The 67,168-nt window shown below is 35.5% G+C and overlaps 6 protein-coding genes and 1 long non-coding RNA gene across 8 annotated transcripts; all 7 read left to right on the top strand.

Annotated features, from left to right (window-relative positions):
• Positions 1-1,650: 1,650 nt before the first annotated feature.
• Positions 1,651-2,627, top strand: LOC307157565 (C-type lectin lectoxin-Phi1-like). The gene is made up of 3 exons (XM_079869509.1): positions 1,651-1,720; positions 1,801-2,124; positions 2,221-2,627. The coding sequence occupies exons 1-3, from the start codon at positions 1,696-1,698 to the stop codon at positions 2,574-2,576; spliced, it is 705 nt and encodes a 234-aa protein (XP_079725635.1). The 5' UTR covers positions 1,651-1,695; the 3' UTR covers positions 2,577-2,627.
• Positions 2,628-13,071: 10,444 nt separating this feature from the next.
• LOC307157562 (macrophage mannose receptor 1-like) lies at positions 13,072-18,016 on the top strand. The gene is made up of 5 exons (XM_079869505.1): positions 13,072-13,089; positions 14,194-14,297; positions 16,454-16,825; positions 16,899-17,258; positions 17,372-18,016. The coding sequence occupies exons 2-5, from the start codon at positions 14,249-14,251 to the stop codon at positions 17,740-17,742; spliced, it is 1,152 nt and encodes a 383-aa protein (XP_079725631.1). The 5' UTR covers positions 13,072-13,089; positions 14,194-14,248; the 3' UTR covers positions 17,743-18,016.
• Positions 18,017-36,711: 18,695 nt separating this feature from the next.
• LOC307157566 lies at positions 36,712-37,913 on the top strand. Its single transcript, XR_013821033.1, has 3 exons — positions 36,712-36,770; positions 37,082-37,235; positions 37,560-37,913. It is a non-coding gene; the product is annotated as an uncharacterized lncRNA (long non-coding RNA).
• Positions 37,914-38,459: 546 nt separating this feature from the next.
• On the top strand, positions 38,460-38,801 carry LOC307157743 (C-type lectin lectoxin-Phi1-like; the record flags this gene model as incomplete). The annotated part of the gene is made up of 1 exon (XM_079869662.1): positions 38,460-38,801. One exon carries the CDS (start codon positions 38,460-38,462, stop codon positions 38,799-38,801), a length of 342 nt encoding a protein of 113 aa, XP_079725788.1.
• A 4,758-nt stretch (positions 38,802-43,559) lies between these two features.
• Positions 43,560-59,978, top strand: LOC307157564 (macrophage mannose receptor 1-like). 2 transcript variants are annotated; one of them, XM_079869508.1, is made up of 5 exons: positions 43,560-43,625; positions 56,740-56,843; positions 58,475-58,834; positions 58,909-59,241; positions 59,355-59,978. In XM_079869508.1, exons 2-5 carry the CDS (start codon positions 56,795-56,797, stop codon positions 59,729-59,731), a joined length of 1,119 nt encoding a protein of 372 aa, XP_079725634.1. In that variant the 5' UTR covers positions 43,560-43,625; positions 56,740-56,794; the 3' UTR covers positions 59,732-59,978. The 2 variants fall into 2 exon arrangements, with proteins under 2 accessions (XP_079725634.1, XP_079725633.1); XM_079869507.1 differs by lacking the exon at positions 43,560-43,625 and having other exon boundaries at positions 56,739-56,843.
• LOC307157742 (C-type lectin lectoxin-Phi1-like) lies at positions 47,446-47,787 on the top strand (the record flags this gene model as incomplete). The annotated part of the gene is made up of 1 exon (XM_079869661.1): positions 47,446-47,787. The coding sequence occupies one exon, from the start codon at positions 47,446-47,448 to the stop codon at positions 47,785-47,787; it is 342 nt and encodes a 113-aa protein (XP_079725787.1).
• Positions 51,054-51,395, top strand: LOC307157741 (C-type lectin lectoxin-Phi1-like; the record flags this gene model as incomplete). The annotated part of the gene is made up of 1 exon (XM_079869660.1): positions 51,054-51,395. The coding sequence occupies one exon, from the start codon at positions 51,054-51,056 to the stop codon at positions 51,393-51,395; it is 342 nt and encodes a 113-aa protein (XP_079725786.1).
• Positions 59,979-67,168: the final 7,190 nt, after the last annotated feature.

The raw sequence follows: 67,168 nt of genomic DNA, 5'->3' as shown, positions 1-67,168 counted from the left end.
AAGTGTTCAAAACGTTTAAAATAAATAACGTGACAACGTGACATCAGATTGGAATATTGCAGGACTAGATGTTTGAATAAGGACACATTACGGATGTTAAATATTTGAGATAATAATATTTGACTAAGGCAGCATGTTTATGCTCAAATTTCCAAAAGATAATGAAAGCACGTTCTCTGAGCAATAAAGTTTCAGGATAATTATTCTCTACTAACTTTCTGCAAATGAAAACTGTAGTTTCTTTTCAAAAGCATATAAGTCAAAAGCTGAATATTTTCTCTCTGCCTTTCCTCCTTCAATGTCCGTGAACTCTTAATAAAATCATTGTGTTTGCAGTGCATTTTGCTTTATGTAACTTTATATAACAGTAACTTTTTCAGTTTTAATGAAACATAGCATGTCTGTTTTACAAGTTACATGGAAAACATGAGCTACAGTAAGAACAGCCCTTTTGTGATTGTGAGACAGCATATAATCAATAATCGATGCGTTATCAGATTAAATTTGCCCATCCCAAAATTATGGCATGATTTAAATAAGTCTGCCGTTTCATTCCTTCTGCACAAGCAAACGACCTACTCCACAGGTAAGAAGGATCTTTTCTTTCTCTGTTTTATGATCAGCTTTTATTACTTAGCCTACACTGTAAATTATACTAACATACTGTTTGTAGGCCTATAAGCAAATCTGATTGCATTGCCTGTCATTGTTTGTTTGTTGATGCGATGCACATTTAGACGTGTATGAATTTATGATACTGTTTGGGTATGTCATATAAGTCTTTAGCCTTTGTATTAATAACAGAGAATCATAATAAATAAGTAATTAATGAAACATTTTTGATTTCTTGCATTCTCTCATATTTGTCTGTTTTCTACTGTATTTTCCCCCAATCCACTGTCAGTCAAACTCCTCATTGAATCAACAGACCAAACAACAAACATTTTTCATCACACCGCATAAGATTGAGATCATAAAAATATAAGATCAATAAAATATAAGATTCTGGTTTAAAATTACCTGAGCCTTACCATGGTACTATGTGTCCTGCTTCTCCTCTGGGGTGAGTATTTAATCCGGTCTTTATTATATTTTGAGCAGCTTTGAAAAAAAAAGTTCCTCTCACAATATATGTTTATGCATGTTGAAAATGTAGTAGTATATTATGTATTTTTCTTATTATTTTATTAAGAAATCATAGATCTTTTCTAATTTTGCAAGGTGAGCACTAGTCTACAGTCTCCGTTTATTACATTTTATTTTTCAATGTTTCACATGTAAATGTTTTTCAAAGATACGTATGCTCTTCCAGTTTAGATGTAAAATAGTATTTCACTAAAAACTGAATATGTGTTCTCAGGTCTTCCCCTTTCAAGTACTACAGGCCGACTGAGAAAATTCTACTTTATCGATAAAAGAATGCTTATAAATGATGCACTAAATGCTTGTAGAAGAGACTACACTGACCTCGTCACAATCTATGATGAAAAGGAGAATAATGAGTTAGTTGATATTCTCAAAAGTGTGAATAGTGTGAGTAGTGTGAGTGGTTGGATTGGTGCCAGCAGCTGTAAATGGTCAAATGGTGATCCTGTCACATTCACCAACTACAGCGCCACTTTTAGAGAGGAAAAATGCTGTGGTGCCGTAAACACTGATGGAAGATGGGAGTGTTTCAATTGTGATTCAACAAAAATGTACTTCATGTGTTATGATCAAGGTAATGATCCCTGAGCTGTTTATATCTTATAAATGTCTAAATGTCATACATGAGTAAAATTATTGTCTGTATCCATACAGGGAAAGAATCATACAACTACAGTTTAATCCGTGAAAACAGAACCTGGTCTGAGGCTCAGCTTTACTGTAGAGAGTATCACACTGATTTAGTCAGTATCAGAAATGGGACGGAAAATGATCAGGTGAAGAAAGCAGTAAATGGGAGTAACTCTTTCTGGATCGGCCTCCAATACAATTACAGCTTTTATTGGCTTGATGGCGGACATTCTGGTAACAAACAGAAAAGTTCCTCTCAAGGATGCTTTACATTTCTCACAAAAGCGAAGAATCCACTAGGATCTTGGTTCAAACATAACATAGGCAACTATTCTGCTCTGTGCTACAGTAAGTTAACAAAATATTTTATGCTTTAAAATTCAAGTCTATATGAAACAAAACATGCAACTAATTTTATTTTATTTTTATAATTATTTTCTTCAGAAAGCTTCATTCATGTCAGTGAGAAGAAAATGTCCTGGGATGAAGCTCTGGATTACTGCAACAGTAACTTTTGTGGACTCCTGCGCATCGAGTCTGAGAACGATCAGATAGAAACGGAGCGAGAGCTAAAAAGAAAGAATATCTCCGAGCCAGTTTGGGTGGGACTCAGACAGAGTCGACTCTGGATTTGGATGAACGGGCTTCCTGTGGAAAACTGGAGCAACTGGAAAGGGGAAAGTCCACCAGAACATCAGAATTGCCTCCACTGCGGTGCCATAGAGAAGGTGGACGGTCAATACAAATTGTGTGATAAAGACTGTGGAGAGAAATATAGAGTTTTATGTGAGAGGAAGTAATATAGACCCTTTGGTTTATCATATGCCGTTTTCATTTCCCCTCCCAAACAAGAGGAAAAAGAGTTAATGTGTTCAACAGTAAACAGCTCTATCTTCATTTCTTGTATAATAAAGCTCTCAGTTAGCACTACCCTTACGAAAAAAAAGTATACTTCAAGTTCATTTTATGAAGTATACTTGAGTAATGTTCAAGTATATTTTTAAGTATACTTTATGTAGTAAGTATACTAATGTCAATATGTACTAGTAGTAAACTTGTAAGTGTACTATTTTAATACCGCTTGGGACTAAATTGGCCCACTTGAAGTAAAAGTATATGTTTAAGTGTACTATAAGTGTAACAGTAGTAAACTTTAAGTACACAACTAGTTCATAATTACGTTTCTCATTTGTACTGCAAGTGAACTTATGGGTATACTAGTAGTTCACTATTGTAATACTTGTAGCAACTTTTAAGTATACTCTCAGTAAACTACTAGTTTAGTAGTTTTATACTACAAGTTTACTGAGAATACACTAAAAGAAAACTTTCTAGTATACTTGCGGTATAAAACTACTAAACTAGTAGTTTTCTTTTAATGTACTCTCAGTAAACTACTAGTTTAGTAGTTTTATACTACAAGTTTTCTTTAAGTGAACTTAACATCATACTTATAGTTTACCATTTATATATTATTTTTGCTCTTTTGTAAACTACTAGTTTAGTAGTTTTATACTACAAGTTTTCTTTAAATGAACTTAACATTATACTTATAGTTTACTATTTATATACAATTTTTGCACTTGCAGGCCTATACTACTATGTTCAAATGTTATTTTTTATACTTGAAAAATACCTTTAACTCTACTTTAATTTTAAAAACATTTTTTTAGCTTCATGCATCCTTTTTTATCAACACTTGAATGTCGGTAAGTTTCATAAAGAAAGGCAACATTTTAAACAAAATAGTTGAGAAAATAGTTGAGAAAATCACATTTTTGCCAAAGACTAAGTTATGCCTTGATCAGATTCAGAACGATGATCAAACACAGGTGGAGTAGATCGAGTCCGACACCCCCACAGCTTCAGTCGTTTTTCCTTCATGGGTTAGGCCTACGCTTCATTTCATTTGGAAACATTAAGCAGTTTTGATTTACAAGCTGTTTAATGTTTGATGATCACATTATTTTACATTTGAGTGAGCAATCTTCTATCACATGTTTCAGCTTCTTCTTCTCCTGTGTTTTGATCCGGAGATTCTGTACTAGAAGATGTGTCATAGCGCCCCCTAACGTATACCAGTGAAAACATGGGTAGCTGGAAAATTCAGTCAATGGTGGGGAAAAGTTTAATTAAAGTAAATTCCTATGTACACCAGTGGACTAGCCTACACAAAAATTCAGATACACAGAATTAGAAACATATGTGTTTTATATCAATATTTTAATCAATATTTTAAAACAAAGTTTCATAAGACTGTATAAAAAAACAATGTAAAAAAAGTATATTTAATAGGCTACTCGATCAAGAGTTAACACAACTACAAGCCAAGTATACTTTGAATAATTAAACTTTTAAGTATATCTCGATCAAAAGATTGAGTACAAGTATAGGCCAAATATACTTGGACTTTTCTCTCAGTATAAGTCAAGTACACTTAAGTGTAATTAAGTATATTTTTGAGAAGTATATAAAATGTAGACTGAAAGTATGCTTTCTTCTTTTTAGTTGAAAAGTATACTAATAGAACACTTGAATAAACTTATTTTCCATGCTTATTTTATTTGCTCTATAAGCTCTTCCACCCGAAAGTTTGTTACTATATAAAGCCGAACATGTTAGGCTAGTTTATAAGACAGTGTGTAATATTATGTTTTTAAAAAAGTATTTAATAAGCTACTCAATCAAAATAGTAAACACAAGTACAAGCCAAGAATACTTAGAATACTTAATTATACTTTTAAGTATATCTTGATCAACAAGTATAGGCCAAATATACTTACACTTTTCTGTCAGTATAAGTCAAGTATACTTAAGTGGAATTTGAAGTATATTTCTGAGAAGTACATAAAGTATATTTCTGAGAAGTATATAAAAAGTAGACAAAGTATATTCTCTTATTTTTAGTTTAAAATAAGTATACTAATAGCACACTTGAATAAACTTGTTTTTCGTAAGGGTAACTAACGCTAGTTGCTACTTGGTAATGCTATCCTTAGTCGTCCTGTTGCCTTTTTGGTTTTGATGTTTCTCTAATTTATTTTACCTTTGTAAACCCTTATGTCTCATTCTAAAAATGAATATTAAAAGTTGTTCATGAATGCATATTATATCATTGAGTCCTTTAACTGATAAAATTGTGTTGATATCATTTGTACTCAGAGGTGTCAAAAGTATTCACATTCATTACTCAAGTAGAAGTATAGATACTAGGGTTTAAAAAGACTTCTGTAGAAGTTGAAGTATCAACTCAAGCTTTTTACTCAAGTAAAAGTATAAAAGTACTGGTTTCAAAACTACTTAAAGTATAAAAGTAAAAGTAATGTAAGGAAAAAAATGCCATTAAGGACAAAAGCTTAGGCTTTGCTTAGCTTAGGCCACAGGGGCCTATATAGTGCACTACCCCCAGCTCCTCAAAAAAAACAAATTTTTCTAAAGGCCATATTTGACTATATTTATATAAAAATGTTGATGTTGAAAAATTTGGGATGATGCTATAGGCTACCTGTTTCAGCCGTATATATGCCCATAGAAAATTAATTTTCTAAATAAATAAGCTAAATAAGCTGAGGAATCAGGAAATTAATAGGATAATGTATTAAGGTTTTTAGTCTATATTGACCTTAACAATATGTAAATTATTTAATTCTGTAATGTTACAAATAACTAATAAAGACATGGTGGCAGTTTAACAGAGACTTAACTTTACTCCGCTCATAGTGCAATGCTGTTCCTTGCTTTTTGAAGAAGCCAAACACATGTCTGCATCTTTCATTAAAGGGATATAGTTCACCCAAAAATGAAAATCATTCACTCACCCTCAAACTGTTTCAATCCTGTATGAATTTCTTTCTTCTGATGAACACAAAAGAATATATTTTGAAGAATGTCGATAACCAGACAGTGGATGGACCCCATTGACTTCCATAGTAGGAAAAAAAAAAAAATACTATGGAAGTCAATGGCTACCATCAACTGTCTGGTTATCGACATTCTTCAAAATATCTTCTTTTGTGTTCAGCAGAAGAAAGAAACTGGTTTGAAACAACTCGAGAGTGAGTAAATGACAGAATTTTCATTTTTTAACTAAGTGAACTAATCATTTAACAGAAATTAACTGTTGGCATATGTTTCACATCAATTCTGTCCAGTTTGTCCTGTTGGACACGACAATAAACTGGTGGCAATACTGTCAAGTGCCACTTGTGACCATTGCTCTGAGCCATGTTTTCAGTGTCCTAAGAGCACTGAAACTTCTTTCAGTCCAGCTGATGAGACTGGGGTGATTTGATCAACAGGCCTCTCATTTCAACAAGAGCAGCCTTCAACAGACCAAGCAATGTTATTTTTTCATGTTTTATGGGGACTTTCCATAGACATAATGATTTTTATACTGTACAAACAAACTGTGTATTCTACCCCCCTATAGACTAACCTTACCTATCACAGAAAACTGTCTGCATTTTTACATAACTGTATAGATATTTTACATCAAAAAACAAAAGTCTGATTTAGCTGTTTTCTGAAAAAGAAAAAAAAAAAAAATCCACAAAAGGACAAGGATTTCGGATATTGACATCTTCGTGGGGATATTTTGACCCTATAATGTAGAGTTGCTAGCCTGGGTGCCAGCCCGAACCCCGCCCACAATATTTTTTGGTCGGGAAGTTCGGTCTGGACTCGCTCCGTTGAGGAGCTATTATGCCCGAACAAAAATAGTTCGGACCAATCAAATTGTCAGGGCGGGCTTTATACGATGATGGACAGATGAGCAACGGTAACGTAATCACCTACGTCACCAAAGAGTGCTTGATTTGAATTAGTTTACAACAAAGACGAGTGCAGCTGGAGAATTGAGATTTCACGAGTTCACATTTACAAATAAGTCAGATAGAATAAATGCTTATAGCCTATAAGATTTCACGAGTTCACACAAATAAGTCAGATAGACTAAATGCGTAGCCTATATGACGTGCTGTCCGAGGGCTGTGGGCTCGGTAGCCATACTCCCCCGTGTTCCTGGTTGTGAGAGAACAAGACAAGAGTGAGGATTCGGGGTGGTGGAGGGATGCTGAAAAACTGTCAAGGAGTGTTAGGTAAGTTGACAGAGTGAATATGCTTCCTCATGCTGATATAGGGTAACGTTAGACATGGTATTGTTTGATGACAAGTTGATATTGGATTGATTATTTGTACGTGCTTCTCCCGAACTTTGTTTATGAAACATCATGTGTAGATTCCGCCATCGCGTCTGTTATAGAAGATATCCACAGCGCATTCATTTTAAAAGAGGAACAGAGAGCCGCGACATTTTGTTGGTTGAAAATATGAATGAAGAACATGCGTCATTTACTCCGTTGCTCTGATTGGTTGTAGGTCTATCCAATTGAGTGCAGAGTTTTTTTTTTTTCCTGGTTCGGTTGAGACACGCCCCATAATCAAATCTCTATGGAGCGGTATCAGACTCACATTCTGACTAGAATATGAGTATGACGAAGTCAGGCTATAGAGTTGCACACACTCTCTCTCTCTCTCTCTCTCTCGCTCATGCTCACACACAACACTCACACACTCTCTCTCTCTCTTTCGCTCACACATTTTATATACTTTATTTGGTTCCACATTACAAGTCAAATTTCATTAGGAATCAAATTTTTTAAATAGTCCAACAAAATAAAACAAATCAGCACATTGTTATGGATTAAACCGTTCTAAGGATACAGGAAACATTTTCCAAACAAACATGCTTCCTATAGTTGCTGAGATTGAACAGTACTTCACCAACTGTTTGGCCCTTGTTTTGGAAATCCCCCCAATGCAAAGTCCACGGATCACCAGCCTGTGTACATGACCTAGACTACCAAACACCAGCACAATAAGCCGGCATTTGTACCCAAGGTTCTCAATGATCGATATCAATGACTGATATTTTAGAATCTTAGAGCAGTAAGAGTCCTCCATAAACAAGTAAAATGCACATGACACCTCAAATAGTGTAACTTTTTTTCCATTCTGAGAAATGTTAATAATATCTGGTGTATTAGCAATTCCTAAAAAAATGTTTGCAGGGGAGTTAAACCATTCAGATTGTACAGTAGTATGTTTAAAAATTTGCTCATCACCGACGCAAGGAACCTGAACAGCAATGAGGTCCACAAGTCTATCATGTCTGGCAATATATAGTCCTTTAAGTGATGAACAACTGTTCATGATGTGGGCTACTGACTCCAGGTGTTGAGGGGGGGCATGCAGCATGCAGAGGGGCGAATGGGTGGAGGGAAACCACACTGATAAGTTGTATTTTGTAGGAAGAACCTGCAGACCTGCTTTTACGCAGAAGGTTAGGATCTCCTCACTAATGGTGGCATTGCTGTAGATGGTGTGTGACACCGAGTGGTCCGCACAGGGCAGTTTTGCCAACTTTCCCTGGAGTTTCAGACTGGACCAGTACTCCATATTTTGGGCTCTTTGAATAGACAAGAGAGTCTGGCTTGATGTTCTAGGCTGGAGCAGGAGAACAGTATTGTTATGGTGCAGTCTGGCTTCCACGATGACAGATGAGTCCTCTACGACTGCATCAGAGACCTCTACAGGTCGGCAGTGAGAGATCCACTTCAGGTCAGTGCCTGTCCTCCAGCATAAGTCATTTAAGTCTGGCCAGTCTGATGACACACCAAATCCCTGTGCCCGTCCATCCAGCTTTCCATTGGTCTTTCTTTTAAAACCCAGGAAGCTATCTTCCCCACCGCATGCATGCAGCACCTTCCGTTTTTTTAAAATCCAGCAATAAGGATGCCCTGGCCATCTGCCTCACGCTGGCATCATCACAGTTCAGCATGTTGGTGAGGTGGGACTGTCTTGTGGCGGTGTACTCCCACATGCAGTGTGGAACTCCAAGCCCCCCGTCCTGTCTTTTCTGGAAGATAAAACATCTTGTGGAATGTGTGTTGAGACAAAGCCATTTCCTAACCACGCTTACGGTTTTGTCGTCCATTTCACGCAATACTTTTTGCGGAATATGGACATTTGCAAAAAGATGTTGAATTTTAGAAAACGCCATGTCTCTTATTGCTTGCACTTTTAGAGTAACAGGAAGAGGTGATCCGTCAATAGAATCCAGTCTGGTCATAAACTGATGTGCCATGTCAGTCACTTGCAGACTCCAGTCTCCAGCGATGTTAAACTTGTGGCCCAGATAGTTATAAGTCTCGTGTCTAGTGTACACTCGGAGTGGCTGGTCCAAGATGGTAAAGAAGGGGGATTGGTCAGCCCTGGATCTATACCAACGGTTGCCACCGCTCCTCCTCTCATAGAAAACTGCACATTTACTGTGCTTTACTTGTAGGCCAGACCACATCAGGAATCTGTCAGTGCATGACAACATGTTTTTAATCACGCCTTCATCTCGGATGCGACGACCACATCATCAGCATAGCCCTGGACTGGGTTCGGTGACAGGACGTGGGGTGGGGCATGTGCGCAGAGCCATTTTAGCCACTGATTTATGGCAATGATACAATTCACAGCACTCCATGGACAACCAGTTTTGATTCCTACCTCCAGTGGTATTGGTCTGGTGAGGTCTTTTCCACAGATCACTTGTAGGTAGGAATCACAATACTGTATATATCTTTTATTATGTCCACAAAGATCTTAGGAAGCTGTATATCTTCCAATGCATCAATCATGACTCTATGAGGCAATGTGCCAAAGGCATCTCTAAAGTCAAGGAAGGCAATGTACAGCTTAGCAGATTCATGCTTAAAATCGTCAATGGCAGTTTTTAGGCAAAAAACATGTTCATTCATGCCTTGTCGCTCAATATAAGCTTTTTGTTTATTAGACAGAATTCCAGCATCAACCAGCCAAGGTAATATTCTTGAAAGCAGACACTTCATAAAGACTTTATATACAGATGGCAATAAAGAGATGTCCCTCCATGTTGAGGGATCTTCTGGTACATTGTGTTTCTTCGGTATTCTATGAATGAGTGCTCCCTTCCATGAACTAGGGACTTTACCATTAATCAAACAGGTGTTAAATAGGCTTTTCAATATGTAGCAAGATGTTTGCTTTGTGGCTTTAAGATGCTCGTAAGTAACACCATCTGAACCACTGGCTTTGTTATTGGGCAGATTTACAATTACTTTCTCAATCTCTTCTATTGTAAACGCTGATGTCAGTGGCGGCGACTCAGTCATTATGTTGTCTAAGTCATCATTCCACGGCGGTAATTCAAGCGCGATAGTAGTTGGATCAGACTGGCATTTTTTCCGATAATAGTTGTACACTCGCTCAGTGTTAACAGTATCTAACGGTGGCGTGAGAAACATGCAGTCATTTAGGATAATGTCAATCGCCTTTGCTCTACGGTGCTGCCATAGATAGGTTAGTTTGTTTTTGCCTACCTTTTGAGGATTTCTCTGGTGCTGTCGTGTGGCAGACGCAATAGCTGGTTGTATCACCTCGCGCACGTACCGCAGTTGCTTTTCAATCCAGTCGGCCGGGTTTGCAACAGGGTTTGATTTGGATCGCGCAAAATCATTGAGTGGCAAAGTCCTTAAAATCCGCACTACATACTTGAGTAACGGTAGTCCAAGTTGTCCTCCATCTGTGCGTTTTGTGGAAAATATTCCGGTTTTGAAGAAGGCACCATTAAGAACTGTAAACAACTTTGACCACTTCCTGAAATCTCCGGTGAGTACAAAGTTTTGTTTTTCTTGTAAACGCTTTGTATCCAAGCCTTTCCTAAATTGTCTTTCATGATACTGGAAATGTATCCACACATTCGGTAGATAGAATGTTGTAGGCCGACGGTAGATGTTCTGGGGTAGAATCCAGGACTTGCCGGCGGTATTTGTAAATTTGACCACTCTGTATCGCCTGCTTAAAGGCTAGTTTGATGGATGTTATCAAACACATAACAAGGAGTGCTGTGCGTAAAATCATGTCAGAAGATTCTCTACATTTACGACGGCAGTTACGACGGGTGCTGTTTGCGTGACACGTGACACACACACACGAACACACACAAACACTAACGATTATGTTAGTGTTATGTTACGATTGTCATTATATTGTAAAAACGTCTGTCCCCAAATAAATATTTGATGCGATTTGCCCCGTATTCTTGAGCACAGAACTGTTGATTTCTCCCTCGCTTACCGCATCTAGGTTTCCTTAGGACTCGGAGGAGTTTTGGCGCTTCGCACAACCAAATGTAGCTACAGCCTCTCACAAGTTAGAAAGAAAAGAAAACACAAAGCCAATCAGTTTAGCGATGTGTGTTCAGGAGGCGGGACGATCTATTAACCGTTTGTGTAATTGGCCAATTTTTTTTAACGACGACAAGCCGGAATGAAAACAAGCCGAAATGAACTAGGAGTAACGAGGCTATTTTTAAAATGTAAGGAGTAGAAAGTCCAGATAATTGCGTAAAAATGTAAGGAGTAGAGGTAAAAAGTCGTCTGAAAAATAATTACTCTAGTAAAGTATAGATACCCAAAATTTCTACTTAAGTAATGTAACGAAGTATTTGTACTTCGTTACTTGACACCTCTGTTTGTACTCGGCAAATCTATAAGTAAACTGAGACACACAGACAGTTCATTAGTGTCATGAGTGTGTTATCTGTGATTGTTGCAATGTTGACATGTCTAAAAAAAAACAATACTACATTGGGTACTACATTGACTATTTCCTTCAATGCCAGCCTTAAAGGAAACCAATTATACCCCTTTTTACAATATGTAATATAAGTCTCAGGTGTCCACAGTATGTGTCTGTGAAGTTTCAGCTCAAAATACCCCACAGATCATTTATTATACCATGTTGTAAATGCCCAGTTTTGAGTTGAAGGACAAACATGCTGTTCTCATGCATTTACTGTATCTTTAAATGCAAATGAGCTGCTGTCCCCTGGCTAGGCGCCAACCAATAAAACGACTCCTTTGCTCCCTCCCTCTGCCCCGCCTTTTTCTCTTGCGACACTGAGTTTGCATGTACACAAGTTAGTTATCTAATATATCGTGAAAATGGTGTCAAGAGTCAAGGTGCGAATTTTTAAATTGCAGTGACAGATTTGAGAAGTTGTATGTGCCTAATTAATGTTGTTCTGTGAATGTGAATGGATACTTGTCTGCAGCTTCAAATTCAGAATACAAGTTTGTGATTATTGTCTGCCAGTGCAAATCTCAACATTCAACATCAGATTTTTATTTTACAGATTTTCACATTGGAGCTGTGAGTGTAAAGTTTAGTGTACAAGTATAAATATTTATTGTACAAGTTCTCAAATTCACATCTACGTGCTCTCGAGTTTTGCTACTCTTTTTCCTTCATAGTCTGCTAATGTAAACAGCAAGTAAAGAATGTACTGTATGTATTAGATCTCTGTATTAAAAGTGAAAGCAGCGTAATTTACAGTGTAATATACAATGCCTACCATTAAATATGCCGTTAATATGAATCAAACAACAAAAGAAAAGCAAAATAACTCGCTGCTCTTGACTGAATAACTTTAGTAGCTTTAATAAAAAAACATTTCTTACTTGAATGCTGCTGTTAAATGCTCTGGTTAAACTCATTAATGACTGATAACATATTCTCATACTCTACAAATTATGTATGTTTTTTCCCCACCAATTACATTTAATAAGCAACAAAAACATAGACATTCACAAACCAGGATGCCATTTCCCTTTTATTTGTTTTTTAAATGTTACAAATGTGTAATATAAATAGTGTTTCCGTGAATGTGACACATCAGAGTGGAATATTGTAGGACTAGATGTTTGAATAAGGAAACATTATGGATGTTATTAATATTTGACTAAAGCAGCAAGTTCATGCAAATATTTCCAAAAGAGAATGAAGGCCAGCTCTGAGCTATAAAGTATCAGGATAATTATTCTCTACTAACATGTGCAGGACTTCACATTCTGCAAATAAAAACTGTAGTTTCTTTTCAAAAGCATTTAAAAGTCAAAAACTGAATATGTTCTCTCTGCCTTTCTTCCTTCAATGTCCGTGAACTCTTCATAAAATCATTGTGTTTGTAGTGCAGTTTGAATGCATAGGTCTACTTTAGCTTTAGCTACAGTAAGAACAGTCCTTTTGTGATTTGACACGTAAACATGAGAACATTTTGTGTTACACCTTTTGCATACTGTATGCAATGATACAGCAAATCATCAATAGCCCAATTGTTATCAGACTTGTCTGTCTGTCTCTGCCCATCCTTAAATTATGGCATGATTTGAATAATTCTGGCATTTCCTTCAGCACAGCACAAACAAACAACCTACTCAACAGGTAAGAAGGATATTTTCTTTCTCTGTTTTATGATCAGTTTTTATTACTTACCCTGTAAATGATACTATCATATTGTTTGTAGGCCTATAAGCAAAGTATCTGATTGCATTGCCTGTCATTGTATGTTTGTTGATGAGATACACATTTACAGTGCGTGCAGAATTAAATAGGCACATTTTACCAATTCCAAACCACATTAATCTTAATAACTACTATTAAATTTGTATTTAATCATTTATAAGTGATATATAATTGTTCATGAAGGCTGGAAATGAAAAACACCTATTCAGGTGTGCATAATTATTAGGCACGTTTTATTTTACAGATAAAATAAGCCAAAAAAAGAGATTTAACTCAGACTGAAATGTCAAAACTTATTAAATGTCCATGAGAAGGATGCAATACTATTGCAATACCAGAAATTGCAGTTAAGGCAAAGGCTAACTGGCTTAGGGTCGGGCAGGGTGGAGAAGAAAAGACACGTTAACTGCAACAGAATTAAGAATTAAGGTGAAGAATTAAAGTGTGAAACCATCAGGAACCCTTTAGTCTCCAGCACCATCTTTTTCCAGAATTGCAACCTACCTGGAGTCTCCAGAAGTGCAAGGTGCAAGTGCAAGGAGACTTAGGTTGACCTCCACTTAATAAGAATCACAAGCTGTAGTAAACAAGTGTAGTAAAATACATGAAGACTGTTTTTTATAGGCTTTATAGACAGACAGATTGAGAGTGACTCTTGATGGACCAGCACCACATCCTCTTCTACCACTGTTTTGTGGAAGAATTCATCTTTCAGAATCTGGCAGTAAGTTTTGGGAGTTCATTTTTAGTCCATCTCCTACCCTGAAGTCCGTTTTGCAGAGATGGACTCAAAATGAACTCCCAAAACTTACTGCCAGATTCTGGAAGATGAATTCTACTTTACTACCTCTGTTTATCTTCAGTCAATAATGCATTTTATGTAAAAGCTGAATATTTTTAACCTTTAGATTAGGTTGTTTTCTCAGGTCAGCATACAGATGAAGGAAATACTGTACATATTTGAAGTATATAGTAATTATTTAGGCATTTTGATTTCTCAAATTCTCATTTTTCTTTCATCAGATCACATGAACGAGATTCAGACCGTTTTATAAAATATCACATTCTGGTTTCCAACATGTCAAACATTGCTCTGGTATTTTTGTCTGCCCTGCTCATATTCTGGGGTGAGTATTAAACCATGATTATATAATAAGTTGCTGAGCAAATTTGCAAAAGAAAACAAAATAAGGGGGGAGAACAGCTGTTTTGCATGTGAAATTGTAACAGTGTTTTTTCATGTTAAGATATAATTTGCTGCTTAACTTGTGCCACACGTTAAAATGATTTTATCATCAAGGTCCTGGACAGGCGCATGTCTATAATGTCCATATATTAAAGTTCATCCCATGATGCTAAGAGTGACCAAAACTCTTAGCATCATGTATTTTAATGTTAGGCTCACATCATTTCTCTTTATTCTAGAGCATTCGATGTTATTGTATTGATTATCCTTGAAATGATTATGAAATTGGCATGATACATTTACCTGATATAATAAATTGTTACATTTGATTATTCTAACTGACTTTGACATTATTTTCATTAAAGAGTTAAAAAGAATAGTCAAACATTCGCTCACTTTTAATGATGCACGGATATCATTAAAACCTTTTCATTTATGGAGTCAGATGAAATAACGAGAAAATACATATGAGAAAATGTTTTGCATTTAATCAAAAATGCGTTGCCACGAGAAAAGACAGTAACACGTAGAGACCTTCCGCACTGGTCAGATGCCGGACTTTGGGCCGATCGAATGCGAGTTTACACATTTGTATGATAAGATGAGGGAAGATGCTCCCCTTAAAGTGTTAGTTTACCCAAAAATTCAATTTATGTCATAATTTACTCACCCTCTGGTTTCAAGACTTTCATTCATCTTCGAAACACAAATGAAGATCTTTTAATGAAATCTGAGAGATTTCTGTCCTTCCATTGACAACGACGCATCTACCACTTGACTCTTCAAAAAGTACATAAAGAGATCATAAAACGAATCCATATGAATTGAGCGGCTCACTCCAAATTTTTTCAAGAGAGACAATCGCTTTATATTATGAACAGATTGAATTTAGGCTCAATTCATATGAATTAGTTTTACGATCTCTTTATGAACTTTTTGAAGAGTCAAAGTGGTAGTTGCGTCGCTGTCAATGGAAGGACAAAAATTTCTCAGATTTCCTCAAAAACATCTTCATTTGTGTTTCGAAGATGAACGGAAGTCTTGTGGGTTTGGAACGACACGAGGGTGAGTAATTAACGACATAATTTTCATTTTTGGGCAAACTAACCCTTTAAGCCTCGTGTTTTATGAGCAGTAAGATAACCGTATTCATCCACACAGTCACACAGAGCTGAAGCACAACCAAAACAATGTTCTTCTGCAAAATGCATATAATGGCATTAATATTATAAATTATAATGCATATTGCTGTTGTCTGCGTTAGGTAAGGGTAAGAGATGACGAGGGCTGAACTGTTAGCTTTTTATGTAAATTTAAAAAAGAAAACTAATGAAAGGACAAAGAGAATATGGCAAAAGAAGCATCAGCCATGTTCTCAAATAGAAAACATAGCAGGACCGAAAGAAGATCCAGACACCATGCCCCGAACATTAAAAGAATCATACAGACAACAGTATATGGCCAAAAAACATGCCGAAATCATATACCCAGCCACAAAACACAGAATCGCACAAATAAACTCACTGAGGCAACTGGACCATGACAGTATTATGATGATTTAGATACAGTAATGTGTCAATAATAATCAGAAATAAAACAATTAATAATCGTTTCTGCACAATGGGTATCAAACAGTTGATGAGACAAATTATCTGTATCGCACTGGTCATCAAAAAGCAGTATATTTCTTGGAATGTGTTATAAACGATAAATAGCATTTCCACATTATGATGAAACGGTAAAAATGTATATGATCAATAAGGCATGACAACTTATGTTTTTACATTACTTTAAGTCATCAAAATATTGAGAGTAATTGCAACCTTTTAAGTTATAAGAGATCCAATTTGATAAGTCAGTTTCATATAATTTAAGTTGAAATTACTTGTACAGCCAATTTGATTATACTTAAAAATGTAAGGCGTCAACGGAAGTAAACTTTTTAAGTTGATATAGGTGGATTTAATTTTTACTGCATATCTAAAGTTTTCATATGTAAAGTTATTCATTATTTCATTATGTACATAACATAACTGTATGCACACATGTTCTTACAGTTTTTCCAGTAAATTCTAAAAACTGAATATTTCTCCTCAGCATTTCCTCCTCCAACTGCCGAGAGTCGACTAAGAACATTACACATAATAGTGAAAGGAAAAACAGTTAATAGAACAACTGCTGAGAAAGAATGCAAAATAAACTACACTGGCCTCGTCACAGTTTATGACCAACAGGACAATATGGAACTATATAAACTGATGAAAAATCAAACCGTGCTTGTGTCTAGTGGCTGGATTGGTACTTATGGAGGAAATCCCAGTATGAAATGGTCGAATGGTGATGATGTCACATTTAACAAAAGTCTTCCAGGAACATGTGGGGAAATGTGCTGTGCTGTTATGAAAGCTGATGGAAACTGGGATTCTCTCCAATGCAACGAGACAAAACACTTTATGTGTTATAAACAAGGTAATAAAATATTACCTTATAAATATTTAATTTTACAATTAATTAAAACAACATAATTTTCTTGTACCTTTAGATGTTGGGCGAAAATCATACAGTTTAATCCGTGAAAACAGAACCTGGTTTGAGGCTCAGTTTTACTGTAGACAGAATCACACTGATTTAGTCAGTATCAGAGATGAGACGGAAAATGAACAAGTGAAGAAGGCTGGAGAACAGTATAACAATCCTTTCTGGATCGGCCTGCTGGAGGACACGGTGGAATGGGCTGGTGGAGGACAATCTGCTTACAGAAACTGGATGTCCCCTAACCCTAACCATAACCCTAACCCTAACACCAACTCATATTATCCTGAAGCTATCATGACTTTAAATGGGAAATGGATAGCAAATTCTGGTGGAAATATTAGTAGTACCTTCCGTCCGCTATGCTATAGTAAGACAACACAACACTTGCTTTGAAATTCAAATAAGTTCTGGTCTAGCACCGCATGCTTTTGTAATTCAAAGTGAAAGTATTTAACTCTTTTTTTGTATACTTTTCTTCAGAGAGCTTAATTCATGTCAGTGAGAAGAACATGTCCTGGGAAGAAGCTATGGATTCCTGCGGCAATCACACGAATACAACTGGACTCCTGACCATTCACACTGAGAACGATCAGATAGAAACGGAGCGAGAGCTAAGAAGAAGGAAAATCTCCGGGCCAGTTTGGGTGGGACTCAGACAGAGTCGACTTTTCGGATTCTGGATTTGGATCAACGGGCTTCATGTGGGAAACTATAGCAACTGGAAAGAAGGAAGTCCACCAGAACATCAGATTTCCATGCACTGCGGTGCCATAGAGAAGGTGGACGGTCAATACAAATGGGTTGATAAAGACTGCAGAAACACATATAGGTTTTTATGTGAGAGGAAGTAATATAGACCCTTTGGTTTATCATATGCGGTTTTCATTTCCCCTCCCAAACAAGAGGAAAAAGAGTTAATGTGTTCAACAGTAAACAGCTCTATCTTCATTTCTTGTATAATAAAGCTTTCAGTTAGCACTAACCGCTAGTTGCTACTTGGTAATGCTATCCTTAGTCGTCCTGTTGCCTTTTTGGTTTTTATGTTTCTCTCATTTATTTTACCTTCATAAACCCTTATGTCTCATTCTAAAAATGAATATTAAAAGTTGTTCATGAATGCATATTATATCATTGAGTCCTTTTGCTATTTATTGTACAAGTTTTCAAATTCACATCTACGTGCTCTCGAGTTTTGCTACTCTTTTTCCTTCATGGTTATGTCTGGGAACTTAAACAGCAAGTAAATAAATCGCATGTATTAGATCTGTGTATTAAAAGTGAAAGCAGTGTAATATACAATGTAATATACCTACCATTAAATATGCTCTTAATATGAATCAAACAACAAAAGAAAAACAAAATCACTCGCTGCTCTTGACTGAATAACTTTAGTAGCTTTAATAAGAATACATTTCTTACTTAAATGCTGCTGTTAAATGCTCTGGTTAAACTCATTAATGACTGATAACATATTCTCATACTCTACAAATTACTCTAAAAAACTTCCAAACCTAAGGGTATCTAAGGGTAAAAATTTAATTGATCTTCAACAAATAAAAAACAGATATAATCTATAAATGAGCAAATGATAAAGCTTGGGTTGCTGAATATTAGATCCCTTACTTCAAAAGCACTTATTGTTAATGATATGATTACAGACTAATCTAGATGTGCTGTGTTTGACACAAACCTGGCTAAAACCAGACAATTATATTACTTTAAATGAGTCCACCCCGCAAGATTACTGTTATAAACATGAACCTCGTCTGAAAGGCAAACGGGGAGGTGTCGCTGTAATTTATAGTAATATTTTTAGAATTACTAAGAAGTCTAGTTTCAAATATAATTCTTTTGAAGTGTTGGTGCTTAATATAGCAATATATAGTGTAAATGGTAAATCACGTTTGAGATTTGTGCTGGCTACTGTATACAGGCCACCATACAGACTTTATCAAAGAATTTGCTGACTTTCCATCAGAGTTAGTACTGGCTGCAGATAAAGTACTAATTGTTGGTGATTTTAATTTACACGTAGATAACGAAAAAGATGCATTGGGATTGGCATTTAAAGACATTCTTAACTCTACTGGAGTTAGACAACATGTGTCAGGACCTACTCATTGTCGTAATCATGCTCTAGATTTTCTAGAGATCGGCTGCAAAGTCGACTCCGTGTTATAAATATGTATCACTTCTGCCACTAAAGATTGCTTTATTAATAATCTTCCTGATCAGTTTCATCATCTCAGCATCCCAGATAGCTTAGAAGAACTCGATATTGCGACAGAAACTTTTAACTCTCTCTTTTCCAGCACTTTAGACACAGTTGCTCCGTTGCACTTAAAGAAGATTAAAGAAAATAGTCCAACGCCGTGGTACAACGAGCACACTCGGGCCCTTAAGAGAGCAGCCAGAGAGATGGAGCAACTGGAAGAAAACAAAACTAGAGGTATTTCACATTTCATGGAAAGAGAGTTCGATTGCTTACAGAGAGGCCTTAAAAGCTGCTAGATCTGCTTATTTTTCAACCCTATTAGAAGAAAATAAACTAAACCCTAGGTATTTATTTGAAACAGTGGCTAAACTAACAAAAAATAAAGCTTCAAGCCCAGAAGTTTCCAAGCAACACAGCAGTAACTTTATGAACTTCTTCACTTATAAGATTGATAATATCAGGGAGAAAATTATAATTATGCAACCGTCTACTACAGTATCGCATCAGGCAGTGCATTGTAGTTTCCTTGAGGAAAAATTTGATTCATTCGTTGCTATAGAAGAGGAAGAATTCGTTAAACTCGTCAAATCATCTAAATCGACAACATGTATGTTAGATCCTATACCGACTAAGCTACTGAAAGAGATGCTTCCAGAGGTCATAGATCCTCTTCTTAATATCATTAATTCATCTTTGTCATTAGGATATGCACCAAAAACATTTAAGCTGGCTATGATTAAACCGCTTGTTAAAAAAACGAAACTTAATCGTACAGAATTTGTCAATTACAGGCCGATCTCGAATCTACCTTTTCTGTCAAAGATAGTAGAAAAGGAAGTATCCTCACAACTATGTTCCTTTTTAGAAAGAATCTGCAAGGATTTTCAGTCAGGATTTAGACCGTACCATAGTACAGAGACAGCCCTCATTAGAGTCACAAATGATTTGCTCTTATCATCCGATCGTGGCTGTATCTCTATGGCAAGCCGTACTAGTACCTATTTATTAGATACTAGTATTTATACCAAATGTTACCAAAGGTAAGATTTTTTATTTTACAAGTAAGATTTTTAATTTAACTCTCCAGTGGCCATTCTGACTAGTCATAACATAAGACGAGTAAAAAAGCAGTTGTGACTAGTAAAATAAGAATAGTTACTAGTAACAATTACAAAGGATAGTGTCTAATAAATAAGTACTAGTATCTATTGAATAAGTACTAGTAGCTAATTAATATGTACTAGTATCTAATTAATAGGTAGTATCTAATGAATACTTACTAGTATCTAAAGAATAAGTACTAGTATCTATTGAATAAGTACTAGTAGCTAATGAATAAGTACTAGTATCTAATTAATAGGTACTAGTATCTAATAGGTACTAGTATCTAATGACTTAGTACTAGTATTTATTGAATACATACTAGTATCTAGCAGTGTTGGGCAGTAACGCGTTACTAGTAACGCGTTACTGTAACTCAGTTACTTTTGACAGTAACTAATACTGTAACGCATTACTTTTTAAATAAATTAACTCCGTTACCGGTACCATATGGTGCGTTGTCCGTTACTTTTTAAAATTAATTATGTGCGGCAGACCGGCAGTCATGGCGAGTCAAGGCGAGAGCAAGGCGAACAAAAGCGAGGCGAACGCCGCGAGCGCCCTTGAAAGTGCGCGAGAGAGACCGTTGGAGAGCGCGCTCGGAAGTGCGCGAGAGAGACCGATGTGTCCGAGAGAGACCGGTGTGTATGTTGGAGAGCGCGCTCGGAAGTGCGCGAGAGAGACCGAATGTGTTCGAGCATAATATAGTTTGTTTATAAATAAATTACACACTTCAGCATTTGAATAATATCTGTAGCATATTGTTATCATCTGCAACGTTTTAATTAGTTTACATATGAAACAAAACTCCAAAATAACCTGCAGAGAACGTTCCCAGAACACATCTGACCGGTTGTGAACACGTGCGGCAAACACGACTAGAATTTGGCTTAAATAACCTCTAATGGTGACGTTCTCTGTAGGTTATAGAAATAAACCCCCCCAAAATTATATTTTATTATTATTGTTTATTTTGGTACATTGTTCAGTATTATATTGAGAGCACATTTTGTTAAACTGCTTACTTTCGTGAGGAAGAAAATACTTCAAGTAGGCTAGTTGTAAAGGTGTGTGAGTTTTATCATTTTAATTTGCACTACAAAGAGTGTATGTGTATGTATATTTTTTATTACTGTTTATTTATTTTTGGTACATTTCTTAAGAAGCATCATTTATTTTTAGACTTATTTCTTGGCCAGTTGTTGACTGTGCAATAAATATTAAAAGTTCTAAACCTTCTATTGTTTTGTTGTTCCATAGTAAAGATAACATTTTAATATTTAAGTTAATAGGTGTCTCTCACAATGTCCCACACCAAATTAACATTAAAATAGTGTGAATTAGTGTACAATATTTTATAATAATAATTTATTCTATTTAGTGTCCATTTAATTCATTTAACTTTTTTTTTAAAGTAACGCAATAGTTACTTTCCCTGGTAATTAGTTACTTTTGTAATGATGTAACTCAGTTACTAACTCAGTTACATTTTGTGAGAAGTAACTAGTAACTATAACTAATTACATTTTTAAAGTAACTTGCCCAACACTGGTATCTAGTAATAGGTACTAGTATCTAAAAAATAAGTACTAGTACCTAATGAATAACTACTAGAATCTAATAAATACGTACTAGTCACAATTGGAATACATACTAGTCAGAACTGAATAGTTGATATCTGAATGACAGATCCCCATAGAAGTCAATGGCAAAAATTAAAAATTTGTTACTAGAAACAAAAGAATAGTTACTAGTCACTATTGGAATAAGTACTAGTATCTAATGAATACATACTAGTATCTATTTAATAGGTACTAGCAGGGCCGGCCCTGACCAATTTGCTGCCCTAGGCAAGATTTTACCTGGCGCCCCATGCATCACAGCCCATTTCACCCCGTCATTGTGTTCATGATATACAGTATATATATATATATATATATATATATACACACACACACACACACACACTACAGGCCAAAAGAAATCATTCTAATATGATGATTCATTATCAAAGTTGGGAACAGTTCTGCTGCTTAATATTTTTTCATAACCTGTGATACTTTTTAGGATAATTTGATGAATAAAAAGTAAAAAAATAAAAATAAAAAAAGAAGCAAATGTTTTAAAAATAGAAATCTTTTGTAACAACAATATCCACTACTGGTCAGTAATTTGGGGTCAGTAATTTTTTTTCTTTCTTTTTTTGAAATAAATCAATACTTTTATTCAGCAAGGATGTGTTAAATTGATAAAAAGTGATAGTAAGGAAGATTTATATTATTAGAAAATATTTTTTTTATTTTGAATAAATGCAGTTCTTTTTAACCTTTTATTCATCAAATATATTAGGCAGCAGAACTGTTTCCAACACTCATAATAAATCAGAACATTAGAATGATTTCTAAAGGATCATGTGATAGACTGGATGTCACATGTGACACTGAAGACTGGAGTAATGACCCTGAAAAATCACAGAATCACAGAAATAAATGATAGAAGAACTTCTTTCAAAAACATTAAAAATAGTTATGTGTCCAAATTTTTGGCCTGTAGTGTATTACATCTAGCATTCAAGTCAAGTCCCCATTATCTTTTATAGCGCTTTTTACAATACAGATTTAATGTGAACTTTGCTATTTTTAATAAACCTGTAAATAAATATCATTTCTAATTTTTGCACATAAATTTTAAAAATGCCATATATCCCCCAAAACTGCACAACTGTAGTGTAAAACATTAATTAAAAAAGTGATAAAAAATGCGTCTTAAAACTGACATGATTGTTATACAAAATCACACTGTCTGTGGCCTCTGGAGAACTCACAACTGCTAACATTAAGTTTAAGGTTAAAATAAATGCCATTAAATGATAGTATCTTAGGCTACTACTATGCAATTAGATAAACTGTTAATTCACTACATCATGCACTTTACCTGTCTTTATCCCCTTTTATCCTCTTCTCTTCTTTTTGACACTGTATTTATTGCAGACTATAATGCTAATTTATAATGTGTCATGTAAATTTGGCCATCCGTCACAATCAGGAAACTTTCACCGTGTCTAGACCAGACCTGGCGCGAGCTGCCAGGTCCGTTTCTACAGGGGAGTCGAGCCTGAGTGTGTTAAAACAAACAAAAGCAAACCAAAAGCAATGCTGTCTACATTGGATGCGGCGTCGCGCACGCTACACAACAAATTACCAACAACTGATCGCGCGCGCGCTCTTTTTCTGACGCACTTTAAGCACTGGCTGGGCGGGGGAAGATTGATGTGCCGGAATTTTTTTGCTTTATTTGGTAGTATTTCGAAGTAATGGTTTAAATAGTATTATTAAAAAAATAATAAAAAAAAAAAAAAAAATCACTCGTTCACTCATTTTGGCGCCCCTATGGATGAGTGGCGCCCCTAGCATTTGCCTATACTGCCTATGCCGCGGGCCGGCCCTGGGTACTAGTATCTAATGAATAAGTACTAGTAACCAGAGCCGGACAGTAACTGAGTACATTTACTTGAGTACAGTACTTAAGTACAACTTTGAGGGATCTGTACTTTACTCGAGTATCATTTTTGGGGAGTACTCATGACTTTAATACTCAAGTACATTTGAGAGGCAAATATTGTACTCTTTACTCCACTACATTTCTATCCATAACTGTGAGTACCCGTTACTTCTTCTAAAAAAAAAAAAAAAAAAAAAAAAAAAAAAAAAAGGAAAGGAAAAAAGAAACATCTCGGAAACCCTCTCAAATGTGATTGGATTGTGCAGGCGCCACTGATTGGGACAGCCTATCAGCAATCACCTTCAGCTTTCCACCAAAGTCAACTCCATGGTCAGATTTAGATAAGAGACGAAACCATGGACGAAACAATGGATGAAGACGCAGCAGGTCCATCCCGGGAGTGATATATTTTTTCCCAGGATGGTAGGGGAAGACTCATGAATATTCATTAGGGAAGTCATCCCTGATTGGTCTTAACCCCAGTGACGGGTAGGTTTAGGGGTAGGTCATTAGACCAATCAGGGATGACTTCCCTAATGAATATTCATGAGTCTTCCCCTACCATCCTGGAAAAAAAAAATATCGCATCCCGGGAATGTGCCAAGCCGTGGCCCCACCTCGCCATACTATTTCAATTTTCTGAACAAGTTAATGATAGTTTTCGCTTCAAGTGTTTGCTGTGTTTACCAATGTTAGCACTGTGGCAGTAGTAATGCAACATTTAGAAAATGTACTCTTGATACTCAAGTACTTTTAAAAACAAGTACTTTAGTACTTTTACTTAAGTAGACATCTGACTGTAGTACTTTTACTTGTACTTGAGTAAAATTTAGCAAGGGGTATCTGTACTTTTACTCAAGTAATGAAGCTGTGTACTCTGTCCGCCTCTGCTAGTAACTAATGAATAAGTACTAGTATCTAATAAATAAGAACTAGTATCTAATGAATAAGTACTAGTATCTGATAAATAAGAACTAGTCACTATTGGAATAAGTACTAGTATCTAATAAATAAGAACTAGTATCTAATGAATAAGTACTAGTATCTTTAAAAAGGTACTGTAGTAACTAAAGAATAAGCACTAATATCTAAAGAATAGGCACTAGTAGCTAATGAATAAGTACTAGTACTTAATGGAATTGATACTAGTATCTAAAAAATAAGTACTAGTAGCATGAAAATAGAGACTAGTCGGTTTAAATGATTAAATGTTAAAACGGCTTGCCATAATATCTCTGTTAGTGTTACTCGATCTTAGTGCTGCATTTGACACTATTGACCACAACATTCTTTTAAATAGACTCGAAAATGATGTTAGCATTAGTGGAATTGCATTAACATGGTTTAAATCATACTTATCTGACCGCTATCAGTTTGTAGCAGTAAATGAAGAGATGTCTTATCAATCACAAGTTCTTTATGGTGTACCACAAGGCTCAGTGGAAGAAGTGGAAGAATTCAGGGCTGCATGGTGTCTCCACTTCTCTTTAATATCTTTTTAGAGGTGATCATGGCAAGTGCGCTGGAAGAGGCGAACGAAGGAGCAGTCATGAATGGACGAATCATTAACAACCTCAGATTCGCGGACGACATCGCAGCTTTGGCAGAAAACCAGGGTGACCTACAAGTAGTGATCAACAGAATCGTAGAGGAGAGTAAAAGGATGGGCATGAAGGTCAATACAGGAAAGACAGAAGTACAACATATTGGACGGGAAAAGATTAAAGTATACATCCAAATAGAAAACCAGGAACTTAAGCAGGTAGAAGAATTTGTGTACTTGGGAGGAAATATTAGTGAGGACGCCTCTACAGAACAGGACCTCAGAAGAAGAATTGGATTAGCGTGTGGTGCAATGCAAAACTTGAACTCCATATGGAAATCTAAAGATATTTCCAGATTTACAAAAATAAGAGTTTATGAAGCCTTGGTACTTAACATACTATTGTACAATTCAGAGACATGGACACTAAGAGAAGCAGACAAGAATAAAATGAGAGTGTTTGAAATGAATTGCTTACGGAAAATCCAAGGGGTGACAAGAAGAGACCGAATAAGAAACGTCGACATAAGAAGAGAATTAGGGATGGAAATCGATGTGGTACAGCGAATTCAGAAAAAGAGGCTTGGATACTTTGGACACGTGGTCCGAATGAAAACAGAACGACTTCCAAATGTCGCGCTATTCGGCCATGTGCACAGGGCAAGGAGGAGAGGGCGACCAAAGAAAAGATGGTTCAACAACTTGGAAGAGGATCTGAAAAAAATGAGGCTGAACATCGTCGAGGCTTGCAGGCTTGCAGCCTCTGACAGAAATAGATGGAGGGACTTCGTGTTGGGGCTGTCGGAGCATGGGTTACCATCGCCATGACATAAAGTAAAGTAAAAGTACAAGGCTCAGTACTAGGACCGTTGCTGTTCACTCTGTACATGCTACCATTAGGAGATATCATTAGAAAGCATAGTGAGCGTTCTCACTGGTTCCCGTTTTTGAGATCAAACTAACTTTAGCTGGACAATAACTTTATTCTAGAGCTGCTATAAAGCCAAAACACTCTACTTTAATTTCCTATTATCATTGTAAAGCTGCTTTGGAACAATCTACAGTACATTGTTAAAAGCGCTATATAAATGAAGATGACTTGACTTGTTTTTTTCACCATTTACATTTAATAAGCAACAAAAACATAACAATTTTTTCACAAACCAGGGTGCCATTTCCCTTTTATTTGTTTTTTAAATGTTACAAATGTGTAATATAAATAGTGCTTCTGTGAATGTGACACATCAGAGTGGAATATTGCAGGACTAGATGTTTGAATAAGGAAACATTATGGATGTTATTAATATTTGACTAAAGCAGCAAGTTTATGCCAATATTTCCAAAAGAGAATGAAGGTTCTAAGGCCAGTTTCTTTTCAAAAGCATTTAAAAGTCAAAAGCTGAATATTTTCTCTTTGCCTTTCTTCCTTCAATGTCCGTGAAACTCTTCATAAAATCATTGTGTTTGCAGTGCAGTTTGCTTTATATAACAGTAACTCAACATTTTCAGTTAATTTTTTTTTTAAATGAAATAAATGCATAGGTCTACTTTATGAGTAACACAGAAAACATCTCGGATTACGACTGTAACCTATGTTCCCTGAGAAGAGAAAACGAGACACTGCATCAGAACGCTATGGAGAACGCCTTCGCGTGATCCGGTGTCTGAAATGCTTATCTAATCACGGCAATCCTATAGGCCGGCGACAGCCTATGACATCATAGGCTTGCTAGTGGCTTGCTCTTGCAAAGAGGCTTGCTCAGTTGGGGATATTTAATTTAATTTAATCAATCAATAATACTATTGATCAGCCTTACCAAACGTGGACGTTTTTTCCACTAGAAACAAACCTTGTTGTGTTATTTTGATTTAATACTGTGAAGCTGCTTTGATACAATCTGTATTGTGAAAAGCACTATACAAATATACTTGACTTGACTTGACTAGTGCGACCCGGAAGTATAAAAGGGGAGCCTGGAGAACATGTCAACAACTTATCATCTGAGGGGACTGTTCAGCAGGCATCCCCGAGGCATGGCGGGAAGACGCAATGTCTCATTCCCTGTTCTCAGGGAACATAGGTTACAGTCGTAACCTGAGACGTTCCCTTTCGAAAGGGACTCTCAAAAACACTCCCCCTTCGGGTCACATACCCTGGGCATCGGGCTGTCAGTGACACTATTCCCTACGGCCACTGCCCAAGCTATAAGCCTCAAAGAGGCCTCCGATAAAATGAAGGCCTACCAAGGCTGCTCAAAGGCTTTGGAACCAACAACCGTGGAAGGGGTTCCTTTATTAAGGGAATATGGCCAGGGGGTCCAAAGGAGTCCCATCCAGTCACTTTCTGAGGGGGACATGAAGTCAACCCCACATGCCACCAGGGAGGCTGACCTGGTCTAATTTAATGACCTAGTCTTGCAAACAAACAGTCCTTGTTTCCTAAACAGTCTCTAACATATTTTGCCTCACTTGTGGAGGCATCCGATACGGAGGACCAGTGATCGCTCACAGACTGGATCATAGAGACGGGCATCCTGGAGAAGAGAACTCAGCATATCGCTTTCTAACCCTTGCTAACGAGAGGAGTAACTCTACTCGATCCTGGATCGAGTCTCCAGCTCTAGGGCTGATCTAACAGGGAGGCCTCGTGAGTGTCCTTCGATCTTCCGACCAGACTCAGGGAGCCAAGTATTCATACAGAACGAGATTCTGGAACATTATACTCATAACCTGATAAGTATTGGCCAGGCTCTTGGCTAGGTTTTGCCCTTGCAATGCTAAGCATCAAACTCGTTGGGAATCCACCTTCAAGGAAGCCTGTCAAGGCCTAACTTGATAGCGGGATTGTTAACAGAGCTAATCACAGAGGTCTGGTGCTCTCACAGACATGTCTGTGGGCCTGGTTATACTTATTTCACATTGCCAACAGGCAGTGTACTCAGCAAAAGTGCTGTCGACCCTTAAAGCAAGGGGAGTACAATCTTACGCTACCGGATTATCGAGGAGGCCTACAGTAAGGCCTACAGCTTCGACTTTCACAGACGTCAGCCCGGGCATTGCTTTGTTCCTTAAACAGAGTCCTCTACTATTTGCCTCACTAGTGGAGGCATCCGATAAGGAGGACTGCAGATAATGGCAGGAAGCACTCACAGACTGGATCATAGAGATGGGCATCCTGGAGAGTAGAACTCAGCATAGCACTTTCTAACCCTTGCAAACGAGGGGAGTGACTCTACTCGATCCTGGATCTACACAGTGCTTCAGAGGCCTATGGAGGCTGGGCACTCTGAAAGGGACCCTAATCAGGGGAGTGCCTCTAGGTTTAATGTTTACATTGCCAACAAGCAGTGTACTCAGCAGAAGTGCTATCGACCCTTTAAAGCAAGGGGAGTACAATCTTACACTACCAGACTATCGAGGATGCCTACAGTAAGGCCTACAGCTTTGAATGTCACGGGCATCAGCCCAGGCAGTGCTTCGGCTCTAAGGGAGCATACTCAACCATCGCAAGTGGGAGGGAGTAACTAATCTGTCTCTACCTGAGCCTGGGTGGTGAAGGGTGATATCATACGAGCTATGGGTAGCAAAGTACTCTAAATAAAGACCCTAACAAGGGGAGTACTATCAGCATGACCCTTAGAAATGTATCAGGGTTGAGGCCTGTATTTTTACAATAGTGCAAGTTCCCTTTCGAAAGGGAACATGAGCTACAGTAAGAACAGTCCATTTGTGATTTTACACGTAGGGCCTAAACTTAAGACATTTTGTGTTACACCTTTTGCATACTGTAATGATACAGCAAATCCTCAATAGCCCATGTGTTATCAGACTCAATTTGCCTGTCTGTCTGACTGTCCCTGTCCATCCTAAAATTATGGCATGATTTAAATAAGTCTGCCGTTTCATTCCTTCCGCACAAGCAAACGACCTACTCCACAGGTAAGAAGGATATTTTCTTTCTCTGTTTTATGATCAGTTTTTATTACTTAGCCTACACTGTAAATTATACTAACATACTGTTTGTAGGCCTATAAGCAAATCTGATTGCATTGCCTGTCATTGTTTGTTTGTTGATGCGATGCACATTTAGACGTGTATGAATTTATGGTACTGTTTGGGTATGTCATACAAGAAGTCTTTAACCTTTGTATTAATAACAGAGAATCATAATGAATAAGTAATTACTGAGACATTTTTGATTTCTTATATTCTCTAATATTTTTCTGTTTTCTATTTCCTCCAATCCATTGATCAGTCAAACTACTCATTGAATCAACAGACCAAACAACAAAAAAAAGTTTTAGTTCTAGTTTAAAGATTCTGGTTTAAAATTACCTGAGCATTACCATGGTACTTCTATGTGTCCTGCTTCTCCTCTGGGGTGAGTATTTAATCCGGTCTTTATTATATTTTGAGCAGCTTTGAAAAAAAAAGTATACAATAAAACTCTCACAATATATGTTTATGCATATTGAAAATGTAGCAGTATATTATGTATTTTTCTTATTATTTTATTGAGAAATTATAGATTTTTAATTTTACAAGTCAAAATGAGGTCCTAGGTAAGGCACTACAGTCTCCAATTATTACGCTTTTTTTTTTTAAGTTTCACATGTAAATGTTTTTGAAAGATACAAATGCTCCTCTAGTCAAGATGTCAAGAGTATTTCACTAAAAACTGAATATCTGTTCTCAGGTCTTCCTCTTTCAAGTGCTACAGGCCGACTAAGAAAATTCTACTTGAAAAATAATCAAACAATGATTATAAGTGAAGCACAAAATGTTTGCAGAAGTAACTACACTGATCTTGTCACAATCTATGATGACAAGGAGAATAATGAGTTAGTTAATATTCTCAAACGTGTGAATAGTGTGAATGGTTGGATTGGTGCCAGCAGCTGTAAATGGCCAAATGGTGATCCTGCCATATTCACCAACTACAGCGCCACTTTTAAAGAGGAAAAATGCTGTGGTGCCGTAAACACTAGAGGAAGATGGGAGTGTTTCAATTGTAATTCAACAAAAATGTACTTCATGTGTCAAGGTACTTCATTCCTGAGCTGTTTATATCCTATAAATATCTAAATGTCATACATGAGTAAAATTATTATCTGTATGTATCCATACAGGGAAAGAATCATACAACTACAGTTTAATCTGTGAAAACAGAACCTGGTTTGAGGCTCAGCTTTACTGTAGAAATAATAACACTGATTTAGTCAGTATCAGAAATAAGACGGAAAATGATCAGGTGAAGAAAGCAGTAAATGGGAGTAACTCTTTCTGGATCGGCCTCCAATACAATTTCAGCCTTGACTGGTTTGATGGCGGACATTCTGATTACAAACAGAATAGTTCATCTCAAGGATGCTTTACATTTCTCTTATCAAATGGATCTTGGTCCAAAAGTAACATGGGTAACTATTCTGCTCCTTGCTACAGTAAGTTAACAAACTATTTTATGCTTTAATATCCAACATTTCCAAGTCTACCATATGCTTCAATAAATCAAAACATGCAACTAATTTTATTTTATTTGTATTATAATAATTATTTTCCTCAGAGAGCTTCATTCATGTGAGCACTGATAAAATGCCCTGGGAAGAAGCTATGGATTCCTGCGGCAAACACACGAATACAACTGGACCCCTGATCATCCACTCTGAGAACGATCAGATAGAAACGGAGCGAGAGCTAAGAAGAAGGAATATCACCGGGCCAGTTTGGGTGGGACTCAGACAGAGTCGACTTTTCGGATTCTGGATTTGGATCAACGGGCTTCATGTGGGAAACTATAGCAACTGGAAAGGGGGAAGTCCACCAGAACATCAGATGTCCGAGCACTGCGGTGCCATAGAGAAGGTGGACGGTCAATACAAATGGGTTGATAAAGACTGCAGAAAAAAATATAGGTTTTTATGTGAGAGGAAGTAATATAGACCCTTTGGTTTATCATATGCAGTTTTCATTTCCCCTCCCAAACAAGAGGAAAAAGAGTTAATGTGTTCAACAGTAAACAGCTCTATCTTCATTTCTTGTATAATAAAGCTCTCAGTTAGCACTAACTAACCACTAGTTGCTACTTGGTAATGCTATGCCTTTTTGGTTTTTATGTTTCTCTCAATTATTTTACCTTTATAAACCCTTATGTCTCATTCTAAAAATGAATATTAAAAGTTGTTCATGAATGCATATTATATCATTGAGTCCTTTTGCTATTTATTGTTCAAGTTCTCAAATTCACATCTACGTGCTCTCGAGTTTTGCTACTCTTTTTCCTTCATAGTTATGTCTGGGAACTTAAACAGCAAGTAAAGAAATCGCATGTATTAGATCTGTGTATTAAAAGTGAAAGCAGCGTAATTTACAGTGTAATATACAGTACCTACTATTAAATATGCTGTTAATATGAATCAAACAACAAAAGAAATACAAAATCACTCGCTGCTCTTGACTGAATAACTTTAGTAGCTTTAATAAGAATACATTTCTTACTTGAATGCTGCTGTTAAATGCTCTGGTTAAACTCATTAATGACTGATAACATATTCTCATACTCTACAAAATTATGAATGTTTGTTATTGATCTTCAACAAGTAAAAAACAGATAAATGAGCAAATGATAAAGCTTGGGTTGCTGAATATTAGATCCCTTACTTCAAAAGCACTTATTGTTAATGATATGATTACAGACTATAATCTAGATGTGCTGTGTTTGACAGAAACCTGGCTAAAACCAGACAATTATATTACTTTAAATGAGTCCACCCCGCAAGATTACTGTAATAAACATGAACCTCATCTGAAAGGCAAAGGGGAAGGTGTTGCTGTAATTTATAGTAATATTTTTAGAATTACTAAGAAGCCTAGTTTCAAATATAATTATTTTGAAGTGTTGGTGCTTAATATAGCATTATATAGTGTAAATGATAAATCACGTTTGAGATTTGTGCTGGCTACTGTATACAGGCCACCATACAGACTTTATCAAAGAATTTGCTGACTTTCTATCAGAGTTAGTATTGGCTGCAGATAAAATCGTAATTGTTGGTGATTTTAACATGTAGATAACGAAAAAGATGCATTGGGATTGGCATTTAAAGATATTGTTAACTCTATTGGAGTTAGACAACACGTGTCAGGACCTACTCATTGTCATAATCATGCTCTAGATCTAATATTATCACATGGAATCAGTGTTGATGCCGTTGAAATTCTGCAGCAGAGCGATGACATCTCAGATCATTATCTAGTCTTGTGTAAACTTCATTTAGCCAAGGCTGCAAAGTCGACTCTGTGTTACAAATATGTTAGACCTATCACTTCTGCCACTAAAGATTGCTTTATCAATAATCTTCCTAATCAGTTTCATCACCTCAGCATCCCAGATAGCTTTGAAGAACTCGATATTGCGACAGAAACTTTTAACTCTCTCTTTTCCAGCACTTTAGACACAGTTGCTCCGTTGCGCTTAAAGAAGATTAAAGAAAATAGTCCAACGCCGTGGTACAATGAGCACACTCGGGCCCTTAAGAGAGCAGCCAGAAAAATGGAGCGCAACTGGAAGAAAACAAAACTAGAGGTATTTCGCATTTCATGGAAAGAGAGTTCGATTGCATAGAGGTCTTAAAAGCTGCTAGATCTGCTTATTTTACAACCCTATTAGAAGAAAATAAACAAAACCCTAGGTATTTATTTGAAACAGTGGCTAAACTAAAAATAAAGCTTCAAGCCCAGAAGTTTCCAAGCAGCACAGCAGTAATGACTTTATGAACTTCTTCACTTATAAGACTGATAATATCAGGGAGAAAATTATAACTATGCAACCGTCTACTACAGTTTCGCATCAGGCAGTGCATTGTAGCGTCCCTGAGGAAAAAATTGATGTTGAAAATTTGAAAAATTTGATTCATTCATTGCTATAGAAGAGGAAGAATTCGTTAAACTAGTTAAATCATCTAAATCTACAACATGTATGTTAGACCCTATACAGACTAAGCTACTGAAAGAGATGCTTCCAGAAGTCATAGATCCTCTTCTTAATATCATTAATTCATCTTTGTTATTAGGATACGTACCAAAAACATTTAAGCTGGCTATGGTTAAACCGCTTGTTAAAAAACTTGATCGTACAGAATTAGTCAATTACAGGCCGATCTCGAATCTACCTTTTCTGTCAAAGATACTAGAAAAGAAAAGAGAAAAATAAATGATATCTGTGAGGATTTTCAGTCAGGATTTAGACCGTACCATAGAACTGAGACAGCTCTCATTAGAGTGACAAATGATTTGCTCTTATCATCCAATTGTGGTTGTATCTCTCTATTAGTGTTACTCGATCTTAGTGCTGCATTTGACACTATTGACCACAACATTCTTTTAAATAGACTCAAAAATTATGTTAGCATTAGTGGAATTGCATTAACGTGGTTTAAATCATACTTATCTGACTGTTATCAGTTTGTAGCAGTAAATGAAGAGATGTCTCATCGATCTCAAGTTCAGTATGGTGTACCACAAGGCTCAGTACTAGGACCGTTGCTGTTCACTCTGTACATGCTACCCTTAGGAGATATCATTAGGACGTTAGCATGGAATTAGTTTTCACTGTTATGCCGATGATACTCAGCTCTATATTTCTTCACGGCCTGACGAAACTTACCAATTCACAAAATTAACGGAATGTATAGGTGATATAAAAAATTGGATGACTAGTAATTTCCTACAACTTAATTCTGAAAAAACAGAGATTCTAATTATTGGACAAAAAACTTCCTCATGTAATAATCTAGAATACTGTCTAACACTTGATGGCTGCTCTGTCAAGTCTTCGTCATCGGTTAGGAACCTGGGTGTGCTCTTTGATACCGATCTTTCATTTGAAAGTCACGTGTCTAGTATCTGTAAAACCGCATTTTTCCATCTTAAAAATATATCTAAATTACGCCATATGCTCTCATTGACAAATGCGGAACAATTAGTCCATGAGTTCATGACATCAAGGCTAGATTATTGTAATGCTATTATGGGTGGTTGCCCCGCACGCTTAATAAACAAATTACAGCTGGTCCAAAACGCAGCAGCTGGAAGTATGACCATATTAGCCCGGTTCTGTCAACACAGCACTGGCTCCCAATTAAACATCGTATACATTTTAAAATATTGCTTATTACTTACAAAGCACTAAATGGTTTAGCTCCGCAGTACTTGAGCGAGCTCTTAGTGCATTATAGTCCTTCACGTCTATTGCAATCTCACAATTCCGGCCAGTTGATAATACCTAGAATATCAAAATCAACAGCTGGCGGTAGATCCTTCTCCTATTTAGCACCAAAATTTTGGAACAGTCTTCCTAACATTGTCTGGGAAGCAGACACACTCTGTCAGTTCAAAGCTAGACTAAAGACACATCTCTTTGACCTATCATACACATAACACATAATAGACTTGTATAATTCAATGTTAGGCTGCATAGATTAGGTCAGCCGGAACCGGGAACACTTCCCATAAATCCTGATGTACTCGTTATATCATAAGAAGAATGACGTCTACGCTAATATTAGTCTCTCTGTTTATCCCGAGGTTTTCCCGCAGCCTGCCGAATCCAGGCTGTATCCAGATCTGATGAAGGACCTGCGCCTGGATGCGATGACAGCGCAGTCCTGAAATGTCCACTAGGCTCTTCCCTGTAAAGGCCTCTCTCCCCTCGCTTTACCTCTCTACAGATAATGCGTTGTCAGGATAATTCCGGTTCGCGTGGCTACGTGGAAGCGATAAAAATTCTGTATTATTAATTTTAAGGCCAGACAAGTAGTATGTTGAGGGTTGATTTGTAGGGAAGGACTACACGCCTGCGCACATATATTCAAACGCACATCCCTATAGACTGAACTCGTAATACGCATGTGCACGCCATCTGCGTTCTCACTGGTTCGTGTTTTTGAAGTTGCGCAGAAAGAACTTAAGAGTTTTCTGTTAAAACGGTGTTGTGTTAGAGGCCCCTAAGTTAATATCCAATGATCGTTGCGACGGAAGTGAATCAATCAAACTACAGTAACTTTAGCTGGACAGTAACTTTATTCTAGATCTGCTATAAAGCCAAAACACTTTACTTTAATTTCCTATTATCATTGTAAAGCAGCTTTGGAACAACCTACATTGTTAAAAGCGCTATATAAATGAAGATGACTTGATGTGACTTGTTTTTTTCACCATTTACATTTAATAAGAAACAAAAACAATAACATAACAATTTTTTCACAAACCAGGGTGCCATTTCCCTTTTATTTGTTTTTTTTAAATGTTATAAATAGTAAATAAAATAAATAGTGCTTCCGTGAATGTGACACATCAGAGTGGAACACTGTAGGACTAGATGTTTGAATAAGGAAACATTATGGATGTTATTAATATTTGACTAAAGCAGCAAGTTTATGCCAATATTTCCAAAAGAGAATGAAGGCCAGCTCTGAGCTATAAAGTATCAGGATAATTATTCTCTATACTAACATGTGCAGGACTTCACATTCTACAAATGAAAACTGTTTCTTTTCAAAAGCATTTAAAAGTCAAAAGCTGAATATTTTTCCTTTGCCTTTTTTCCTTCAATGTCCGTGCACTCAGTTTGCTGTTTGCTTTATATAACAGTAACTCTACATTTGCAGTTAATTTTTTTTAAATGAATAAATGCATAGGTCTACTTTATGAGTAACACAGAAAACATCTCAGGTTACGACTGTAACCTATGTTCCCTGAGAACAGGGAACGAGACACTGCTTCAGAACGCTATGGGGAACGCCTTCGCGTGAACCGGTGTCTGAATCTAACCCCTTCCACGGTTGTTGGTTCCAAAGCCTTTGAGCAGCCTTGGTAGGCCTTCATTGTATCGGAGGCCTCTTTGAGGCTTATAGCTTGGGCAGTGGCCGTAGGAAATAGTGTCACTGATAGCCTGTATGTGACCCGAAGGGGGAGTGTTTTTGAGAGTGACTTTCGAAAGGGAACGTCTCAGGTTACGACTGTAACCTATGTTCCCTGAGAACAGGGAATGAGACACTGCGTCTTCCCGCCATGCCTCGGGGATGCCTGCTGAACAGTCCCCTCAGATGATAAGTTGTTGACATGTTCTCCAGGCTCCCCTTTTATACTTCCGGGTCGCACTAGTGATGATGTCATAGGCTGTCGCCGGCCAATAGGATTGTCGTGATTAGATAAGCGTTTCAGACACCGGTTCACGTGAAAGCTTTCCCCATAGCGTTCTTCTGACGCAGTGCGAGTTCCCTTTCGAAAGGGAACATGAGCTACAGTAAGAACAGTCCTTTTGTGATTTTACACGTAAACTTAAGACATTTTGTGTTACACCTTTTGCATACTGTAATGATACAGCAAATCCTCAATAGCCCATGTGTTATCAGACTCAATCTGCCTGTCTGACTGTCTCTGCCCATCCTAAAATTCTGGCATGATTTGAATAAGTCTGGCATTTCCTTCAGCACAGCACAAGCAAACGACCTACTCCACAGGTAAGAAGGATCTTTTCTTTCTCTGTTTTATGATCAGTTTTTATTACTTACCCTGTAAATGATACTAACATACTGTTTGTAGGCCTATAAGCAAATCTGATTGCATTGCCTGTCATTGTTTGTTTGTTGATGCGATGCACATTTAGACATGTATGAATTTATGATACTGTTTGGGTATGTCATATAAGAAGTCTTTAGCCTTTGTATTAATAACAGAGAATCATAATGAATAAGTAATTATTGAGACATTTTTGATTTCTTATATTCTCTAATATTTTTCTGTTTTCTATTTCCTCCACTCCATTGATCAGTCAAACTCCTCATTGAATCAACAGACCAAACAACAAAAAAATTTCATTACACTACATGAATAAGATTGAGATCATTCAATAAAATATAAGATTCTGGTTTAAAATTACCTGAGCATTACCATGGTACTTCTATGTGTCCTGCTTCTCCTCTGGGGTGAGTATTTAATCCGGTCTTTATTATATTTTGAGCAGCTTTAAAAAAAATAATAATAATCCTCTCACAAAATATGTAATATGTTTATGCATGTTAAAAATGTAGCAGTATATTATGTATTTTTCTTATTATTTTATTGAGAAATTATAGATCTTTTTAATTTTACAAGTCAAAATGAGGTCCTAGGCAAGGCACTACAGTCTCAAATTATTACGCTTTGTTTTTTTTCCAAAGTTTCACATGTAAATGTTTTTGAAAGATACGAATGCTTTTCCAGTCAAGATGTCAAGAGTATTTCACTAAAAACTGAATATCTGTTCTCAGGTCTTCCCCTTTCAAGTGCTACAGGCCGACTGAGAAGATTTTACTTGATAAATGATACAGAAATGCTTATAAATGACGCACAAAATGCTTGTAGAAGAGACTACACTGACCTCGTCACAATCTATGATGAAGAAGAGAATAATGAGTTAGTTAAAATTCTCAATAATAGTATGAATAGTGTGAGTGGTTGGATTGGTGCCAGCAGCTGTAAATGGCCAAATGGTGATCCTGCCACATTCACCAACATCAACACAATTACTGAGGAAAAATGCTGTGGTGCCGCAAACACTGGTGGAAGATGGGAGTGTTTCAATTGTGATTCAACAAAAATGTACTTCATGTGTTATGATCAAGGTAATGATTTCTGAGCTGTTTATATCTTATAAATGTCTAAATGTCATACATGAGTAAAATGATTGTCTGTATTCATACAGGTAAAGAACCATACAACTACAGTTTAATCCGTGAAAACAGAACCTGGTTTGAGGCTCAGCTTTACTGTAGAAAGTATCACACTGATTTAGTCAGTATCAGAAATGAGACGGAAAATGAACAAGTGAAAGTAGCAGTAAATGGGAGTAACTCTTGGATCTGGATCGGCCTCCAATACAATTTCAGCCTTTATTGGCTTGATGGCGGACATTCTGATTACAAACAGAATAGTTCATCTAAAGGATGCTTTACATTTCTCTTATCAAATGGATCTTGGTCCAAAAGTAACGCGGGTAACTATTCTGCTCCTTGCTACAGTAAGTTAACAAACTATTTTATGCTTTAATATCCAACATTTCCAAGTCTACCATATGCTTCAATAAATCAAAACATGCAACTAATTTTATTTTATTTGTATTATAATCATTATTTTCCTCAGAGAGCTTCATTCATGTGAGCACTGATAAAATGTCTGGGGAAGAATCTCTGGATTACTGCGGCAATCACACGAATACAACTGGACCCCTGACCATTCACTCTGAGAAGGATCAGATAGAAACGGAGCGAGAGCTAAGAAGAAGGAATATCTCCGGGCCAGTTTGGGTGGGACTCAGACAGAGTCGACTTTTCGGATTCTGGATTTGGATCAACGGGCTTCATGTGGGAAACTATAGCAACTGGAAAGAAGGAAGTCCACCAGAACATCAGATGTCCGAGCACTGCGGTGCCATAGAGAAGGTGGACGGTCAATACAAATGGGTTGATAAAGACTGCAGAAACAAATATAGGGTTTTATGTGAGAGGAAGTAATATAGACCCTTTGGTTTATCATATGCAGTTTTCATTTCCCCTCCCAAACAAGAGGAAAAAGAGTTAATGTGTTCAACAGTAAACAGTTCTATCTTCATTTCTTGTATAATAAAGCCCATAAAGCTAATGCTATCCTGTTACCTGTTTGATTTTGATTTTTATCTCATTTATTTAATCATTTTACTTTTGTAAACCTTTATGTCGTATACTAAAAAATAACATTAAAAGTTTGTTTATGAGTGCATATTATATCATTGAGTCTTTTTATTGTGTTGATAGGCATTTGTACTTGGCAAATAAGTAACAATAGAGAACTGTATTGTAATTTAGTATATTGGCTATTTATGACTCAGTAAATCATGGAATGTATTTTTAGGATGGGATTTTTAAGGGTTTGGAGAGGTTTTATAAAATACAATCAGAAAAAATGGTTAAAGAAACTTATTTGTAGGCTTGTAAATCAAAAATGTGATTTTAACACACATTTTATTCCTATGGATGGATAGACATTGAAATATGGACATGTTGATCTAAAACATAAACCCATTTATTTTAACAAGTTTAGAGACTTACAAAATGTTAAAGAATTCTTGAAGTTCAGTGAATATTGAATTGAAATGATTTTTCATTTTGATAGTATTTATAATAAATGAGATTGTTGGTTAACACATTTACATATATTAAAGACAATAACTATAACATTACACTGTAAAATAGTTTTTCTTACATATACTTTTTGAGCTTTTATGATAAATTTGCCATTAAAAAGGTCTTTGTGAGACAAAGTTCCTCTTCTGATAAATGAGATTATATCATACGTATATAAGTGATTGTGCATATTCAGGTACAATTTCAGTCAGACAATTTGTAAAGATTTATAAAATGTAATATTTTAAATGATGTCAACATGATATTGTGTAGATCTCAGTCTCTAAACGTACAGAAATGCATGGTACACACACATCACAAATGCAACAAATTGCATTTGAATCACATTACATTGTAAAAAGGGACATTATACATCAGTGTCACACTTTTAGATGCTTTATAAAGTAAGAAAAAACCGCTGTAGGGAGAGAAGTTGGGCATATGTGATGCTGGTCTGTGTGACAGAAACCCTAAATCACATAATGCAGACTCAGCGCTGCACTTATTGACAATCCTATATAGCGCTGAGGCTGTAGGAAAGATGCACTTTGATCACTGTGATTAAATAACACGAGCAACACAGTTTACAACCAGCACAAGTTTCCTGTGTGAGCAAATACAGAAGCATCAGTCATGTAGAGAACAAACCCGGCCAGCGTCTGTGATCCATCACAACTCTGAACCCTGATCCAGACCCTTTCATGAGCTTCGCTTTATTCTTTCTCTAAATCACAGCACAGAAGCTGCAGGACAGTGACTATCTCAACACGCCTTCCTCTGTAGTTCCCAATGGGCCCAAAATCCTAAAAAACACTTACAAATGAATTATGAGCACTGATACCATTAAATGGAGAGCCCAGAAGGTTTATATTATAATTCTGGAGTGAGCTATCTATAGCATTCAGAATCATCTTAATGGCCGAATGAACAGCCTTTCAATAGAAACTACTTTACACATTTATAAACAAGCCAGTTTCATATTTTTAGGAGCATGTTGAAATATAAAAGCATATAATGAAATATTTGGGATTGTTATGTTGCTTTCAAAAAATGTTTAATTCAAATATACAAATAGCCATCAATAGAAATAGAAAGTTTCACCATCTTCCAGGAGGGGCAAATTAGAGCACGCTAACCATCCAAACACAGACAATTTATGTAACATGTCTTATCAGAATAATCTGACTGCAGTCATTACTTTTATGCATTACTGTGTATTGATTCTGAGGATGATCAGATAGAGAGAGATGTACAAAAAAAGGAATTCTTTCTTTCTTTCTGTTTTTTATTTACCTAACAAAGGGTCGCACTTTATTAGGTGTATTTAAAGGGACTATGTGTAGCTTTTTAGGTATTTTATTATCTAAAATCCATATTTTTATTCATAAATGTGCCCTCAATGGTGTACAAATACCTATGCCAATGATCAGACTAATCCTCGTAAACGAAGAATTTATTATCTTTATATACATGGGACGGGTAGGTCCACGGAGGCTTCCATGTAGTTCCGCCATCTTGAAAAACTATAATAGCAGAGAGGAACAAAAAGTACTAGGCCAACGTGTTTCCACAACGTTTTCGTTCAGAGCCAGCGTCACGTGACTGAGACCAGCAGAAGCGGAGGAGCAGAGCAGAGAGAGGCGCTTGTCACTGCCCCGGCAAGTTTAAAAGGATGCACACTGCACGGTTATTTATACACCGTTCATTCATACATACATATGAGTCACAGGATAAGGAGTCCTCGTCGTCGAAAAAGTCCAAAATAGACCGTAAAAGGAAACGTGACCGGAGATTACAAAAACAAGGGTTAATGTCGGGATAGCTAATGCAGGAGAAAGCTTTCAAAAGAGACCCTGAAGTTGCCTGCTTTCTTCTCGACAGGTAAGTCAATGTTACGGTCTTAATTACAAGCTTTTTTTTCATTGCTTGGTTGTGTACTTTATTATATAGACAGTAGAACATTTATAGTTAAAAGCTCAACAGGCTCTTCGATGAATAGCAGCTATTGAGTAAAGTAACGTTAGAGAAGGCTCTGATGATGATGATATCTAACAATGCACGTACTTCAAAAAATATAACGAGTAAAGAAGGCATTACTACTAATTACCATAGTTAATGTTTTTCACAGTCAGTAATTGATAACTGTAACATTCTTTTTTTCGTTGTTTCAAGTTTCAGTTTGTTTTAAATAACAAACCTGTTCACCCGAAGGAAAACTCGAAGTGCTATTATAAGACATCCTGTCATAGCTTTTTGGTACATAACGGCAACCGTAGATGCAACGCGCATTTGAAAAAGTGAGGCGCTGGAGAGCATTATTCGTTTGAATGCAAAATACAATTTCACCACTAGATGGGAGAAATTCCTACACACAGTCCCTTTAACTATCTTACATTTAAATGAATCATTTGATACATACATGTTTTTACACTGTACTTAAAAAAATACCATATGTAATTAATTTCTGTAAGTGTAATTACATCTATATTTGCAATGTCCTAAACTTACATGTATCCACCTCAATAGTTTTTTGCAATACAACATGGACACAATAAGTATATTGTATTTACTTTTTTAAGGTAAGTACATGTTAAAGACACAAAAATATAAAGTTTTACCAAAAATGTTCTAAGAATGTTTTGCCAACGTTCGTGCCAATTCATACGAATCCGTACAAGTGAGTACGAGGTGGCTAATTCGTACGAATTTGTAGGATTGACGGGGTGGGGTCAGGGGTAATATGTAGGATTTAGCAATCGTAGGAATTCGTACCAGTGAGGTCGTATGAATTCGTACGGATTAGCCACCTCATAAAATACTTACGAATTGCCGTGAGATCGGCATTAAGTCATGAAAATGTGATTTAAATGCAACACGCTTGATTCAAAGTTTTTTTCTTGGATCTACGAACGTTAAGGGAACATTAAATTTGGCAAACATTATGTGAATGTTACATTTAAATGTTCTCTGAATGTTCTAAAACAAGTAGAAACATTAAAAAACAATTTGGACGAACATGCAACTAAAACATTTCAGAATAAAAAAACCCACCATGAATGATGTATAGATAATGTTTCTGAGCTAACGTTTTGAGAGCTTTATTAAAGACCAGTGGCCAGTTGCATAAACTGTTAAGACTAGTCTTACAAGTTAGTCATCCAATTTTATTTAAGTTTTTAAAGTCAGTAGTATAAAAACGTAGATTGGTCTAATTTGACACCGAACAGTAAGACTGATTACCCCTAACTAACTTCTAGTTGATCATACTAGTTCTTAAGACACAGTCTTAACATAATGGATATGTTTATGCAACTGGCCCCAGATAACTTTGAGCGAACGTTCTATTAACGTTACTGGAAGAACGTTTGTTCATAACTTTGAGAGAACATTGCCAGAACGTTCCCTGTTAGCTGGGAAATCAGAGAAGCTGTCAGTTTAGTGTTTAGAAAGAATAATGAAGTTGTCATATATACATGCCTCAAACGTGAACTTAACACTGGAATAAAGAGGAGTTAGTTGAGGCACATCAGAACAGGACATTGCAGAGCCCAGTGAGTTTGAATATGGACACATTATAGATGATATTTGACTAAGGCAATGTTATTTATGCAAACACTGAATGAATGAAAGCAGGCTCTGAGGATCAGGAGGAAGGAACTTTTTTTTATTTATATTAATTCAAACCGCACATTTGAATTTATTGTGAAATGGAAGAAGCAGAGGCTGCAATGCTCATAATCCATGGAGTGTACAGTACACACGCACAGATGACATCAGGGTTTATTTACTCTACACATTATTGTCTTTTACTTTTTTTTTATTTATTTTTTGAAGTATAGCAGTTCTGATAATGTAACATTCACACCACAACCACATCACATTAGGACCATATTGCATAAATGACACAAACAACTTTTTGCACCACTATACTGAAATACCATTTTGCTCCTTTTCTGACCACCATTTTATTTTATTTTTTAATCAAATGAATAAACTGATCAGTGATTAATAGTGATGTCCCTGAACATGCATACACATTACTGAATATTACTGATATGATGTTTAACACCCAAGTGAAGTTACTGATTAACTAATGCTCCAGCCCACTAGAAAGTAATCTATAAAAGTATCGGGTTTTCTTCAGCACATTATCAGCTGAAATCGTCTTCTCACCAGGTAAGACTGAACGGACTTTACTACCTCTGTTTATCTTCAGTCAATAATGCATTTTATGTAAAAGCTGAATATTTGTAATCTCTTGTTTTCTCAGGTCAGCATACAGATGAAGGAAATACTGTACATACACTGAAAAAAATGATTTGTTGAAATTAATCTTTTTTTATTGTAAGTGGTTGCATTCAATTGATTTTATCTACATTTAAACAAATGCATTAAGTTGAACTAAAATTGATTGTTCAACTTAATGCATTTGTTTAAATGTAGATAAAATCAATTGAATGCAACCACTTACGATAAAAAAATGGATTAATTTCAACAAATCATTTTTTTCAGTGTATCTGAAGAACACAAGTAATTATTGAGCCAATTTTGATTTCTCAAATTCTCATTTTTCTTTCATCAGATCACAAGAAGGAGATTCAGACCATTTGATAAAATATCAGATTCTGGTTTCCAACATGTCAAACATTGCTCTGGTATTTCTGTCTGCCCTGCTCATATTCTGGGGTGAGTATTAAACCATGATTATATAATATGTTGCTGAGCAAATTTGCAAAAAAAAATAAAAATAAAAAAATACGGGGTGAAAAAAACCCAGCAGTTTTGCATGTGAAAATGTAACAGTATTTGTTCATGTTAATGACATTCTCTGTGTAATTAAGAAAGAGATCGCTTAACAAGTTAAATGATTTTATCTAGGGTTTGTCATTCGATTAAAAAAAAAAATCTAATTAATTACATACTCCGTGATTAATTAATCTAAATTAATCGCATGCATAATTTTTGCTGTGAAAGTATTTTAAATATTTCAATTCAAATGAATCAATGAATAATCAACATTAGTGACATTAAAGTTCAAAAACTCTTTTATGATTATTTTCACTGTTCAAACAATGGCCATAACAATCAACAATATGACCTAATATGCTGAGGAAATACATTCAGGGAAAAAAAGTGCTTCAGTGTGTCGTAACACCAAGGTGATTGTGATTGCTAACTGAAGTCCAGTGATCCCCTGTCAGTGCGATATATTCCGCTCCCACCAATACAATACTGGATTTTTAACATAATGTTGTTTCGCGATGGCGGGTTATATGCTATTTAAGAGGCTATTTGCAAAACCTCTGCTAACCCCCTGTCTATCACCGAAACTGGTCTGCTGGACACTGCGACCCATTTTACAAAGGAATTGCTCAGTCAGTCACATACTGATTTGCTAAGTTTGCGTTTCAGTGTTTCCTCCAGTGTGGTTTGAAGATGACGTTGACTGCTAGAGTTGGTATCACGGGACGTGCTAGGTCGTACCTCCGGATTAACGTTACCTCCTGGATGCTTTGCATTGACGTGGTACTTTACAGTTGACGAACTTTATTTTTATCAACACTTCAATCAGGCCGTTTTTTACAAGTAAATGTTCCAATCAATGATCCGGGCAGCGCGTTCTCATCTCCCTCCTTCATTTTACAGTCGAATGGTGGCTAGAACGGTGTTGTGCCGAATTTCGACCCCCGCCAAATGATTATCCCCCTAGTATTGGTAGGTTTAGGATTAGTTGTGGGGGAGGGGTTAGGATTAGGGGTGGGGTTAGGATTAGGCAATCAGGTACTGACTTCAACGAGGGGGTAATAATTTGGCAGGGGGTCAAAATTTGGCACAACAACGGCTCCGGGTCAAAGGTCAATACGGAATGGATTAATCTGCGTTATTTTTTTTAACACGTTATTTATTCTCAGATTAATTAATCGAAATTAACGCGTTATTTTGACAGCCCTAATTTTATCATCAAGGCCATGGACAGGCGCATGTCTATAATGTCCATATGTTAAAGTTCATATTTCACATAACACATGTGTAGGGTAAGATGAGGGAAGTTGCCCCCCTTAAAGCATTAATTCACCCCCAAATTAAAATGATATCATCATTTACTCATCCTCATATCGTTCCAAACCTGTAAGACTTTCGTTCATCTTCTGAACACAAATGAAGATATTTTGATGAAATCTGAGTGATTTCTGTCTCTCTATCGACAAACTACCACTTTGAGAAAGTACATAAAGAAATCGTAAAACTAATCTATATGAATTGATCGGTTTAGTCCAAATTTTTTTTTAAGAGACTTGATCGCTTTATATTATGAACAGATTGAATTTAGGCATGTTTTGCATGTGAAAATGTAAAAGTGCTTTTTATATTAATGACTTTCTCTGTGTAATTAAGACAGAGATCGCTTAAACTGTGCATTGTACACTTTTTGAGTTGATATAGGTGGGTTTATTTTTACTGCATATCTAAAATGATTTATCAAGGTGATTTTAAAATTATTTTATCATTACCACAACTGATGCATGAGACGATGAATGTTTTTATGTGAATAAAATCCTAAATTAAATCCGTTCATTATATAAAGCAATCAAGTCTCTTCAGAAAATTTGGACTAAATTTTGGACTCAATTCAAATGGATTAGTTTTACTATCGCTTTATGAACTTTTTGAAGCGTCAAAGTGGTAGTTTGTCAATAGAGAGACAGAAATCTCTCAGATTTCATCAAAAAGATATTCATTTGTGTTCAGAAGATGAATGAAAGTCTTCATGGTACTTTCTATGTGTCCTGCTTCTCCTCTGGGGTGAGTATTTAATCCGGTCTTTATTATATTTTGAGCAGCTTTGAAAAAAAAATTCCTCTCACAAAATATGTAATATGTTTATGCATGTTAAAAATGTAGCAGTATATTATGTATTTTTCTTATTATTTTATTGAGAAATTATAGATCTTTTTAATTTTACAAGTCAAAATGAGGTCCTAGGCAAGCCACTACAGTCTCCAATTATTACGCTTTGATTTGTTTAAAAGTTTCACATGTAAATGTTTTTGAAAGATATGAATGCTTTTCCAGTCAAGATGTCAAGAGTATTTCACTAAAAACTGAATATCTGTTCTCAGGTCTTCCCCTTTCAAGTGCTACAGGCCGACTGAGAAGATTTTACTTGATTAATGATACAGAAATGCTTATAAATGAAGCACAAAATGTTTGCAGAAGAGACTACACTGACCTCGTCACAATCTATGATAAAAAAGAGAATATGGAGTTAGTTAATATTCTCAAACATTTGGGTGGTTGGATTGGTGCCAGCAGCTGTAAATGGTCAAATGGTGATCCTGCCACATTCACCAACATCAGCACCACTTTTATTGAGGAAAACTGTGGTGCTATAAACACTGATGGAAGCTGGGATTTTTTCACTTGTAATTCAACAAAATACTTCATATGTTATAAACAAGGTAATGATCCCTGAGCTGTTTATATCCTACAAATATCTAAATGCCATGTGAGTAAAATTATTGTCTATTCTTGCATTCATACAGGTCATGGGCAAGAATCATACAACTACAGTTTAATCCGTGAAAACAGAACCTGGTTTGAGGCTCAGCTTTACTGTAGAGAGAATCACACTGATTTAGTCAGTATCAGAGATGAGACGGAAAATGAACAAGTGAAAGTAACAGTAAATGGGAGTAACTCTTGGATCTGGATCGGCCTCCAATACAATTACAGCCTTCATTGGCTTGATGGCGGACATTCTGATTACATACATGAATTTAATCCCAGGACTAAAGGATGTTTTACATATCTCATTAAAGCAAATCCAGAATATTGGTTCAAAAAGAATGAGAACAAATTGAATGCCCTCTGCTACAGTAAGTTAAAACAATTCTTTATGCTTTGAAATACTACATTTACAGTACTACCAAATCAAATAATTTAATTCTAGATTTTTTTTTCTTCAGAGAGCTTCATTAATGTCAGTGAGAATAGCATGTCCTGGGAAGAATCTCTGGATTCCTGCGGCAAACACACGAATACAACTGGACTCCTGACCATTCACTCTGAGAACGATCAGATAGAAACGGAGCGAGAGCTAAGAAGAAGGAATATCACCGGGCCAGTTTGGGTGGGACTCAGACAGAGTCGACTTTTCGGATTCTGGATTTGGATCAACGGGCTTCATGTGGGAAACTATAGCAACTGGAAAGGGGGAAGTCCACCAGAACATCAGATGTCCGAGCACTGCGGTGCCATAGAGAAGGTGCACGGTCAATACAAATGGGTTGATAAAGACTGCAGAAACAAATATAGGTTTTTATGTGAGAGGAAGTAATATAGACCCTTTGGTTTATCATATGCGGTTTTCATTTCCCCTCCCAAACAAGAGGAAAAAGAGTTAATGTGTTCAACAGTAAACAGCTCTATCTTCATTTCTTGTATAATAAAGCCCATAAAGCTAATGCTATCCTGTTACCTGTTTGATTTTTATCTCATTTATTTAATCATTTTACTTTTGTAAACCTTTATGTTGTATACTAAAAAATAACATTAAAAGTTATTGTTTATGAGTGCATATTATATCATTGAGTCTTTTTATTGTGTTGATAGGCATTTGTACTTGGCAAATAAGTAACAATAGAGAACTGTATTGTAATTTCATACATTGGCTATTTATGACTCAGCAAATCATGGAATGTATTTTTAGGATGGGATTTATAAGGATTTGGAGAGGTTTTATAAAATACAATCAGAAAAAATGGTTAAAGAATCTTATTTGTAGGCTTGTAAATCAAAAATGTGATTTTAACACAGATTTTATTCCTATGGATGGATAGACATGTTGAGCTAAAACATAAACCCATTTATATGAACAAGTTTAGAGATTTACAAAATGTTTAAGAATTCAGTGAATATTGAATTCAAATGATTTTTCATTTTGATAGTATTTTTAATAAATGAGATTGTTGGTTAACACACACAGCAAAAACTCCAGACTCAAGAGTGTTAAAGTGTTACAATATGAGTGTTAAATGAACACTCAGAATTTTACAATGTAGAAACAATGGATTCATCTATTCACACCAGTCATGAATATTAGACATGCTGAAGTTTGTAATGAAGAGCAGTTTGATGATGAGTTTGGTCACTTTGGTCAAACTTGGGCTTTAAACACTGAAGATGAATGTGAAGCTGTGGTCGTCTTTGCAAACCCACAGCTACGAAAATATGCATTATGGCAAATATGAAGGTCTAAGATGATATAAAGGTCTAAGGTTAGAGAAAAAAGAAAGTAAATAGTATTTTTGTAATCTCCTTTAAAGTACAAATGTACCATGGTTTTAGAAATGTGATCTGTGCCAAGTGATCAGTGATCAGCCTAGATCAGTGGCTAGAACGGCTCCGGGTCAAAGGTCAATACGGAATGGATTAATCTGCGTTATTTTTTTTAACACGTTATTTATTCTCAGATTAATTAATCGAAATTAACGCGTTATTTTGACAGCCCTAATTTTATCATCAAGGCCTTGGACAGGCGCATGTCTATAATGTCCATATATTAAAGTTCATATTTCACATAACACATGTGTAGGGTAAGATGAGGGAAGTTGCCTCCCCCCTCCCCCCTCTTAAAGCATTAATTCACCCCAAAATTAAAATGATATCATCATTTACTCATCCTCATATCGTTCCAAACCTGTAAGACTTTCATTCATCTTCAGAACACAAATGAAGATCTTCTGATGAAATCTGAGTGATTTCTGTCTCTCTAGTGACAAACTACCACTTTGAGAAAGTACATAAAGAAATCGTAAAACTAAGCATATGAACTGAGCGGTTTAGTCCAATTTATTTTGAAGAGACTTGATCGCTTTATATTGTGAACAGATTGAATTTAGGCTTTTTATGCATGTTTTGCATGTGAAAATGTAAAAGTGCTTTTTTATATTAATGATATTCTCTGTGTAATTAAGACAGAGATCGCTTAAACTGTGCATTGTACACTTTTTGAGTTGATATAGGTGGGTTTATTTTTACTGCATATCTAAAATGATTTATCAAGGTGATTTTAAAATTATTTTATCATTACCACAACTGATGCATGAGACGATGAATGTTTTTATGTGAATAAAAGCCTAAATTAAATCCGTTCATTATATAAAGCAATCGAGTCTCTTCAGAAAATTTGGACTAAATTTTGGACTCAATTCAAATGGATTAGTTTTACTATCGCTTTATGAACTTTCTGAAGCGTCAAAGTGGTAGTTTGTCAATAGAGAGACAGAAATCACTCATTTGTGATTTGTTCATTTGTTCATTTGTGTTCAGAAGATGAATGAAAGTCTTCATGGTACTTCTATGTGTCCTGCTTCTCCTCTATTGTGAGTATTTAATCCGGTCTTTACTATATTTTGAGCAGCTTTGGAAAAAAAAAGTTCCTCTCACAAAACATGTTTATGCATGTTGAAAATGTAGCAGTATATTATGTATTTTTCTTATTATTTTATTGAGAAATTATAGATCTTTTAAATTTTACATGTCAAAATGAGGTCCTAGGCAAGGCACTACAGTCTCCAATTATTACGCTTTCTTTGGGTTTTTTAAAAGTTTCACATGTAAATGTTTTTGAAAGATATGAATGCTTTTCCAGTCAAGATGTCAAGAGTATTTTACTAAAAACTGAATATCTGTTCTCAGGTCTTCCCCTTTCAAGTGCTACAGGCCGACTGAGAAGATTTTACTTGATTAATAATACAAAAATGCTTATAAATGACGCACAAAATGCTTGCAGAAGTAACTACACTGACCTCGTCACAATCTATGATGAAGAAGAGAATAATGAGTTAGTTAATATTCTCAATAATAGTCAGAGTGGTTGGATTGGTGCCAGCAGCTGTAAATGGTCAAATGGTGATCCTGCCACATTCATCAACATCACCACAATTACTGAGGAAAAATGCTGTGGTGCCGTAAACACTGATGGAAGATGGGAGTGTTTCAATTGTGATTCAACAAAAATGTACTTCATGTGTTATGATCAAGGTAATGATCCATGAGCTGTTTATATCTTATAAATGTCTAAATGTCATACATGAGTAAAATTATTGTCTGTATCCATACAGGGCAAGAATCATACAACTACAGTTTAATCCGTGAAAACAGAACCTGGTTTGAGGCTCAGTTTTACTGTAGACAGCATCACACTGATTTAGTCAGTATCAGAAATGAGACGGAAAATGAACGAGTGAAAGTAACAGTAAATGGGAGAAACTCTTGGATCTGGATCGGCCTCCAATACAATTACAGCCTTTATTGGTTTGATGGTGGACATTCTGGTTACATAGGCCTACAGAAACAATTATCTAAAGGATGCTTTACATTTCTCTCAAGGCAAACCCTACCAGTTTGGATGAAAGCGAATAAGAATAACGTTTTTGCTCTGTGCTACAGTAAGTTCAGAAAATATTTTATGCTTTAATATCCAACATTTCCAAGTCTACCATATGATCCAATAAATCAAAACATGCAACTAATTTTATTTTATTTGTATTATTATAATTATTTTCCTCAGAGAGCTTCATTCATGTGAGCACTGATAAAATGTCCTGGGAAGAAGCTATGGATTCCTGCGGCAAACACACGAATACAACTGGACCCCTGACCATTCACTCTGAGAACGATCAGATAGAAACGGAGCGAGAGCTAAGAAGAAGGAATATCACCGGGCCAGTTTGGGTGGGACTCAGACAGAGTCGACTTTTCGGATTCTGGATTTGGATCAACGGGCTTCATGTGGGAAACTATAGCAACTGGAAAGAAGGAAGTCCACCAGAACATCAGATGTCCGAGCACTGCGGTGCCATAGAGAAGGTGGACGGTCAATACAAATGGGTTGATAAAGACTGCAGAAACAAATATAGGGTTTTATGTGAGAGGAAGTAATATAGACCCTTTGGTTTATCATATGCGGTTTTCATTTCCCCTCCCAAACAAGAGGAAAAAGAGTTAATGTGTTCAACAGTAAACAGTTCTATCTTCATTTCTTGTATAATAAAGCCCATAAAGCTAATGCTATCCTGTTACCTGTTTGATTTTGATTTTTATCTCATTTATTTTATCATTTTACTTTTGTAAACCTTTATGTCGTATACTAAAAAATAACATTAAAAGTTGTTTATGAGTGCATATTATATCATTGAGTCTTTTTATTGTGTTGATAGGCATTTGTACTTGGCAAATAAGTAACAATAGAGAACTGTATTGTAATTTAATACATTGGCTATTTATGACTCAGCAAATCATGGAATGTATTTTTAGGATTGGATTTTTAAGGGTTTGGAGAGGTTTTATAAAATACAATCAGAACAAATGGTTAAAGAAACTTATTTGAAGGCTTGTAAATCAAAAATGTGAATTTGACACACATTTTATTCCTATGGATGGATAGACATTGAACTATGGACATGTTGATCTAAAACATAAACCCATTTATATAATGAACAAGTTTAGAGACTTACAAAATGTTTAAGAATTCAGTGAATATTGAATCCAAATGATTTTTCATTTTGATAGTATTTTTAATAAATGAGATTGTTGGTTAACACACACAGCAAAAACTCCAGACTCAAGAGTGTTAAAGTGTTACAATATGAGTGTTAAATGAACACTCAGAATTTTACAATGTAGAAACAATGGATTGATCTATTCACACCAGTCATGAATATTAGACATGCTGAAGTTTGTAATGAAGAGCAGTTTGATGATGAGTTTGGTCACTTTGGTCAAACTTGGGCTTTAAACACTGAAGATGAATGTGAAGCTGTGGTCGTCTTTGCAAACCCACAAAATATACATTATGGCAAATATGAAGGTCTAAGATGATATAAAGGTCTAAGGTTAGAGAAAAAAGAAAGTAAATAGTATTTTTGTAATCTCCTTTAAAGTACAAATGTACCATGGTTTTAGAAATGTGATCTGTGTATTCATTTCATATGTGTGTTTGGTGTGTTTTCTGTCTAAATTTGAATGTTAATTTGAATTTTAGCTGGAAGTGTTGACAAAATATGTTTTTTCCTCATTGGATGAACAGATAACGATCATATACTGAAATTTAGTGAAAGCAAATTTAAAATGAAGTGAAAGTTTTGCAGCTATTAGATTAATGCTCTGCTTTTAACATGGTCGACACAGTATTCTGGTCTCCATTATGGAGAGTTGTGTTGGACTATGAGGCACTTTTTAAAAACGCTGATAACAGTCCAACATTGAATCAAGATCCATATTTAACATTGATTTTTTTCATCAGGTCTAGCCTTGAAATAATGTTATTTCAATTATAAAGATCAAGACGGACATTAAAATAAAATCACTTATTTTACATCAAATCAACATTGAAACAATAACAAATCAATCTTGCTTTATGTACAACACGATCTTAATTAAATCTTAAATAAATAACAAATCATACTTTATTTCTATGCTGGTGAATCACGTCCGTTTTTACATCTTTCAAGCAGAGACTATGTTTAATTTCATTTAGAAAGTGTGTTATATTATTAATGCATTTTACAGCAATCAGTTATGAATGATTTCAGTGATGAGGGAAGAAAAGAAAAGCATTATCAGCAGTTCAGATCAACAGTTTCCCAAAATCACCTGATCATATTTTCTCTTGGCTTTATATATAACATAGACTGACTCTTTTGAGAAGAATATCCTAGTTTGTAAAATAAAAATGAAATTAAGCCATCTTTTGCAACATATCTATTTAAAATGTAACATACAAAAGTCTTAACTGTAGATATCTGTGAAATAATCAGAGAATCTGATCACAACGTCTACACTGTAAAAATGAATACGCAATATCTACTCAATAAAATTGTGGCAACAGATTACAAACAATATTATTATTTAAATGTAACAAATTAGAATTGAGTAATAATTAATCAAATTAATTTCTTAAAAGTTAACCATTTAAAATGAGTAAAATTTACAACAATTTTTTTTAAACAAAAATATATGAATAACAGACAGACATCAAAGATGAACTCTATTTTTTATTGCCAACATTGAATACACTTGATGTTAACAAGCAGAATCACTGAAGGAGAAAACTGTAAGTTTAAGTCACCGTTATGTTGATCAGTGTTCACTTTAGTTGGGCTCTTGACCCTTAAATCATTAACTTTAGATTTTGTTTGGCTGCTGTACCTGAGTTATAACAGCCAGATGAACAAAGAGAAAAGTTGATCAGGTGGTGTTGGTTATGTTTTGACATAATCATAATTTGACCTGAATCACAAATCTACAGACAGGAGAGTTTATCAGGGTTGGAGCTAAACTCAGCAGGACAGTGGCCCTCCAGGACTGAGTTGCCCTTCCCTGATCTAGATGCTGAAAAATCTGGAAAATGAATTGCTTTGTTGTGTATTTGTTGCTTTTTTGACCCTGTTGAATCAACTTAGCTGAACAAATAAATGGTTAAATAATAATAGTAATAAAAATACTTTTGTATTAGTTTAACATCAGGGTTAACTTGGGTTGACTCTTTTACTCCGCGGTGGATTTGCATATGGGATACAGATACAACTTGTAAAGTAGTGAGATGAAACACTGATTATTTCTCTAATCCAAGGTTCCTGCTTTCAAAACATTGTCAAAAGGCACATTAAAGAGAAAATTGGTATAACTGTACCAAACATGATGTACAGACCCTTTCCTAAAAAATTGAATATCATGGAAAAGTTTATTTATTTCCATAATTCCATTCAAAACGTTAAACTTCCATAGATTATAGATTCAGGGCCCACAACTTAAACGATTTCAAGTATTTAGTTGTTTATTTGTACATAATTTGGGCTTCCAGCTCATAAAACCCACGAAAACAGGATTTCAAAAAATTAGAACATGAAATCACACAGTAATTACACAGTGATACCATGGTCATTGAACCAGGTTTTGGTTCTTTTGGCAGTGTGGGCCAGTGCAAATCCTGCTGGAAAATGAAGGAAGCATGAAGTGCTCTGAACATGTCCTGGTAGACGCCTGCATTGACTCTGGATTTAATAAAGCACAGTGGACCAAAGTCCTCTTTTCTGATGAGAGCAAATTTTGCATCTCATTTGGAAACCAAGGTCCCAGAGTCTGGAGGAAGAATGGAGAGGCACACAATCCAAGATGCTTGAAGTCCAGTGTGAAGTTTCCACAGTCTGTGTTGGTTTGGGGAGCCATGTCATCGGCTGGTGTTGGTCCACTGTGCTGTCCACTCAACGCAGCCGTCTACCAGGACATTTCCAGAGCACTTCATGCTTCCTTCAGCAGACAAGCTTTATGGAGATGCTGACTTCATTTTCCAGCAGGATTTGCACCTGCCCACACTGCCAAAATAACCAAAACCTGGTTCAATGACCATGGTATCACTGTGTAATCACTGTGTGAGTTCATGTAATATTCTAATTTTTTGAAATCCAGTTTTCGTGGGTTTTATGAGCTGGAAGCCCAAATTATGTACAAATAAACAACTAAATACTTGAAATCGTTTAAGTTGTGGGCCCTGAATCTATAATCTATGGAAGTTTAACGTTTTGAATGGAATTATGGAAATAAATAAACTTTTCCATGATATTCTAATTTTTTGGAAAGGGTCTGTATGTTCTAAACCTGTATGATTTTCAAAATTGGCCTTCAAGTGGTTCATGTTAAAAATCAGATCATTGACAAAAAGAACTTTATGTTATACTAGTTTGTTTGGGAAACCTGGTTTAAAATGTGTTCAGAATTTGAGAGATTGATTTGTTCATAAAGAAATGTGCTATAGAACTATTCATGCATTCCATATTCGCATAAACAGACTCTGTGGACTTGTTCAAACTATGACAGAATTTTACAATGTAGAAACAATGGATTGATCTATTCACACCGGTCATGAATATTAGACATGCTGAAGTTTGTTATGAAGAGCAGTTTGATGATGAGTTTGGTCACTTTGGTCAAACTTGGGCTTTAAACATTGAAGATGAATGTGAAGCTGTGGTCGTCTTTGCAAACCCACAGCTACGAAAATATGCATTATGGCAAATATGAAGGTCTAAGATGATATAAAGGTCTAAGGTTAGAGAAAAAAGAAAGTAGTATTTTTGTAATCTCCTTTAAAGTACAAATGTACCATGGTTTTAGAAATGTGATCTTTGTATTCATTTCATATGTCTTTGGTGTGTTTTCTGTCTAAATTTGAATGTTAATTTGAATTTTAGCTGGAAGTGTTGACAAAATATGTTTTTTTCCTCATTGGATGAACAGATAACGGTCATATAATCTTCTGACACACATATTTCTGTGTAGTCCGTCTAGTTGGGTGAAGAAACTCATATCAGGTGAGTCTCTCTTTACTTAAATGAGAATTAAATGCTTTAGAGTTTCTATCAATCTCCACATTTTTGCAGTTTTGACATTAATAGCTGTTTGTGATACTGTAGACTACATGTTTCACAGTATTTATGGGAGAAATTTAGTGAAAGCAAATTTAAAATGAAGTGAAAGTTTTGCTGCTATTAGATTAATGCTCTGCTTTTAACATGGTCGACACAGTATTCTGGTCTCCATTATGGAGAGTTGTGTTGGACTATGAGGCACTTTTTTAAAACGCTGATAACAGACCAACATTGAATCAAGATCCATATTTAACATTGATTTTTTTCATCAGGTCTAGCCTTGAAATAATGTTATTTCAATTATAAAGATCAAGACGGACATTAAAATAAAATCACTTATTTTACATCGAATCAACATAGAAACAATAACAAATCAATCTTGCTTTATGTACAACACGATCTTAATTAAATCTTAAATAAATAGAACAAATCTTACTTTATTTCTATGCTGGTGAATCACGTCTGTTTTTACATCTTTCAAGCAGAGACTATGTTTAATTTCATTTAGAAAGTGTGTTATATTATTAATGCATTTTACAGCAATCACTTATGAATGATTTCAGTGATGAGGGAAGAAAAGAAAAGCATTATCAGCAGTTCAGATCAACAGTTTCCCAAATCACCTGATCATATATATATAATAGACTGACTCTAATTTGAGAAGAATATCCTAGTTCGTAAAATAAAAAATGAAATTAAGCCATCTTTTGCAACATATCTATTTAAAATGTAACATACAAAAGTCTTAACTGTAGATATCTGTGAAATAATCAGAGAATCTGATCACAACGTCTCTGAAGAACTAGTAATTATTGAACCAATTTTGATTTCTCAAATTCTCATTTTTCTTTCCTCAGATCACAAGAACGAGATTCAGACCGTTTGATAAAATATCAGATTCTGGTTTCCAACATGTCAAACATTGCTCTGGTATTTCTGTCTGCCCTGCTCATATTCTGGGGTGAGTATTAAACCATGATTATATAATATGTTGCTGAGCAAATTTGCAAAAAAAACAAAAAAAAAACCCAGCTGTTTTGCATGTGAAAATGTAACAGTATTTGTTCATGTTAATGACATTCTCTGTGTAATTAAGAAAGAGATCGCTTAAATGATTTTATCATCAAGGTCATGGACAGGCACATGTCTATAATGTCCATATATTAAATATTTCACATAACACATGTATAGGGTAAGATGAGGGAAGTTGCCCCCCTTAAAGCATTAATTCACCCCAAAATTAAAATGATATCATCATTTACTCATCCTCATATCGTTCCAAACCAGCAAGACTTTCGTTCATCTTCAGAACACAAATGAAGATCTTCTGATGAAATCTGAGTGATTTCTGTCTCTCTGTTGACAAACTACCACTTTGAGAAAGTTCATAGAGAAATCGTAACACTAATCCATATTGAGCGGTTTAGTCCAATTTATTGGAGACTTGATCACTTTATATTATGAACAGATTGAATTTAGGCTTTTTATGCATGTTTTGCATGTGAAAATGTAAAAGTGCTTTTTATATTAATGACTTTCTCTGTGTAATTAAGACAGAGATCGCTTAAATTGTGCATTGTACACTTTTTGAGTTGATATAGGTGGGTTTATTTTTACTGCGTATCTAAAATGATTTATCAAGGTGATTTTAAAATTATTTCATCATTACCACAACTGATGTATGAGTTGATGAATGTTTTTATGTGGATAAAAGCCTAAATTAAATCTGTTCATTATATAAAGCAATCGAGTCTCTTCAGAAAATTTGGACTAAATTTAGGCTCAATTCAAATGGATTAGTTTTACCATCGCTTTATGAACTTTTTGAGGCGTCAAAGTGGTAGTTTGTCAATAGAGAGACAGAAATCTCTCAGATTTCCTCAAAAAGATCTTCATTTGTGTTCAGAAGATGAACGAAAGTCTTGCGGGTTTGGAACGACACGAGGGTGAGTAATTATGACATAATTTTCATTTTTTGGCAAACTATCCCTTTAAGCCTCGTGTTTTATGAGCAGTAAGATAACCGTATTCATCCACACAGTCACACACAACCAAAACAATGTCCTTCTGCAAATAAATGGTATAAATAACATATAGCAAGAACAATTAATATTATAAATTATTCATTGCATATTGATGTTATTATTATCTGCATCGCACTGGTCATCAAAAGGCAGTATTCTAATGTCTATATGGTAATGTTTTATAAATGATAAATAGCATTTCCACAGTATGACGACACTTAAAAAATTAATATGACCAATAAGTCATGACAACTTATGTTTTTACATTACTTTAACTCTATAAATTACTTTAAATTTTATAAGTAAATCTTATATAATTTAAGTTGAAATTACTTGTACAGCCAATTTGATTATACTTTAAAAAAAATAAAAATAAAAATAAAAAAAAAACTTTAAAAAACTTAAAAAAAACTTTTTAAGTTGATATAGGTGGATTTATTTGTACTGCATATCTAAAGATTTATCCAGTTTTAAAGTTATTCATTATTTCATTATGTACATAAACTGTTTGCACACATGTTCTCCCAGTTTTTCCAGTAAATTCTAAAAACTGAATATTTCTCCTCAGCATTTCCTCCTCCAACTGCTGAGAGTCGACTAAGAACATTACACATAGGACCGAACAAAACTAATAGAACAAATGCTGTGGAAGAATGCAAAATAAACTACACTGGCCTCGTCACAGTTTATGACCAACAGGACAATATGGAACTATATAAACTGATGAAAAATCAAAGCGTGCAAAATGCCTGGATTGGTACTTATGGAGGAAATCGCAGTATGAAATGGTCGAATGGTGATGATGTCACATTTAACAGAAGTTTTACAGGAGGATGTGGGGAAATATGCTGTGCTGCTATGACAGCTGATGGATACTGGGATTCTCTCCAATGCAACGAGACAAAACACTTTATGTGTTATAAACAAGGTAATAAAATATAACTTATTTTAATATTTAATTTTACAATTAATTAAAACAATATAATTTTCTTGCACCTTTAGATGTTGGGCGAAAATCATACAAGTACAGTTTAATCCGTGAAAACAGAACCTGGTCTGAGGCTCAGCTTTACTGTAGACAGAATCACACTGATTTAGTCAGTATCAGAGATGAGACGGAAAATGAACAAGTGATGAAGGCAGGAGAACAGTATAACAATACTTTCTGGATCGGCCTGCTGGAGGACAGGGTGGAATGGGCTGGTGGAGGACAATCTGCTTACAGAAACTGGCCCTCTAACCTTAACACCAGCTCACGTTATCCTGAAGCTATCATGGATTCAAAGGGGAATTGGTATAAAAATACTGGTAGTACCTCCTTTCCTCTGTGCTATAGTAAGTCAACACAACACTTGCTTTGAAATTCAAATAAGTTCTGGTCTAGCACCGCATGCTTTTGCAATTCAAAGTGAAAGTGTTTAACTCTTTTTTTGTATACTTTTCTTCAGAGAGCTTCATTCATGTCAGTAAGAATAAAATGCCCTGGGAAGAAGCTATGAATTACTGCGGCAATCACACGAATACAACTGGACCCCTGACCATTCAATCTGAGAACGATCAGATAGAAACGGAGCGAGAGCTAAGAAGAACAGTTCATAATATCACTGGGCCAGTTTGGGTGGGACTCAGACAGAGTCGACTTTTCGGATTCTGGATTTGGATCAACGGGCTTCATGTGGGAAACTATAGCAACTGGAAAGAAGGAAGTCCACCAGAACATCAGATGTCCGAGCACTGCGGTGCCATAGAGAAGGTGCACGGTCAATACAAATGGGTTGATAAAGACTGCAGAAACAAATATAGAGTTTTATGTGAGAGGAAGTAATATAGACCCTTTGGTTTATCATATGCAGTTTTCATTTCCCCTCCCAAACAAGAGGAAAAAGAGTTAATGTGTTCAACAGTAAACAGCTCTATCTTCATGTCTTGTATAATAAAGCCCATAAAGCTAATGCTATCCTGTTACCTGTTTGATTTTTATTTTTATCTCATTTATTTTATCATTTTACTTTTGTAAACCTTTATGTCGTATACTAAAAAATAACATTAAAAGTTGTTTATGAGTGCATATTATATCATTGAGTGCATATTATATCATTGAGTCTTTTTATTGTGTTGATAGGCATTTGTACTTGGCAAATAAGTAACAATAGAGAACTGTATTGTAATTTAATACATTGGCTATTTATGACTCAGCAAATCATGGAATGTATTTTTAGGATAGGATTTGAAGAGGTTTTATAAAATACAATCAGAAAAAATGGTTAAAGAAACTTATTTGTAGGCTTGTAAATCAAAAATGTGATTTTAACACACATTTTATTCCTATGGATGGATAGACATTGAAATATGGACATGTTGATCTAAAACATAAACCCATTTATTTAAACAAGTTTAGAGACTTACAAAATGTTTAATAATTCAGTGAATATTGAATTCAAATGATTTTTCATTTTGATAGTATTTTTAATAAATTAGATTTTTGGTTAACACACACAGCAAAAACTCCAGACTCAAGAGTGTTAAAGTGTTACAATATGAGTGTTAAATGAACACTCAGAATTTTACAATGTAGAAACAATGGATTGATCTATTCACACCAGTCATGAATATTAGACATGCTGAAGTTTGTAATGAAGAGCAGTTTGATGATGAGTTTGGTCACTTTGGTCAAACTTGGGCTTTAAACACTGAAGATGAATGTGAAGCTGTGGTCGTCTTTGCAAACCCACAACTTCGAAAATATGCATTATGGCAAATATGAAGGTCTAAGATGATATAAAGGTCTAAGGTTAGAGAAAAAAGAAAGTAAATAGTATTTTTTTAATCTCCTTTAAAGTACAAATGTACCATGGTTTTAGAAATGTGATCTGTGTATTCATTTCATATGTCTTTGGTGTGTTTTCTGTCTAAATTTGAATGTTAATTTGAATTTTAGCTGGAAGTGTTGACAAAATATGTTTTTTTCCTCATTGGATGAACAGATAACGGTCATATAATCTTCTGACACACATATTTCTGTGTAGTCCGTCTAGTTGGGTGAAGAAACTCATATCAGGTGAGTCTCTCTTTACTTAAATGAGAATTAAATGCTTTAGTGTTTCTATCAATCTCCACGTTTTTGCAGTTTTGTCATTAATAGCTGTTTGTGATACTGTAGACTACATGTTTCACAGTATTTATGGGAGAAATTTAGTGAAAGCAAATGTAAAATGAAGTGAAAGTTTTGCTGCTATAGATTAATGCTCTGCTTTTAACATGGTCGACACAGTATTCTGGTCTCCATTATGGAGAGTTGTGTTGGACTATGAGGCACTTTTTTAAAACGCTGATAACAGACCAACATTGAATCAAGATCCATATTTAACATTGACTTTTTTCATCAGGTCTAGCCTTGAAATAATGTTATTTCAATTATAAAGATCAAGACGGACATTAAAATAAAATCACTTATTTTACATCGAATCAACATTGAAACAATAACAAATCAATCTTTGTGTACAACACGATCTTAATTAAATCTTAAATAAATAGAACAAATCTTACTTTATTTCTATGCTGGTAAATCACGTCCGTTTTTACATTTTTCAAGCAGAGACTATGTTTAATTTCATTTAGAGAGTGTGTTATATTATTAATGCATTTTACAGCAATCAGTTATGAATGATTTCAGTGATGAGGGAAGAAAAGAAAAGCATTATCAGCAGTTCAGATCAACAGTTTCCCCAAATCACCTGATCATATTTTCTCTTGGCTTTATATATATATATATATATATATATATATATATATATATATATATAGACTGACTCTAATTTGAGAAGAATATCCTAGTTTGTAAAATAAAAAATGAAATGAAGCCATCTTTTGCAACATATCTATTTAAAATGTAACTTACAAAAGTCTTAACTGTAGATATCTGTGAAATAATCAGAGAATCTGATCACAACGTCTCTGAAGAACTAGTAATTATTGAACCAATTTTGATTTTTCAAATTCTCATATTTCTTTCATCAGATCACAAGAAGGAGATTCAGACCATTTGATAAAAGATCAGATTCTGGTTTCCAACATGTCAAACATTGCTCTGGTATTTCTGTCTGCCCTGCTCATATTCTGGGGTGAGTATTAAACCATGATTATATAATATGTTGCTGAGCAAATTTGCACAAAAAAAATAAAATAAATAAATAAAAGAGGTGAAAAAAACCCAGCAGTTTTGCATGTGAAAATGTAAAAGTATTTGTTCATGTTAATGACATTCTCTGTGTAATTAAGAAAGAGATCGCTTAACAGGTTAAATGATTTTATCTAGGGCTGTCAATCGATTAAAAAAAATAATCCAATTAATTACATACTCCGTGATTAATTAATCTAAATTAATCGCATACATAATTTTTGCTGTGAAAGTATTTTAAATATTTCAATTCAAATGAATCAATGAATAATCAACATTAGTGACATTAAAGTTCAAAAACTCTTTTATGATTATTTTCACTGTTCAAACAATGGCCATAACAATCAACAATATGACCTAATATGCTGAGGAAATAAATGCAGGGAAAAAAGTGCTTCAGTGTGTCGTAACACCAAGGTAATTGTGATTGCTTAACTGAAGTCCAGTGATCCCCTGTCAGTGCGATATATTCCGCTCCCACCAATACAATACTGGATTTTAACATAATGTTGTTTCGCGATGGCGGGTTATATGCTATTTAAGAAAGAGGCTATTTGCAAAACCTCTGCTAAACCCCTGTCTATCACTGAAACTGGTCTGCTGGACACTGCGACCCATTTTACAAAGGAATTGCTCAGTCAGTCACATACTGATTTGCTAAGTTTGCGTTTCAGTGTTTCCTCCAGTGTGGTTTGAAGATGACGTTGACTGCTAGAGTTGGTATCACGGGACGTGCTAGGTCGTACCTCCGGATTAACGTTATCTCCTGGATGCTTTGCATTGATGTGGTACTTTACAGTTGACGAACTTTATTTTTATCAACACTTCAGTCAGGCCGTTTTTTACAAGTAAATGTTACAATCAATGATCCGGGCAGCGCGTTCTCGTCTCCCTCCTTCATTTTACAGTCGAATGGTGGCTAGAACGGTATGCCGAATTTCGACCCCCGCCAAATGATTACCCCCCTAGTATTGGTAGGTTTAGGATTAGTTGTGGGGGAGGGGTTAGGATTAGGGGTGGGGTTAGGATTAGGCAATCAGGTACTGACTTCAACGAGGGGGTAATAATTTGGCAGGGGGTCAAAATTCGGCACAACAACGGCTCCGGGTCAAAGGTCAATACGGAATGGATTAATCTGCGTTATTTTTTTTAACACGTTATTTTTTCTCAGATTAATTAATCGAAATTAACGCGTTATTTTGACAGCCCTAATTTTATCATCAAGGTCATGGACAGGCACATGTCTATAATGTCCATATGTTAAAGTTCATATTTCACATAACACATGTGTAGGGTAAGATGAGGGAAGTTGCCCCCCTTAAAGCATCAATTCACCCAAAAATTCAAATATCATCATTTACTCATCCTCATATCGTTCCAAACCAGCAAGACTTTCGTTCATCTTCAGAACACAAATGAAGATCTTCTGATGAAATCTGAGTGATTTCTGTCTCTCTGTCGACAAACTACCACTTTGAGAAAGTTCATAGAGAAATCGTAACACTAATCCATATTGAGCGGTTTAGTCCAATTTATTGGAGACTTGATCACTTTATATTATGAACAGATTGAATTTAGGCTTTTTATGCATGTTTTGCATGTGAAAATGTAAAAGTGCTTTTTATATTAATGACTTTCTCTGTGTAATTAAGACAGAGATCGCTTAAATTGTGCATTGTACACTTTTTGAGTTGATATAGGTGGGTTTATTTTTACTGCGTATCTAAAATGATTTATCAAGGTGATTTTAAAATATAATATATGCATGATAACTGATGCATGAGTTGATGAATGTTTTTATGTGAATAAAAGCCTAAAGTAAATCTGTTCATTATATAAAGCAATCGAGTCTCTTCAGAAAATTTAGACTCAATTTTGGACTCAATTCAAATGGATTAGTTTTACTATCGCTTTATGAACTTTTTGAAGCGTCAAAGTGGTAGTTTGTCAATAGAGAGACAGAAATCACTCAGATTTCATCAAAAATATCTTCATTTGTGTTCAGAAGATGAACGAAAGTCTTCATGGTACTTCTATGTGTCCTGCTTCTCCTCTGGGGTGAGTATTTAATCCGGTCTTTATTATATTTTGAGCAGCTTTGAAAAAAAAAGTTCCTCTCACAAAATATGTTTATGCATGTTAAAAATGTAGTAGTATATTATGTATTTTTCTTATTATTTTATTGAGAAATTATAGATCTTTTTAATTTTACAAGTCAAAATGAGGTCCTAGGCAAGGCACTACAGTCTCCAATTATTACGCTTTTTTTTTTTTAAGTTTCACATGTAAATGTTTTTGAAAGATACGAATGCTCTTCCAGTCAAGATGTCAAGAGTATTTCACTAAAAACTGAATATCTGTTCTCAGGTCTTCCCCTTTCAAGTTCTACAGGCCGACTGAGAAAATTCTACTTGAAAAATAATCAAACAATGAATATAAGTGAAGCACAAAATGTTTGCAGAAGAGACTACACTGATCTCGTCACAATCTATGATGAAGAAGAGAATAATGAGTTAGTTAATATTCTCAATAAAAGTGTGAGTAGTGTGAGTGGTTGGATTGGTGCCAGCAGCTGTAAATGGCCAAATGGTGATCCTGTCACATTCACCAAATACAGCGGCACTTTTAATAAAACATATGAAAAATGCTGTGGTGCCGTAAACACTGATGGAAGCTGGGAGTGTTTCAATTGTAATTCATCAAAAATGTACTTCATGTGTCAAGGTAATGATCCCTGAGCTGTTTATATAAATATCTAAATGTCATACATGAGTAAAATTATTATCTGTATCCATACAGGGAAAGAACCATACAACTACAGTTTAATCCGTGAAGACAGAACCTGGTCTGAGGCTCAGCTTTACTGTAGAGAGAATCACACTGATTTAGTCAGTATCAGAAATGAGACGGAAAATGAACGAGTGAAAGTAGCAGTAAATGGGAGTAACTCTTGGATCTGGATCGGCCTCCAATACAGTGACAGCCTTTATTGGCTTGATGGCGGACATTCTGCTTACACACAGAATAGTTTATCTCAAGGATGCTTTACATTTCTCACAAAATCTTCAAATGGATCTTGGTCCAAACATAACGTGGGTAACTATTCTGCTCCTTGCTACAGTAAGTTAACAAACTATTTTATGCTTTAATATCCAACATTTCCAAGTCTACCATATGCTTCAATAAATCAAAACATGCAACTAATTTTATTTTATTTGTATTATTATAATTATTTTCCTCAGAGAGCTTCATTCATGTGAGCACTGATAAAATGCCCTGGGAAGAAGCTCTGGATTACTGCGGCAATCCTGTGAATACAGCTGGACCCCTGACCATTCACTCTGAGAACGATCAGATAGAAATGGAGCGAGAGCTAAGAAGAAGGAAAATCTCCGGGCCAGTTTGGGTGGGACTCAGACAGAGTCGACTTTTCGGATTCTGGATTTGGATCAACGGGCTTCATGTGGGAAACTATAGCAACTGGAAAGGGGGAAGTCCACCAGAACATCAGATTTCCCTCCACTGCGGTGCCATAGAGAAGGTGGACGGTCAATACAAATGGTTTGATAAAGACTGCAGATCTAATTTTACTGTCTTATGTGAGGCGAAGTAATATAGAGAGCTATAACTCTCTTACACTGCTAACTACTGCATGTTCTTCAGTGCTCTATTCTCTGTCTCAGTTATTGGGTGTAATTTCTAAAAACAATGTGATGAAATAAATGTAATATAAATTTAAAACACTTACAAGTTGTGAATTATTTCATTCAGTATCAATATTGCTTCAAGTGGTCAAATAATAAATAAAAGTGCAAAAAGTAGTGCATTTTATTATATTTTATTATATGATTGTATGACAGAAACAAATACAGACAGAGAGAAAAAGGCTGGACTAAAAAGTAAATTTTTTGTTCTGCTTCGTTGCTTTTTATTTATTTGAGGTGTAGCACAAGACAATCTGAAATCACAAAATAGTGCAGTAAACTGATATAAAAAAAAAAAAAAAAAAAAAATATGTCAGACTGAAAAGATTCAGAATACACTATTCTGCATGTGAAAATCTAATAAATATATATTCTGCTTGTGACCATCTGGTTAAACTGTTTTTTTGCTCTGTGTGAAGTGAATTATCATCTTCCCGGGGGTTTATTTTGAACAAATCAATGACACGATTTAAAATTGCGACACGGCCTTTTCTAGCAAAACCACATGAGAAAAGTTCTAATTACGTTTCAAATAAGTGGAGCTCCAGCCCTTCATGATAGTTTTTCTTTGTCTTAATTGTTAATTTCACAGTGTGACATTTCAGACAAACCTCTGGGAAAAGGACACTGTAAATGTTCCTGGGAGTTGATATTCCTCAGGGTCCGTGTCCACACTCGCTAGGTGACCTTTCTGAGCTATAGGCAGCATCGAACATGAACCACAGAAGTCACCAGAACTAGTGAGCGCTTCATTATTAGGGGATTGATCCAATGCCAAACTCTGAGTGGCCGTCACCAACGCGGACCCTGAACTTATTCAGTGCGTGGCATTAATTAGGAACGTAAACACAGCTCTGTCGACATTCATGCATTTGCTGCATGCTTCAGGAGCATTAAGCCATTTTTATATATATAAAAATGAATATGAATATTTTAAAATGTAATTTATTCCTATTTTCAGCATCATTACTCCAGTCTTCAGTGATGAATATAATGATTTGCTCCTCAATAAATATTTCTGATGATTATGTATTTATTATGTATGATATTATGTTGAAAACAGTTGTGCTGCTTCATAATTTTGTGGAAACAGTGATACTTTTTTCAGGATTCTTTGATGAATCGAAAGGAACAGCATATATTTGGAGTAGAAATCTTTCGTAACATTATAAACATCTTTACCGTCACTTTTTATCATCCTGAATAAAAGTGTTAATTTCATTCAAAATTTGTTTACTGACCACAATCTTTGGTACACAAAAAAGACAGTAAAGGTCTAACATATATTCAAGTTACGTATGCATTACGTAATCAGATTACTTTTTTGATGTTACTGCAAATTGCAATACATATACATTTATTTACAGCCAAAAAAGTTACT

The sequence above is a fragment of the Squalius cephalus genome (assembly GCF_949319135.1).
Source record: "Squalius cephalus genome assembly, chromosome: 4".
Classification (NCBI taxonomy): Eukaryota; Metazoa; Chordata; class Actinopteri; order Cypriniformes; family Leuciscidae; genus Squalius; species Squalius cephalus.
Note: the sequence above shows the minus strand (reverse complement) of the source record. Positions and strands in the feature narration are given on the sequence as shown.

What these genes read in the sequence shown, in the direction of transcription:
- LOC307157565 (XM_079869509.1), top strand. Translation starts at nt 1,696, where the DNA reads ATGTACTTCATGTGTTATGATCAAG. An exon ending in CTTCATGTGTTATGATCAAG is followed by an intron (nt 1,721 to 1,800) that starts GTAATGATCCCT and finishes GTATCCATACAG; the next exon opens with GGAAAGAATCATACAACTAC. An exon ending in CTATTCTGCTCTGTGCTACA is followed by an intron (nt 2,125 to 2,220) that starts GTAAGTTAACAA and finishes TATTTTCTTCAG; the next exon opens with AAAGCTTCATTCATGTCAGT.
- LOC307157562 (XM_079869505.1), top strand. Translation starts at nt 14,249, where the DNA reads ATGTCAAACATTGCTCTGGTATTTTTGTCTGCCCTGCTCATATTCTGG. An exon ending in CTTTATGTGTTATAAACAAG is followed by an intron (nt 16,826 to 16,898) that starts GTAATAAAATAT and finishes TTGTACCTTTAG; the next exon opens with ATGTTGGGCGAAAATCATAC. An exon ending in CTTCCGTCCGCTATGCTATA is followed by an intron (nt 17,259 to 17,371) that starts GTAAGACAACAC and finishes ACTTTTCTTCAG; the next exon opens with AGAGCTTAATTCATGTCAGT.
- LOC307157564 (XM_079869508.1), top strand. Translation starts at nt 56,795, where the DNA reads ATGTCAAACATTGCTCTGGTATTTCTGTCTGCCCTGCTCATATTCTGG. An exon ending in TGCCCTGCTCATATTCTGGG is followed by an intron (nt 56,844 to 58,474) that starts GTGAGTATTAAA and finishes ATTTCTCCTCAG; the next exon opens with CATTTCCTCCTCCAACTGCT. An exon ending in CTTTATGTGTTATAAACAAG is followed by an intron (nt 58,835 to 58,908) that starts GTAATAAAATAT and finishes TTGCACCTTTAG; the next exon opens with ATGTTGGGCGAAAATCATAC.